Source organism: Euleptes europaea, chromosome 18 (assembly GCF_029931775.1).
Source record: "Euleptes europaea isolate rEulEur1 chromosome 18, rEulEur1.hap1, whole genome shotgun sequence".
Taxonomy (NCBI): Eukaryota; Metazoa; Chordata; class Lepidosauria; order Squamata; family Sphaerodactylidae; genus Euleptes; species Euleptes europaea.
The window spans coordinates 8235466-8296413 of record NC_079329.1 but is presented as its reverse complement, the minus strand read 5'-3'; the positions used below and the strand labels follow the sequence as shown (position 1 = coordinate 8296413).

At 49.3% G+C, this 60948-nt stretch overlaps 2 protein-coding genes across 2 annotated transcripts; one reads left to right on the top strand and one right to left on the bottom strand.

Moving 5' to 3' along the window:
- Positions 1 to 230: 230 nt before the first annotated feature.
- OSGEP (O-sialoglycoprotein endopeptidase) lies at positions 231 to 11502 on the top strand. Its single transcript, XM_056863024.1, has 11 exons — positions 231 to 345; positions 1258 to 1377; positions 2662 to 2837; positions 3251 to 3346; positions 3915 to 3964; positions 5796 to 5874; positions 5998 to 6063; positions 7343 to 7433; positions 8631 to 8706; positions 10641 to 10739; positions 11451 to 11502. The coding sequence occupies exons 1-11, from the start codon at positions 231 to 233 to the stop codon at positions 11488 to 11490; spliced, it is 1008 nt and encodes a 335-aa protein (XP_056719002.1). The 3' UTR covers positions 11491 to 11502.
- Positions 11503 to 12581: 1079 nt separating this feature from the next.
- Positions 12582 to 44490, bottom strand: LOC130489326 (solute carrier family 12 member 3-like). The gene is made up of 27 exons (XM_056863022.1): positions 44215 to 44490; positions 43446 to 43472; positions 41391 to 41471; positions 40077 to 40152; positions 38984 to 39079; positions 38066 to 38205; positions 36671 to 36781; positions 35019 to 35130; positions 34724 to 34854; positions 33989 to 34073; positions 32668 to 32831; positions 32284 to 32391; positions 30614 to 30737; positions 30026 to 30127; positions 29046 to 29201; positions 27375 to 27474; positions 24676 to 24787; positions 24428 to 24556; positions 23340 to 23446; positions 21357 to 21439; positions 19401 to 19451; positions 18297 to 18401; positions 17106 to 17217; positions 15515 to 15601; positions 14436 to 14571; positions 14068 to 14135; positions 12582 to 12723 (listed from the first exon to the last, which is right to left on the bottom strand). The coding sequence occupies exons 1-27, from the start codon at positions 44488 to 44490 to the stop codon at positions 12582 to 12584; spliced, it is 3021 nt and encodes a 1006-aa protein (XP_056719000.1).
- Between the last annotated feature and the right edge of the window lie 16458 nt (positions 44491 to 60948).

Genomic DNA, 60948 nt, shown 5'->3' with positions numbered 1-60948 from the left:
TCTTGTTTGGGGGTTTCCTAGAGGCACCCGGATGGCCGCTGTGTGAACAGACTGCTGGACTTGATTGGCCTTGGTCTGATCCAGCAGGGCTTTTCTTATGCTCTCCTTAAAAGATAGAGACAATGGTATATTTTATTCTTGTTTTCCTATTTGACGGGGAGTCCTGTGTTTCTGAAATGGGATCAAGACGATGTCTCTCTCCTTTTTGTTTTCCAGGAGGAAAGTGGGCTATGCCGGTGGTTATCGGCTTTGAAGGGAGCGCCAACAAGATCGGTGTGGGGATTGTGCGGGATGGGGAAGTCCTCAGCAACCCCCGGCGGACATATGTCACTCCTCCGGGGCAAGGTCAGAGTCATATGACACACACTCTCTGTACTTATGCAAAAATGATTGCCCTCTGTAATTTGAAATGCTGTTTGCTACTCTCCAACACGAATTAGCTGAATTTGGCAACCTTTTATATGAACTAGGCATGTTAGCATAAGTGTCCATAATTTATTCTGTTTTTAATTTACTCAGTTACATAAATAATTCTGTGTTTACTTGTTGTGGGGAAGAGCATGGGGCTATGCGGGGCACTGAAGCTCTAACTCCCCCATCAGCTAGTCCTCCCCGGCTTCTGAAACGTCCAGGGACAAGGCCACAGTTTCAAGCATGCCTTCACAATCCTAAAGCCTAGAAACTTGCTTTTTGAAAAAGAAAAGAAGAAGAAAAAAGTCTATGTTATTCCCGTGGAATCTCAGCATACGTAAAATCCAATAGAAATCCTCTCTTGCTGTTGCAAATATTATTTTATGCCCTGTGGGTTTTGTGTGCATCCGGAGCATGTGCACAAACACAGACTTTGCTGTCAGGGATCTGAAGTACTGTTTCCACCTGTATACGTCCACCTGGATTCTAAAATTGGCTGGTGAGGCTTGGCTACAGGCTGTCTGAGATACACAACATGGTGTAGTGGTTAAGAGTGGCGGTTTGTAGTGGTGGACTCTGATCTGGAGAACCGGGTTTGATTCCCCACGCCTCCACATGAACGGCGGAGGCTAATCTGGTGAACTGGATTGGTTTCCCCATTCCTACACACAAAGCCAGCTGGGTGACCTTGGGCTAGTCACAGCTCTCTCCGAATTCTCTCAGCCCCATCTACCTCACAGGGTGTCTGTTGTGGGGAAGGGGATTGTAAGCCGGTTTTATTCTCCCTTAAGTGGTAGCGAAAGTCGCCATATAAAAACCAACTCTTCTTCTTCTTTCCTGATCCAGGTTTCCTGCCAGGTGACACCGCGCGTCACCACCGGTCCTGCGTCCTGACCGTCCTGCAGGAGGCGCTGCGTGAGGCTGGGCTGAAGCCATCAGACATTGACGCTGTGGCTTTTACGAAGGGTGAGTCCCTTGAGGGCCTTCTAATGGGGATGGAACTTAGTCTGGCTGTAATGGATTGTTCAAATAGATGGCCACATTGAGGACTCTGCAGACCGAAGTGTGCTGCGATTTCTTTACAAAAAGGTTCATGAGGAGGCTGGGGATATTCAGTTTTAAGCGAGAGATGGCTAGGAGGGGGCGGGACAGACAAGCACAAAATTACGAATGCTGTCGAGAGGATACAGAAAAATGAAGACTTGGGCCTTCCGATGAACCGGTTGGCAGCAGATTCTATTTTGTATTCATTTATTTTATTTACAAAACTTATATCTGCCCTCGCAAGGGCCACCAAGGCAGTGAACAATTTGCAACATACATGAGAGGGAGGGCATCGTGGCCATCTTCTGGGCATGGAGTAGGGGTTACTGGGTGTGTGGGGGGGAGGTAGTTGTGAATTTCCTGCTTTTTGCAGGGGGTTGGACTAGGTGACCCTGGTGGTCCCTTCCCACTCTATGATTCTATGATAAAATCACATTTTAAAACCCTTAAAATCAATCCTCCCACGCACAATCCTCAAATAGGATTTGTCCCCCCAAGAACTACTGTCAGCCCCTAGTTTAAGTGACTGAAACGAATTTGCAAGGAATGGGCTTGCCAACAGCTGCAGCAACTAAGAATGGAACCTCCATGTTCAGAGGCAGGCTATCCTTTATTTATTATTATTTTATTCGATTTCTACCCCGCCCTCCCCAGCCAGCAGATGCATGCAAGCCTCGTAGAGCCCTTGACTGTTGACTGCTGGCTGATTTCCTCAGCTAGTCTTGGTGTTGTGGGTTCATCTGTCTCAAGAGGAACAGGCGGAGGCTTTCCTGCCTAATTTGGACCCAGATCATGCCTTTGAAAAACATTTTGCTTTTTGCCTTGAAGTTTTAATGTTGCTCAATCTTATTTAATGAGGCTTTTTGCTAATTGCTAATTGCTTTTTGCTAATTTTATGACTTGTTATATTCCTGTGTGTGTGTGCATGTGAGAGAGAGAAGAGAGAGAAAGAAAGAAAAGAGAGAGAAAAAAGCACACCATCCTGGGGTTGTTGAGGGTTTTTTGGAAGTTGAAATGTGGGATATAAACAGTCCTGTGAGTTTTTTGGGAATTTTTTCATAGAAATGTATACTGTTGGAAAATTTTGTGCACCACATCACTGGCTATAAATCAACTAAATGTTTGGACTGCGGTTGTGGCTACAGAAACAAAGAGCAGGTTCTTTGCTTTTCTAGCGGGACTTCTGATGTTCAGCCTCTCCCTCAGGTCCAGGCATGGGCGCCCCTTTGGTGACGGTGGCGGTGGTAGCCCGGACGGTAGCTCAGCTGTGGGGGAAGCCTCTGCTGGGGGTCAACCACTGTGTGGGGCACATCGAGATGGGGCGGCTGGTGACTGGTGCCCAAAATCCAACAGTGCTGTATGTTAGCGGCGGGAACACTCAGGTAGGTGTGAGCATGGGCCTTCTGTATTGCCTGGGTCCTGTAATGAGGGTGTCTTGAACACATGAAGCTGCCTTCTACTGAACCAGACCTTTGGTCCATCAAAGTCAGTATTGTCTACTCAGACCAGCAGCAGCTCTCCAGGGTCTCAGGCAGAGGTCTTTCACATCACCTACTTGCCCAGTCCCTTTAGCTGGAGGTGCAGGGGATTGAACCTGGGACCTTCTGCATGCCAAGCAGAGGCTGTACAAACTGAGCCACAGCTCCTCCCTCTTGAAGGCCTGGGTGCCGTAATGAGGGAGCAAGGATTGGGGGGCAGGGGAGACCTCTGGGGTTCTTTCCTGGAGCCTTTAGAAACCCCCTGGGTCTCTGCCACAGAAGGAACTGCGTTCTCGTCTCTGTTTCTTTCCCTGTAGGTCATTGCCTATTCAGAGCATCGCTACCGTATATTTGGAGAGACCATCGACATCGCTGTCGGCAACTGTCTGGACCGCTTTGCCAGGGTGCTGAAGGTGAGCCTGTGGGAAGAGACACGCAACTAATTTTCCATATGAGTCGGGAAGGAAAAGAACAGGGAAAATTATAGAATCATAGAGTTGGAAGGGACCACCAGGGTCATCTAGTCCAACCCCCTGCACAAGGCAGGAAATTCACAACTACCTCCCCCACACACCCCCAGTGACTCCTACTCCATGCCCAGAAGATGGCCAAGATGCCCTCCCTCTCATGATCCACCTAAGGTCACAGAATCAGCATTGCTGACAAATGGCCATCCAGCTTCTGCTTAAAAACCTCCAGGGAAGGAGAGCCCTCCACCTCCCAAGGAAGCCTGTTCCATTGAGGAATCCCTCTAACTGTTAGAAAGTTCTTCCTAATGTCTAGATGGAAACTCTTCTGATTTAATTTCAACCCGTTGGTTCTGGTCCACTAAGGAAGGTGGAGAGAGTAGGGGAAGAAGAAAGATGTTTGGGAATCCAGTCCAGAGGGGCGATTTCTCGCTGAGGATTGGACGAGGGAAGCCGACAGCGGCTTGAGAGGCTTTCAGGAATTCTGCTAACGCCATTGCATCTCTTGCCTTAGATCTCAAATGACCCCAGCCCAGGCTACAACATCGAGCAGATGTCCAAGAAGTGAGTAAAGAGGAAAACTTAAGAAGTGTGCTTGACTTTTGGGGGTTTCTTCCCTCTGTTCCCCAAATCCTAGAACTTTGGGGGGACCCAATGGAATTGACAGGCAGCAGATTCAACAGGGACACTCTGCACGTGATTAACTTGCAGAACTCACTGCCTGAGGGTAGAATGACAGCCACTAGTTTAGATGGCTTTAAAAGAGGAGTAAGGAGCCCCGTGGCGCAGTGTTAAGCTTCAGTACTGCAGTCCAAGCTCTGCTCAGGACCTGAGTTCGATCCCGACGGGAGTCGGTTCCAGGTAGCCGGCTCAAGGTTGACTCAGCCTTCCATCCTTCCGAGGTCGGTGAAATGAGTACCCAGCTTGCTGGGGGTAAAGGGAAGGCACTGGCAACCTGGGGATGACTGGGGAAGGCACTGGCAAACCACCCCCATAAACAAAGTCTGCCTTGGAAACGTCGGGATGTGATGTCACCCCATGGGTCAGGAATGACCCAGTGCTTGCACAGGGAACCTTTACCTTTTTGAAAGAGTAGATAAATCCACAGAGGATAGGATAATTAATGGGCATTAGCCGCAACGGCTAAGGGAGTCCGGGTGTTCAGAGATGGTGTATTATACCAGTTGCTGAGAGGTAACAGCAGTGGGTGGTTTTGGTCTTCATGGCCTACTTCTGGGCCTTTCCAGGGCAAGGATGGCTATTGGCTGTGGAACTCCCTGCCCCAGGATGTGGTGATGGCTGCCAACTTGGAAGGCTTGAAGAGGGGAGCGGACATGTTCATGGAGGAGAGGGATATCCATGGCTATTAGTCAAAATGAATCCTAGTCATGATGCATACCTATTCTCTCCAGGATCAGAGGAGCATGCCTATTATATAAGGTGCCGTGGAACGCAGGCAGGAGAATGCTGCAGTCATTTTGTTGGTGGGCTTCCTGGTGGCCCCTGGTTGCCCACTGTGTCAACAGACTGCTGGACTTGATGGGCCTTGGTCGGATCACAGGGCTTTTCTTATGTTTATATGTTGTGGGAAACAAGATGCTGATTGAGGTCTGATCCAGCAAGGCTCTTCTTAGGTTGAGGTGTGTAGTTAGCATCTCTAGTTGCCCTGTTTGGGGGCTGAATGTTGTGTGTTGTGGCAAGGCAGTAAAGACCTCTGAAGTTGGGAGGGTAGCCAAGGATGTGAGAGGAGATGAAGTCTGCAGTGAAGTTCTCTTGGAGACGAGGCAAGTCTGCTTTATGCTTAACGACATCCTGGGCAGCGGACTACATTTCTGATACGTCCCTTTTCCCCTTCAAAAATGATCCTATAAACTTGACTTGAGATAAAGGACATAGGAAAAGCCCTGCCGGATCAGACCAAGGCCCATCAAGCCCAGCCGTCCATTCACACTGTGGCCGACCAGGTGCCTCCAGGAAGCCCACAAAACAAGACGACTGCAGCAGCATTGTCCTGGCTGTGTTCCACAGCACCTAGTATAATGGGGATGCTGCTCTAATACTGGAGGGAATAGGCATGCATCATGACTAGTATCCATTTTTACTTGTAGCCACGAATAGCCCTATTATCCATGAACATGTCCACTCCCCTCTTCAAGCCTTCCAAGTTGGCAGCCATCACCACATCCTGGGGCAGGGAGTTCCACAATTTAACTATGCATTGTGTGAAGAAATATTTCCTTTTATCTGTTTGGAATCTCTCACCCTCCAGCTTCAGCAGATGACCCCACGTTCTAGTATTATGGGAGAGGGAGAAAAACTTCTCCTGGTCCACTAAATAAATGTAGTTGATGCATTTCCCCACACAGGAGGATTTCATGTTCTCCTCCCTTCGCAGGGGTCAAAAGCTGGTTGAACTTCCATATACGGTGAAAGGCATGGACGTCTCTTTCTCTGGGATCCTGTCCCACATAGAGGTAAAGCGAAATCCTCTCCACAAGTGAGACAGTCTTTCCAGACTCTGCCTCTCCAAGGCAGGGGAAGGCCTTTGCCAGCAAAAGGGCAGCTGCCTTATCCTTCCCTCTTTTCCTCTGGTATAGGATGTGGCCCACAGAATGTTAGCTGCCCAGGAGTGCACGCCAGAGGACCTCTGCTTCTCCCTACAGGTGAGGAACCGAGGTCTGTGATGGGACTGACAGGCTCGCGACAGGGGCCCAATGCTGTGTAGCTAGGGTTGCCAACCTCCAGGTGGTAGCCGGAGATCTCCCGCTATTACAACTGATCTCCAGGCAGCAGAGATCAGTTCCCCTGGAGAAAAGGGCCACTTTGGCAATTGGACTCTATGGCATTGGAGCCCCTCCCCTCTCTGAACCCCGCCCCAGAATCTCCAGTTATTTCCCAACCCAGAGCTGGCAACCCTACGTGTCGCTCAGTGCTGAAAGAAGCACCCCTTGTTCATCTGCTGTGTGGTTGTTTTGGCCAGTCCAGTATGGAGGGTGTTCAAACAATGCAGCTGATATTCTTACCCAAGGTGGCCTATCATATTACTTTTAGATCAACCAAGAAAAGAGAGAGTGTTGTGTAGTGGTCAGAGCAGGGAGGTTCCCCAACCTTTTTTGATCCTGTGGGTACCTTTGGAATCCGGACACTGGGTGGTGGGAGGAACCAAAAAAATGGCTGCCTCAGGAGGCGGAGCCAACTACAAAAAAGTCAGGGAGGGAGGTTATGCATAACTCTTTTCAGCATTTCAGACAGAAACTCTGTGTAACAAGATGCTTTTTAAAATGAGCATATGCATGCAGGAAGCAATTTTCCTCCAGGCCAGATTGACCTGGGATCCTGGAGTGTTTTTTCACCTCCAGTGTCCCCTACTCCATGCCCAGAAGATGGTAACAAAAACCCCTCCAGGATCCCTAGCCAATTGGCCTGTAGGAAAATTGCTTCCTGACCCCAAAGTGGTGATCAGCATTACCCAGGGCATGTAAGAAAGGGCTGTGAGAGCCAAACACTGACACAATTCTTCGTGGCCCCCCCCTCTCATGAACACAAGAACACATGAAGCTGCCTTATACTAGAGCCGCTGCCTTATACTGAGTCAGACCCTTTGCCTATCAAAGTCAGTATTGTCTACTCAGACTGGCAGTGGCTTTCCGGGGTCTCAGGCTGAGGTCTTTCCCATCACCTACCTGCCTGGTCCCTTTAACTGGAGAAGCCAGGGATTGAACCTGGGGCCTTCTGCATGCCAAGCAGATGCTCTACTACTGAGCCACGGCCCTTCATGATCTGCCTAAGTTAACAGAATCAGCATTGCCAACCGATGGCCATCTAGCCTCTGCTTCAAAACCGCCAAGGAAGGAGAGCCTCATACTCGGCAGTTATGAGTCAAAAGCGAACCGGTGCCCTCGAGTCATTTGTCTGTTTTCTCTCCCTCCTTCCCCTCTGCAGGAGACACTGTTTGCTATGCTGGTGGAGATCACAGAGCGGGCCATGGCGCACACCGGCTCCCACGAGGCGCTGATCGTGGGCGGAGTCGGCTGTAGGTATAACCAGGAAACTGTTGAGGGAAAGGCCGGAACCTTTGCCTTTCATGGTGCAAGTCTTTTTCTCACTCCAGACACTTCCCTCTCCTACCTCAGATTCTGGCTTCCCTTTTAAACTGATCATAGGTCTTTGATTGTTTGGAGGGGGCCATGGCTCAATTGCAGAGCGTCTGGTTGGCAGGCAGAAGGTCCCAGGTTCAATCCCTGGCATCTCCCAACTAAAAGGATCAGGGTGAGGTGAAAGACCTCTGTCTGAGGCTCTGGAGAGCCACTGCTGGTTAGAACAGACCATAATTTCCTTGGTCGATCAAGAGTCTGACTCCATGGAAGGCAGCTTCATGCGGTCACAGTGGCTGCAGATCAGAGAATGGGTCATTAGCTTAGAATCATAGAGTTGGAAGGGACTACCAGGGTCATCTAGTCCAACCCCCTGCACAAGGCAGGAAATTCACAACTACCTCTCCCCCCCCACCCCCAGTGACCATTCCTAGATCAGAGAGGTTATGTCTGTGTGGAACAGGGGACATTGAAACCATCAAACATGCACTGATACGTTGCCCATTCTACCACGAAGCTAGATCAAAGCTTATTTCCCCCCTACTTGGTAAATTCCCCAGTGAGCCAGTTGAGCTTTTGGCAAAGAAGCTCCTATTGGGAGAAGACCCTCAGCTTATGCTCCAAACTGCCAAGTTCTGCGCGGTTGCTATTAAAATACGCAAAGCTTTATTAGAGAATGATTGTTAGAATATTTTACAATTTTAATATGATAATTTCAACCAGGGCTGCTTTTATTGACCTTACACCTTTATATGTCTGTGATTCTGCAGTGCAAAACTATTGTGTCTGGAAACTTTGATATGTTGGCATGTGATTGGTCAGTTGACCGTATTAATCGACTTGACTTGACACCCCCAGTGACCCCTACTCCATGCCCAGAATATGGGGGGGGGGGAAATGCTCCAAGATCCCTGGCCAATCTGGCCTGGAGGAAACTTGCTTCCTGACCCCAAAGTGGTGATCGGCATTACCCTGGGCATGTAAGAAAGGGCCACGAGAGACAAACACTGATGCAAACCTTCCTTCCCTGCCTCTCATGATCTGCCAGCTCAGCTGAGGTGTTGGCTGTTGCTTTTGAATATGGCCTTTTGAACATTTGTGACCACTGGTAGGCATTCACTGTGACCGTCCTTTAGGTAATGAGCGGCTGCAGGAGATGATGGCCATCATGTGCCGGGAAAGAGGAGCAAAACTCTTTGCGACAGATGAGAGGTAAGACCCTGACCCCCCCCTCCCCTCAGTATGGGCTTTCGGGAGCCAATGGGTATCACACAGTTGTTTGAATAATGCAGGATGCGGCGTGGGGAAACGGCTTCTCACGGTGGTGAAGGGGTCTCTCAATCCCAGATTGCCAGCTTAGAGTAAAATGTAGCAATGTAGACACACAGAGGAACTATCTGTTGCCCAAAGAGGCTGCCTGTCTCAACTCTGCATCAGTCACTGATCTGGTTGTTTTTCCTGCCTGGAGGAGGCAATGCCACAGCAGTCGTTCCTGTATAAATTCAGGGGTTGGTTCCCCTTGACAGGTAATTCTTACTGAGAGCCAGTGTGGTGTGGTGGTTAAGAGCGGTGGTTTGGAGCGGTGGACTCTGATCTGGAAAACCGGGTTTGATTCCCCACTCCTCCACATGAGCGGCGGAGGCTAATGTGAACTGGATTTGTTTCCCTGCTCATACACACGAAACCAGCTGGGTGACCTTGGGCTAGTCACAGCTCTGTTAGAGCTCTCTCTGCCCCACCTACCTCACAGGGTATCTATTGTGGGGAGGGGAAGGGATTGTAAGCCGGTTTGATTCTCCCTTACATGGTAGAGAAAGTCGGCGTATAAAAAATCAACTCTCCTTCTTCTTCTTACTCCTGAAACACCTAAGAGTAGCAGTCCTGCTTCTCACCATGGTCAACCTTGATGCCCCACAAGCAGGGCATGGAGACCCCAGCCTCCTTCCCCATTGTTGCCACTTAAGTATGAGCATTCGGAGGTATACTGCCCCTGAACACAGAGGGGTCTAACGCGCTCAGTATATACTACGTTTAAAACGTGTTATCCCGGTTAGATCGCACCTCAGACCTCCCGTTTCGGCTTGGAAATGCTTTGGAAGCGCCAGACATCAGTTTTTCCCCAAAACGCCTATACCACGATGTATTTCCTTATGTCGTTTCAAAACAGGAAAAAGGATCCCTGGAGACACACACACCCCAAAGCCGAAGCCTGGCATTTGCAACTGGGGGGGGGGGTCTCTTGCAGCCTCTGCGGGTGGGAGGGGTCCCCCCAGCAGCAAGGCGGCAGAGCGGAGGGGGGTGCAAGGCGGTGTGCCCCTGCGGGGCTGCGGGGCAGGGCAGGGGTCTCCCCACTGCTTACACTGGAGACAGTGAGGGGCTGCTCGAAGTCCTTGCTGCCCACCAGGCGGAAGCCCCAGGGGCCCAGGCTGGGCTGGGCTGGGCCGGCCGGTGTGCTGCGCCTCGGGGCGGGGGCTCCACGGCTGCCCTGCTGCCAGCCGGGCAGAGCCCTGCTGACGCAGCAGCAGCTGCGGGAGCGGCGCTCACCCGGCCACATGCGCGCCTGGAACCGGACGGGAGAGCGCGCACGGGCGCGGCGGGCAGCCTCGCCCAGGAACGGAGCAGACCCTGGGGACTCGCTAAGTCCCCCCCCCCAAAAAAAAGTCTCTCGCCCCGGGGCTTCAGCTGCACAAGACTCGTGTCCCAGGAAGGAGGAGGAGGAGCTGGTTTTTATACCCCATGCTTCTCTCAACGGTGCGATAACGATATGACGATAAACCGTCTTGGGAGCAGTCTTCACAGGCACTGTGCGATCGGAAATGAAGAATACACATCCAAAACACACACACCGAGCACGATGATACTTTGCTGTAAATTGTTGGTGTGTTAAGGCCCAGAGGTTCCATTTAACCATCATGGCTAATAGTGATTGGTGGGCCCATCCTGCATGAAACGCTTGAAAATAAATTTGGGGGTGGCATAAAAACAGAAGTGTTTTCATAATGCAGGGAAATAAAGTTATAATTATAAAATCAGTGTTTCAGCATATTCAAGGAAAAAATGTGCCATAACCATCCAAGTCCCTTTTCAAAAATAGAAGGGAGAACGCAAGGGTTCTGGCTTCATTCAGACTGCCTTTTTCTAACCAGGTTCTGCATTGATAATGGAGCCATGATTGCACAAGCCGGCTGGGAGATGCTCCAGTCAGGGCACGTTACACCTCTCGAGGATTCATGGATTACACAGAGGTGATTTATGCCCCATTTTTTTGGAGTAAAGGGCTTGGGGGGGTTAAATCTCAGCAGTTCAGAAAGAGGAGTTTTTGTATTTGATGCAGTTCGCAGAGAAAGAGAGATAAAGATTGCGCGCCTTTCTATAAAATGCAAATTGCAGATTAGTGGAGCCTCAATTAGTCTTGAGGATGTGCAGGAAAGGGAGGGGAGGTTTAACCCTTCAAACGTCTCTCGATTTTGCTATTTGAAACCAGACCCCCTCCCACTCCCCACTGTTAATATTGTACAGAAGAAAATATGTGTTTTTAAAGAATGCATGTGATTTCATTTAAAAGCAGAGAAGAAGCTGGTTTTGAATAGCAAACCCAGATAGAGGTTGAAGGGTTAAATCCCCTTTTCCCTTTCCTTAACAACCCCAAGGTAAACTGAAGCTGTATGACCATGCAGTTTGCATTTTATAGACATGATTTTGTCTGGTTTCTAAGATCACATGGGAGTTTGGGTGTAGGGGTCATATCACTGACTTGCAATACCATATCCTGCTCTTGTAAATTTTCCATTTTGTAGTCCTTGGTCAGGAAAATGTTTATGGGACAGGTTTTCTCTTGATGGAAGTGTTAAGTGTAACACAGGGAGAAGTTAGTAGCATGGGACTGTGAAGGAATTGTGACGATGACCAGAGACAAGCCCCTCCCGCACTAGACAATCTCTGCTCCTTCTTTGCAGGTATCGTACCGACGAAGTGGAGGTGACGTGGCGCGATTAACCCCTTCCCTTCTGCCCGGAAGCCACCCCGTCTCAGTTGTAAGGGGACGACAGCGCAAACATTTTGAGCAAATTCTCGGAATCCCAGTGGTAACTCGCAGGGCAACAAATTCTGCCTGGAATAAACGTTTCGGTTTTGTAGTCGTGTTGGGTCGTTTCTAGCCTGAGATAAAAAGAGATGTGGCGTCTGCACATAAAGAAAAAAAATTAGGGTGGGATCTATCCTCTCTTGTTTTCAGAAGGCGAATTGGGTGGCGAAGAGGAAGGCAGCGCGTAGAGACTGCACCGTTCCTCTGTGCCCCTTTCTGTGTTCTCTGCTTTGCAAAGTGGGAATAGTACGTGAACCAGGAGTGTCAAAAATAAGGCCCGAGGGCCGGATCTGGCCCCTTGAGCACTCCTATCTGGTCCACGAGGCAACCACCCCCCACCAGTCCTGATCTGGGCTGGCGAGGCGTGGCCCGACCAAGTGACATTTATGTCATATCCGACCCTTGTAACAATTGAGCTTGACTCCCCTGACATATAAAACCCTCTTCACCTGATCTGAGGATTTATTCGTCGTGCTCCCCTCCCTAGGATTGCAGGATGTCTCCCCTTCCTTCCTGTAGTCTCTAAGGACAGGACTACTCAAGGGCTGTCCCTTGTGGTCCCGATAATTTATTCAGCCTCTGTAAAAAGTTTCACCCAAGTTCAGGACGTAAGAGGACAGCAGGGCCATTACAGCGTGGGACAGGCAGAAGGTTTAAATTAAGAGTCGCACCCCTATTGTTAAAACAACAGTATTCAAAATTTATTTCAGTATTTACACATAGCCCCTTACTTAGGCACAGATCCCAAGGAAGTTGATATAGTAGATAAACAGTCCGCTGGGTAAAATCCAAGGGAAAAGAACAAGGTCTCAGCAGCACCACATTGTGGCACGCATCCCTTCCTTGCTTCTCGTAGATGAAGACGATTCGTTCCTTTATGTGCATGCACCGCAGAGCCCAATCTTGGGCACGTCTGCAACACGTTTTCAGAATCATGCGCTTTCCCAAAACGGGGGGACGGTCCTTATCTCCTGTGTGGTGCGCGCTTCAATGGCGCTGCCTTCTACTGGCAGTAGACCGTCAGTACATCCTGCTGGTTACCCCGGATGAAGGCGAAGGGCGGGTGTAGGTTCTTGGAGACGGTCTCCAGCCAGGCCATGTAGAGCGCGCTTGGACAGGCCTCTTTTCGGACTACAGGGAGGCTCCTGGAAGACAGGGGAGGAAAAGATGGGCCAAAAGCAGAAAGACCCCACCCTAGACTTGAACACACATTGCCTGCTGGGGCCCCCTCTGCAGCCTTACATCCTGACTTAAACCATTCACTAGCAGCCTTTTGTCCTCATGGGCCTCAAGGTGGCTTATGATACAGATTTTTTAAAAAACACTTACAAAAGAATACATAAAATGCATAAACCAAAAATTTTAAAATCGCAATAAATTAAGAAATAATAATATTAATAATAAATTAATCAAACGCAGTCCTAAAGGCATAGAAAAGAGCAAGAGTCCAGTGGCACCTTAAAGACTTAACAAAATTTCTGGCAGGGTATGAGAACATAAGAAAGGCCCTGCTGGATCAGACCAAGGCCCATCAAGTCCAGCAGTCTGTTCACACAGTGGCCAACCAGGGGCCTCCAGGAAGACCACAAACAAGGCAGCTGCAGCAGCACCATCCTGCCTGTGTTCCACCGCACTCAAAATAATAGGCATGCTCCTCTGATACTAGAGAGAATAGGTATGCAGCATGACTAGTATCCATTTTAACTAATAACCATGAATACCCCTTTCCTCCATGAATATGTCCACTCACCTCTTAAAGCCTTCCAAGTTGGCAGCCATCGCCACATCCCGGGGCAGGGAGTTCCATAATTTAACTATGCGTTGTGTGAAAAAATACTTCCTTTTATCTGTTTTGAATCTCTCACCCTCCAGCTTCAGCAGATGACCCTGCGTTCTAGTATTATGGGAGAGGGAGAAAAACCTCTCCCTGTCCACTCTCTCCAAACCATGCATAATTTTATAGACCTCTATCACGTCTCCCCTTAGCCGCCTTCTTTCCAAGCTAAACAGCCCTAAGCGTCTTAACCGCTCCCCATAGGACAGTTGCTCCAGTCCCCTAATCCTTTTGGTTGAGCTTTCTGAAGAAGTGAGCCGTGGTTCACGAAAGCTCACACCCTCCAGAAATTTTTGTTAGTCTTTATGGCGCTACTGGACTCTTGCTCTTTTCCACTGCTTCAGACAGACTAACACGGCTGCCCATCGTGGTTCTAAAGAAAACTGTCTGTAACCATCTCCTAAAAGTTGAGAGTGAGGAGGGCAAGTGCATCTCCCTGGGGAGGTGGTTCTATAATCGTGGGGCAGCCACTGAAAAGGCCCTCTCTCATGTACCCATCAGAGGACAATCAGGAGGTGGTGTAGCCCCATGGAACAATCAGGAGGGCCTCCATGTAGGGGTGAAACTGAATTCAGAGAAGGAGCTCAGGAAGGGGATTTTGAGAGAGATTACTGGGTAACCCAAACACGTTGACCTCTCGAAGGGGACAGCTTACATGACGATCAGGGCCGCATTGCGTGAATGGTCCTGCAGGATCTCGTGGAGATAAATGTGCTGCTCGGTCTGGAAAATGATCAGGAAAGGCATTAATTGGGTTTTCAGGTCGGTCAAGGTCGTTCTTGCCTACTCGGACTGGCAGCGGCTCTCCAGGCTCTGAGGCCGACCTCCGACCTGATCTTTTTAACTGGAGATGCTGGGGATTGAACCCAGGACCTTCTGCATGCCAAGCAGCTGCTCTACCACTGAGCCACGCCACCCCCTCCTCTTGCTAAACTGCAATCAAGATGCCAGCTACAACTCTACAGTCCTCTCGCTCCCGTTCTCGGCTCATGGCACTCAAAGCAGAACCTGGAAGCGTTTCACCTTTCTCTTGTAGACTCTGAGGTCTTCGTCGGTGACTTTCCAGGGCTCGTCCTTTTTCATGTCTTCCATGGCTTCTTGGCCCCTCTGGCCTTCGTTGAGGCGGAATGGGGCGATGAGATCCTCAAACTCTTTGAGGCTGCAACGGAATAAGAAGGAGGTAACGCCAGAAGGGGGAAAGAAGGTGTGGGGCCCAGAAGGGAGTTAGGGGGAAGCGGTCTAACCTCGTGATGTGGGAACGTGCAAGGGCTAGCATTCCAGCTTGCCACTGTTATTTTAAAAAAACCTCTGGAAAAAATGAGGCTACACCTGGGCAGGAAAAGGAAAAAGAGAGCCAGGTGGAAGGATGGAAGTTTATTTAGAAGAAGAAAAAGAAGAAGAGTTGGTTTTTATACCCTGCATCTCTACTTTTAAGGGCTCTCAAACCGGATTACAATCGCCTTCCTTTCCCCTCCCCACAACAGACACCTCGTGAGGTAGGTGGGGCTGAGAGAGCTCTAAGAGAGCTGTGACTAACCCAGGGTCACCCAGCAGGCTTCATGTGGAGGTCTGGGGAATCGAACCCCGTTCTCCAGATTAGAGTCCGCCGCTCATGTGGAGGAGTGGGGAATCAACCCCAGTTCTCCAGATTAGAGTCCGCTGCTCTTAACCACTACGCCACGCTGGTTGTCCTAGCTCTTCTCCACGTTTCGCAAACTGCTTCGTCAGGGGAACGTCTACAGAAATTTCTCTGCTCCCACCTTGAGCAATAACACTGCAGATGTCTTGAGGCAAACAAGCCTATCCCCTCCGTCGCCTACGCAGTAGCAGCAGAAAAATCAGCAAGAGGTCATGGTCCAAATTTGGGAGTCCCCTGCCTTTTCACCAGGGACAAAACTCTTCTCAAATGCTCCATCCATTTAGGAACGGGCTCTCTCTCGGTCTCATTACTAATAAAATAGACCGCCCGGCTCATGGACTTTCCTGTGCTGGAGTTCTAATGGGGGTGGGGAAAGCAGCGATTTACAAAGAAGTATGGTCTCTTTTCAATGAATAATCGGAGATGGTGGATAATTGGGGAGTTGGGTTACCCAGGTGCCCACCTCGTCTCCTCCGGCTTCCACTTCATTTCAGGCAGCACCACGACCTCGTGGAAGCCCAAGCGGAACTTGTTCAGCAGCAGCTGGATCCTGGGAGGTTGGAGGTTGGGTGGGGGGAGAAAAAGAGAGAAAGTTTTTCCTCTGGCTACCAACTATCTAGGAGCCCCGTGGCGCAGAGTGTTAAGCTGCAGTACTGCAGTCAAAACTCTGCTCACGACCTGAGTTCGATCCCAACGGAAGTTGGTTTCAGGTAGCCGGCTGGAGGTTGACTCAGCCTTCCATCCTTCCGAGGTCGGTAAAATGAGTACCCAGCTTGCTGGGGGTAAAGGGAAGATGACTGGGGAAGGCACTGGCAAACCACCCCGCAAACAAAGTCTGCCTTGGAAACGTCGGGATGTGACGTCACCCCATGGGTCAGGAATGACCCGGTGCTTGCACAGGGGACCTTTACCTTTACCTTTACCAACTATCTGGAACTGAGACCAGGCCTAGAATTCAGCCGACATCCTCCTACAGGGGGTTGACATGACGGTGCATGGGAAGCGGTCTTTCAGCGAAATCTGTCCTGCCGTTCCTGATTGAGGAGCCCCTGCCAGACCTCCAAGGCTGTGGCTCAGTTTTGAGCACCGCAATTTAAAAAGGATGTAGACAAGCTGGAACGTGTCCAGAGGAGGGCAACAAAGACGGGGAGGGGACTGGTCACTGGGGGTGTGTGGGAGGGGAGGTAGTTGTGAATTTCCTGCATTGTGCAGGGGGTTGGACTTGATGACCCTGGTGGTCCCTTCCAATTCTACGATTCTATGATTGGAGACCAAATCCTGTGAGGAACGGTTGAAGGAGCTGGGTATGTTTAGCCTAGAGAGGAGAAGACTGAGAGGGGATATGATAACCATCTTCAAGCACTTGAAGGGCTGTCATAGAGAGGAGGGTGCCGAGTGGTTTTCTGTTGCCCCAGAAGGTCGGACCAGAACCAACGGGTTGAAATTACATCAAAAGAGTTTCCATCTAGACCCGGTGCTTTGATTGTGGGATCCTGCATGGTGGGGGGAGGGTTGGGGTCACTGGGGATGTGGGGGGAAGGTAGTTATTAGTTTCCTGCATTGGGCAGGGGGTTGGACTAGATGACCCTGGTGGTCCCTTGCAACTCTATGATTCTATCAGGAAGAATTTTCTAACAGTTACAGCGGTTCCTCAGTGGAACAGGCTTCCTCAGGAGGTTACAGCGGTTCCTCAGTGGAACAGGCTTCCTCGGGAGGTGGTGGGCTCTCCTTCCCTAGAGGTTTTTAAGCAGAGGCTAGATGGCCATCTGTCACCAATGATGATTGTATGACCTTAGGCAGTTCATGAGAGGGAGGGCATCTTGGCCATCTTCTGGGCATGGAGTAGGGGTCACTGGGGTGTGGTGGGGGAGGTAGTTGTGAATTTCCTGCCTTGTGCAGGGGGTTGGACTAGATGACCCTGGTGGTCCCTTCCAACTCTATGATTCTATGGAACCCCCAGGTTCTCCAGGACATCATTTGGTAACCCCTGGTCAACTCTGTGGAGCCCCAGCGGGGCTTTTACACCAGCCTACCCACCCACTCCAACCTCTTACTCTTTTCTTTGCTGTTCAGCATCGGAGATCTGCCCGCTGATGAAGACGCGGACTTTGCAGTGGCTCCAGCGTTTTCGGCGGGTGAGGAGGTAGGGGATGAGAAGGGTCAGCCCTGTGGGGATAGAAAAAGACAAATCACACAACAGGTCAAGGCTGGCCTGAACAGCATTTTGACTTGCAGATATGCTGACCAAGCAGTCTCGACGCCGTCTGATCGCTGCCATTTTGAGCGGCGACCAATGCCAAGGATAAGGTTCCCAACTTACATGTGGGGTCTGGAGATCTGGAATTACAACTGATCTCCAGATGACAGATATCAGTTCCCCTGGAGAAAATGACTGCTTTGGAAGGCATTATACCCTACCAAGGTCCCTCCCTTCCCACAAAACCCTCCACGGGCTCCACCCCCAGATCTCCAGGAATTTCCCAACCTGGAGCTAGTGTAGGGTTACCAGGTCACTCTTTGCCACCGGCAGGAAGTTTTTGGGGTGGAGCCTGAGGAAGGCGGGGTTTGGGGAGGTGAGGGACTTCAATGCCATAGAGTCCAGTTGCTAAAGCGGACATTTTCTCCAGGTGAACTGATCTCTACCAGCTGGAGATCAGCTGTAATAGCATGAGATCTCCAGCTACTACCTGGAGGTTGGCAACCCTAAGCTGGTGGTAAACACCAGGTATACACCATAGAGATGCAAGATGCAGAATTCCCCCAATCTGGATAACGACTCTGCAATATATATATGGCTTTCTAGTCCAGGGGCCCCGTGGTGCAGAGTGGTAAGCTGCAGTACTGCAGTCAAAAGCTCTGCTCACAACTCGAGTTCGGGTTCAGGTAGCCGGCTCAAGGTTGACTCAGCCTTCCATCCTTCCGAGGTCGGTAAAATGAGTACCCAGCTTGCTGGGGGTAAAGTGTAGATGACTGGGGAAGGCAACAGCAAACCTCCCCATAAACAAAGTCTGCCTAGTAAACGTCGGGATGTGATGTCACCCCATGGGTCAGGAATGACCCGGTGCTTGCACAGGGGACTACCTTTACCTTTAGTTCAGGACCACCACCATTGCATGTGTATCATGGTAGTCTTGACTCTACGCAGCTGACTATGATTTCACCTCGCAGAGGAAAGGAAAATGGGATTCAAAGCCTCCTCCACGCTATTAGAGGGCACCACTCAATGAGGAAAGAAAGGCACATACCACCATCATCGAACAGCCAATAGATGTCGATGTTTTTCTTCTTCTGCTTGCTCTGGAACACTGTCTCCAGGAGCTTGTCGGCACCAATTACTTTGAATGCCTCACCTGGGCAGGAGGAGAGCAAAGAAGGAGCTTTAGCAATGACTTCCTGTCGTGCCCCCATCCACGTCAAGCTGCTAGTCCTCATTTTCCCAGCTTTTCCCAGCTCAACCTGGGAAACCATGGATCAAAGACGCACACTGCTGTCAAAGAAAGACTCTAAAAATAATATCCAAAGCTGCTGAATTCTTTATTGTACAATCACAAGAGACAGCCAGTGCAGGGGGGTGTTACATTTTCTAAGTCAATTTCTACCGGGGTGGCAAACGCACGGCCCGCGGGCTGGATCCGGCCCCCTGAGAGCTCTTATCTGGCCCGTGAGCCAGCCGAGGGTGCCACCACCCCCAACTCTCAATCTGGGCTGGCGAGGCATGGCCTTGCCGAACCAAGTGACATTTATGACATACCTGGCCCTCGTAACAATTGAGTTTGACACCCCTGATTTATACTCCTAGTTATAAGCATGTGCAACTATACCTAAAAGTGGGATTTCCCAGTGATACAGACTTCTTGGTATCTTTTCTCTGTAACTGGTCATGGTTTAATATAGACCAGACTGATCCAGTCGCTTACTCGTCTCTTACACAGGCAGCCTATGTTACTTTCCTATAGTACTTCTTGTGTAGTTTCCACTACGTCTTCAAGGCTGGCTCATTTTACTTTCACGCAGCCTGAGTCAGGGTGTAGCCAGACAGCCGTCCAGGAGAGTCCCAGGGGTGATGCTTAGGGTTGTCAAGAACCTCTTTGCCACCAGCGGGAGGTTTTTGGGGTGGAGCCTGAAGAGGGTGAGGTTTGGGGAGGGACTTCAATGCCATAAAGTCCAATGGCCAAAGCGGCCATTTTCCCCAGGGGAAAGGATCTCTATCGGCTGGAGATCGGTTGTAATAGCAGGAGATCTCCAGCTGGTACCTGGAGATTGGCAACCCTAGTGATGCTGCCCACAGTGCTTCCTGCCATCCACCCCGCTATCCCTGTTCCAGAACACCTCAGATGCCTCTGACTCACATTTACTCTCCGGGCCCACAGTTGCTTCAGGATCCTCAAAGCCCAAGTTCACTGTCGGGGGGAAGAGATCCGGAGAGAGTTAGTTAAAATAAACGAGGACACCAAAATTGTGCACCCAGGTAATCCACATTCCCGAGTTGTAAAGAGCTGCATTCCACAACTTGGATGCGGCATGCAAATTTCCCAGTGTTTATGCAAATTTCCCTTTCAATTTCCATTTTCCATTTTTTTATTTACTGCTCAAGGACCAACCGGTCACGAGCAAAAGAAAAATACTCTACAAATTAACAACTAAATAAGTAAAACCATATGTGACATTTCAGTGCAAGTCCCCCAGCATTTCATAGCATTCCCCCTAATTTGCCTCTTCTTCGTGCATAATTTATTCTGCCTTTTTATTTACCGAGCTTGTGTTTTGTTCCCCTGCTCAGCCCCACGGCGTTTATGCCATGCAGTCCCGCAGAGTCAAAAACATCAGAAGAGCCCTGCTGGATCATACCAGCGGCCCCTCTAGTCCAGCGTCCCGTCTCACACAGGGGCCAACCAGTTCCTCTGGAGGTCCAACAACAGGGCGTAGAGACCGAGGCCTTCCCCTGATGTGGCCTCCTGGCACTGGTATTCAGACATTGACTGCCTCTGAACATGGAGGTTCTCTTTAATCGCCATGACTAATAACCCTTCATATACCTGTCCTCCATGAATCTGTCTAATCACATGAACACATGAAGCTGCCTTCTACTGACTCAGACCCTTGGTCCATCAAAGTCTACTCAGACCAGACCAGCAGCCGCTCTCCAGGGTCTCAGGCAGAGGTCTTTCACAACACCTACTGGCCTAGTCCCTTTAACTGGAGATGCCGGGGATTGAACCTGGGACCTTCTGCATGCCAAGCAAGTGCTCTACCACTGAGCCATGGCCCCTCCCCTTTTAGAGCTGTCTCTGTCTGGGGCCATCAGCACATCTTGGGTGGTTCCCTTGTAGGAATGGCAAAGTTTTGTGCAGCGGCCTGTAGAATTCATCAGACGCTGCTGAGAACATCAGTGTGCCAATAATTTTAATGGGTAGTTTATACAGTTTGCAAGGAGCCCCGTGGCCCAGAGTGGTAAGCTGCAGTACTGCAGTCCAAGCTCTGCTCACGAGCTGAGTTCGATCCCTACAGAAGTCAATTCCAGGTAGCGGCTCAAGGTTGACTCAGCCTTCCATCCTTCCCAGGTCGGTAAAATGAGTACCCAGCTGGCTGGGGGTAAAGGGAAGATGACTGGGGGAGGCACTGGCAAACCACCCCGTAAAATAAAAGTCTGCCTAGCAAACGTCGAGATGTGACGTTTTCACAGGGGACCTTTACCTTTATTTACTAGGATTGCCAGATCCCTCTTCACTACTGGTAGGAGGTTTTGGGGGTAGAGCCTGAGGAGGGCGGGGTTTGGAGAGGAGGGACTTCAATGTCATAGAGTCCAGTTGCCAAAGCGGCCGTTTTCTCCAGGCGAACTGATCTCTATCAGCTGGAGATCAGTTGTAATAGCAGATCTCCAGCTACTACCTGAAGGTTGGCAACCTTATTTATATACAGTTTGCAAATTGTGCAAATAACTTTTTACTATTTGTATAAACCTGTGGGTAGAGTGTAAAACTAAGGTTTTCTGTAGTAAATTGTGAAGAGCTGTGCTGGTCTATGACTGTTTTTAGTAAAGATTGATTGATTGATTGGTGGGTGGGTGGTTCCCTCTTGCCTCTCATGCTGTTTAACATCTACATGAAACTTCTGGGAAAGAGCATCATAGGACAGGAAGGTAAAGTGCCACCAATATGCCGCTGACACCAATATGCAGCCGACATCCTTAACAGCCGAGTCCATGGGGGTCTGTGGAAGCTCTTTAGTTTGTAAGCCACCGCACGCAGGTTCCTTCATAGGCAGCGTAAAAAAACCACCCTGGCCCTTTCCCGGACCCAACCCACCTTGGGCCTTCACCGTCCGTGACTCATCCAGCCCGTCGCGCATCCGGAGGACGCACACTCCTGCACTGATGTCAAAAGCATCGCTGCATCGGGGGGGGGGGGGGAGGAAAGAGACCCAGAAAAATTAACATCCATCCTAAGAAATCAGGGGCCGAAGTTCCCCGCATCCCGAAAGTGCCCTTGCCCTCCTTAGGAACCAACTTGAGAGGGCATGTCCACAGAATCCTTCTTTTGCCAAATTAGGGTTGCCAACCTCCAGGTGGTAGCTGGAGATCTCCTGCTATTACAACTGATCTCCAGCTGCTAGAGACCAGTTCACCTGGAGAAAATGGCCACTTTGGCTATTGGACTCTGTGGCATGGAAGCCCCTCCCCTCCCCAAAACCTGCCCTCCTCAGGCTCCGCCCCAAAAACCGGTGGCAAAGAGGGACCCAGCAGGGTATAATGCATGGTGGTATGCAGCCAGTTTATCCAGGGGGACTGTTCTATGTCTTCTGGAGGTCAGTTGTCATTCTGGGAGCTCTCCAGGTCCCTAATGGAGGTTGACAGTCCCACCCATGGAACTACATGGCAGAGAGTGGATCTGAACCCAGATCTCCCAGCTCTTAGTCCAACAGCTAAACGTTGCTTCCACAGTACACAGCTCACACTTACGGTATTCCCTCTTTCAACCCCATCACAATGCAGTAAATGTTTCACAAAGCTACTTGGGTAAATTGTTAGGGGCTGTGGTCTATACTACTGTGTATAGCTTGCTGAAACTGTGTGTTAAGTGCTGTCAAGTAGCCTCCAACTGATAGCGACCCTATGAATCAATGTCCTCCAAAATGTCCTATCCTAGACAGCCTGGCTCAGATCTTGCAAAGGGCTGTGGCTTCCTTTATTGAGTCAATCCATCTCTTGTTGGGTCTTCCTCTTTTCCTGCTGCCCTCAACTTTTCCTAGTATGACGGTCTTTTCCGGTGACTCTTGTCGTCTCATGACGTTACCAAAATACGATAGCCTCAGTTTAGTCAGTTTAGCTTCTAGGGTCAGTTGAGGCTTGATTAGACGTATTACCCACTGGTTTGTTTTTTTGGCAGTCCAGGGTATCCGTAACCCTCTCCTCCAACACCACATTTCAAAGGAATCTACTTTCTTCCTATCAGCTTTCTTCACTGTCCAGCTTTCACACCCATACATCGTAATGCTGAAACTAGGATCCTGCTATGTAATGTTTGTACCGCTTAACGTGTCTTCTTAATAGTTACGCTCCCTTCACTTCTGTTTTTAGACTTCTGGTTGGTGCTACAACCCTCATTCCTATTGCGTTGTTCATGGAATGCGCCGTCCTGTCAACTGTGTGGAGTGTTCTAATCTGCCTTGAGTCATAGGCCTTTTATTCAAGGTCACCCCTGCCAACTGCTTCGGGGCTTCCCTTTGTTTATGCATGCCTTTCCCGCCCGTCAGAGGTTGCCTGGCTCTCCCAGTGCATTTTGCCTGCATTTTCCAGATTCTGGCTAAAACAGGATCTGGAAAACACGGGCAAAATGTGCGGGGAGAGCGAGGCAACCTCTGACGGGTGGGAAAGGCATGCGTAATCAAAAGGACGCATGAATGGTTCTCTTTTCCCTCATGTTGTCTACCCGGCAACCCCGTAAGGCATCTGCTTGGGGTGAGGGGCTGTGACTCAGTGGCAGAGCATCTGCTTGGCATACAGAGGGTCCCAGGTTCAGTCCCCGGCATCTCCAGTTAAAGGGATTAGGCAAGTGGGTGATGTGGAAGACCTCTGCCTGAGACCCTGGAGAGCTGCTGCCGGTCTGAGTAGACAATACTGACTTTGATGGATCAAGGCCCTGATTCGGTAGAAGGCAGCTTCATGCATTCAAGCCCAGAAGCACTCAGTGGGGGTGACTGAGGGGAAATGTCCCTGCATAAAAGGCCTAAGTGAGAAAGGTGGGCTATAAATAACATAAATTAATCTTTGCCCAACGGGTAGCTCTTACTGTATTATGCCCACGTAACTGTCCAGGCTGTGGGGACTGTCTGATTGCCAGTTCTGCTTGTAACCCAGGACGATGGTGTTGGGTTTGAGACGGCCCAAGCCCGAGACCTGCGGGAAGAAGCTGCTATTATCTTGGAGCCAGGGAAGGAAAGCTTAAGTCAATGGGGTAATATAGTTCTGGAGAGATCAGCTGTAATAGGCAGCAGTGAGGAGGGGGATATCCACATACCCATAATGCTCCTGTTGTTATGCATAGAAGATCAATTCATTTACAAAGTAGAAAGAATGAGAGACTGCCTCTGAGGATGTGCAGAGGGTCGTGTCTTCACCACAGAGACCCTGCAAAGCTGCTCCCAGTCAGAAAAGACAATACTGACTGAGCTAGACTGATTAATGGCCTTATTATAACTCAGCTTGTAAGTTCCCATGACCCCTATATATATATAAATATATAGTTTTATTGCGGGGTCTGGAACCATATATAATATACACATACATACCTCAGACATATTGCGGGTTTGGTTCCAGACCCCCGCAATAAAGTAAATACAGCAATAAAGCATGTCACACTAAGTTTTTGGGTCCCCAGTGCATATAAAAGTTATGTTTACACTATACTGTAGTCCGTTAAGTGTGCAATAGCATTCTGCCTAAAAGTTAAAACAATGTACTGGAATAATAATGAGAAAGTTTGAAATATTGCAAGAATTACCAAAATGTGAAATAGAGACACGAAATGAGCACATGCTGTTGGGAAAATGGTGCTGATATACTTGCTCGAAAATACAATATCTGCAAAGTGCAACAAAGTGAAGCACAATAAAACTCGGTATGCCTGTGTGTGTATATCTATATCTATATATCTATATCTATATCTACCTGCACTTAAACTCTGAAGGTCTGTTTTAGAATCTACCTGCTTGTTCTGAATAGTTTCTGTCTCCCTTTGATCATTGTTTTGTTGCTCATTTCACACAGCGGCTCACTTTATACTGTTATAGGCTTTTGCCATAAGTAAACCCCTTGTCGGGGGCCACGAGAGATGGAAAGGTGAGGATACCAAAGTTTCGTACAAAAAGGATAAACAACCTGCATGAGGTTTCTCGCCCCCGTTCTCAGATCGGATGTTGAGATGCAGGCGTAGAACGAGCGGACCTTCCGAGAACTCATCCACAGGAGCTGTTCGTCGTAATCGTCGGCGGACGGGGTGTCTGGCCCCTGTTGGTATGAAAGGGTGTGTGTGTGTTTGTGAAAATGGCAGCACCCCTATCCCTAAGATCCCTCCTTTTCTGCTTTCCCACCCGCCCCGGGGGAGCGCTCTGCCCTGGCATGCTCACCTCCAGCACGTTTCCACAGATCATGAGGCTCACCCCCTTGGTGAAGGCGCCAACAAAATCCACCAGGGCTGGGCGAAAGTTGGGTGGGCCAGAGAGGACCATACATTGTGGCCTGGGGAGGGGAAAGTCTGTTAAAGGGCTGAATCAAAGGTGCATGCGTCTGGGGGGGTGGGGTCCTCTCATGCTCACATCTCTGAACACTGTCCTGTGCTCTCAGCCTTTTTCTAGACTAGTGTTTCCCAACCTTTGTTCACTAGCGTTCCCCTTGGCAGCCCATTTCTATAAATTGTACCCCTTACATTACAAAAATGTTTGTAATTAATATAGTTGTTGTTATTTCAGATGCCTTTTCTGACCATTATTCAATTTTTTTCGTGTACCCCTAAATGTTCTGGTTTGTACCCCTGGATGTACGCGTACCCCAGGTTGGGAATCACTATTCTAGACCAACAACCCTTTAAAGAAAGTTCATCAGGGACCTTTGGTAGCCTCCAGAACGCCTGTTTTTGGCTGCAACTTTACAGACAAGAGGGTTCATTTCACTTTTTCCTTCCTCTTCCTCCTCACTGAAGAACCCAGAGCAATAGGGGAATCCTTCTCAGCCACATGATCACACACAAAAGCTTCGTTATACTGAAGACCACCGGTCTGTCAAGATCAGTATTGTCTACTCTAACTGGCAGCACCTCTCCAGCGTCTCAGACCCACATCACCTACTTGCCTGGTCTTTTTTAACCGGAGATGCTGGGGATTGAACCTGGGACCTTCTGCGTGCCAAGCAGAGGTTCTTTCACTGAGCCACGGCTCTTAAAAGTACTGTGAACCCATGAAGCCGCCTTATGCTGAATCAGACCCTTGGTCTATCAAGGCTAGTATTGTCTACTCAGACAGGCAGTGGCTCTCCAGGGTCTCAGGCAGATGGTTTCACATCACTTACTGCCTGGTCCTTTTAACTGGAGATGCCAGGGACTGAACCAGGGACCTTCTGCAGAGCAAGCATATACTCCAATACTGAGCCAAGACTCAGCTTAAATGCCACTCTGTTGACTCAAATCCTCTTCCCACCCTTTTCTTTGGAAGTTCCCAGGGTGTGGCTGTGTCCCTCCACGATGAAGCTGCCACCACCCTGCCCCCATTTACTCCCTGCAGTGATTGGGTTACCAAGGCTGCCGCAATCACTCCTCCGCTTGTCCTGACCTGCTGCGGACTCATCCCAGAGCCACCCACTCCGGTGGCTTGCCTCAGGCGAACTTGGTGCCAGGGAAGGCACCTTGGCTGGGTTGGCAATAGGGAGGCTCTTGGATTGGGCCATCTCCTGCCCCTCCCAGGAGACCTTCTGCACACCCTCTTTCCTGTCACCCATCCCCAGCTAATGCAACATTGGTTGATTTTTGCTACACTTGTTCTTTTGGTGAGGGAAAAGCTCCCTTCAGCTCAACTCAGAAGCACTCGACTTGGAAGCACTCAGACCAGAACCAACGGGTTGAAATTAAATCAAAGAAGTTTCCATCTAGACATTAGGAAGAATTTTCTAACAGCTAGAGCGGTTCCTCAGTGGAACAGGCTTCCTCGGGAGGTGGTAAGCTCTCGTTCCCTGGAAGTTTTTAAGCAGAGGCTAGATGGCCATCTGTCACCAATGATGATTCTATGACCTTAGGCAGCTTATGAGAGGGAGGGCACCTTGGCCATCTTCTGGGCGTGGAGGAGGGGTCACTGGGGGTGTGGGGAGGGAGGTAGTTGTGAATTTCCTGCATTGTGCAGGGGGTTGGACTAGATGATCCTGGTGGTCCCTTCCAACTCTATGATTCTCTGATATTAACAAGCGTTCTCGGCAAGCATTCAGAGAGTTCTATACCAGCTCGTATTGTTGATGGATGGGTGCTGACTACATGTGTGTCTCTGTGTGTGCCTTATCGGATTGCCACTCGGGAACTGAAGTGTGGCTTGGTACCCCATGCCTGGCTAAAGATGCAGAGGACATCTCTCCAGGATAAGAGGAGCATGCCTGTTATATACGGTGCTGAGGAACACAGGCAGGATGGTGGTGCTGCAGCCGTCTTGTTTGTGGGCTTCCTGGAGGCACCTGGTTGGCCACTGTGTGAACAGACTGCTGGACTTGATGGGCCTGGGTCTGATCCAGCAGGGCTTTTTCTTATGTTCTTATGACACAGATGCAGCAACACCATGGCTTAAGCATTCCATCCTACTCACATCTTTCTTCCAGTCAAGAAACTGGCCTGGTGCGGCAAGAGGAGGCTAGAATCCATTTCCCCCACATGCTGCAATCCTAATCTAAATCAGCCCCCCACGAACCTGGGAACTGAGTTCCCAGCAGGGAACTCGCAGCTGACCCTTTACAGAAAGTCATTGGGATGAATCCAGGAGGACGTGTAGAAACTGTAACATATACTTGGTGGTGTCAAGTGCCGTCAATTCGCAGCTGATGTATGGGGACCCCGTGGGGTTTTCAAGACAAGAGATGAACAGAGGTGGTTTGCAGTTGCCTGCCTCTGCGCAGCAACCCAGGAATTTCTTAGTGGTCTCCCATCATAGTACCAACCAGGGCCGACCCTGCTTAGCTTCCAAGATCTGACAAGATCAGGCTAGCCTCGGCCATCCAGGCCAGGGAAACATATACTTAGGCCCTTAAGGAAATCTGTCTTCTGACCCTCCACTTGATAGCACAGTATCAGTCTCACCGGAAATTCTTGACATGATCTTCTACGTTGACAAGGTTCACAGCGTTTGACAGGGCCATGTTGTAGGTGCCAGCTTGCACCGAGGAACCCCAGTTTGCCTCTGTTGGGGAGGAGACAGGAGAAAAAACATAAGAAGATAAGAAAGGCCCTGCTGGATCAGACCCAGGCCCATCAAGTCCAGCAGCCTGTTCACACAGTGGCCAACCAGGTGCCTCTAGGAAGCCCACAAACAAGGCGACTGCAGCAGCACCATCCTGCCTGTGTTCCACAGCACCTAATGTAACAGGCCTGCTTCTCTGATCCTGGAGAGAATAGGTATGCACCATGACTGGTATTCTTTGACTAGTAGCCATGGATAGCCCTCTCCTCCATGAACATGTCCACTCCCCTCTTCAAGCCTTCCAAGATGGCAGCCATCACCACATCCTGGGGCAGGGAGTTCCACAATCAGGAGTGGTTCAGCCCTCACTCGTCTACCTTCTTTTCAGTGGGAGAGTCAAACATTTCTCAGTGAATCTAGGAAGACAGCCAGTGGAAGGACCAGCTTTAGCAGAATCAGAGAGTTGAAAGGGGCCTTATAGGCCACCTCATCTCACCCCCTGCTCAAAGCAGGAAGCCCAAAGCCACAGCACCCTGGACCAATGGTGGTTCAGCCTCCGCTAGAAGACTTTCAGTGAGGAAAAGTTACAGGAAGGCTCTTTGCACTGGGAGAAAAGCACTCTGCAGGATCCCACCCTGACTGTTGTGCCTCTGTGAATCACTGCTCCAGCCGTGCTGGTCAGGAGGCGCACCCAGAGCAGTGACTCATGCAGAGATGCAAGGGACCATTGCAGTGCCCACAGTAGGTACCTTTCAGTGCAAGAAATCACGTACACTAAAAAGAAACTCAGGAGGGAAGAGGTTATAAGAGTGAAACGTGCCTTCAGGTTGGCCTAGGGGTAGGATTCTCACTTTGGGTGCAAGAGGTCCCAGGTTCAAATCCCGAACGAGTCCAACTTTTAGCTGGCTCATTGGTCTAGGGGTATGATTCTCGCTTTGAGTGTGTGAGATTCCGGGTACAAATCCCACATGAGCCCAACTTTAGGGAAGGGGCTGTGGCTCAGTGGTAGAGCATCTGCTTGGCATGCAGAAGGACCCAGGTTCAATCCCCGGCATCTCCAGTTAAAGGGACTAGGCGAGTAGGTGATGTGACAGACCTCTGCCTGAGACCCTGGAGAGCTGCTGCCAGTCTGAGTAGACAGTATTGACTTTGATGGACCAACGGTCTGATTCAGTATAAGGCAGCTTCATGTGTGTGCTCAATTCACATGGAGCGCAGTAGTTATCAGCAGTCTAGCAATCTTTAGTATATTTGTTTGCCTCCTCTTGATAAGAGGATTTGTGGGCCGAGGGAGTGGGCATTGACCAAAGTCAACAATGGACTAGCTTTGGATAGCAGGTTGTCCTACCAGGAGGGATCTTGCCGTGAGATCTCACTGAATCTGCAGATAAGCCCTGATCAAACCCCTCTGAAATTCAAATCTGCGTCTTCTAGCTCATATCCTTAATTTAGCTGAGCTTCTGGAGCAGGGGGTGGTGATCCCAAGCGGGCTCAACTCCCCACAACCCGCACACCTCCCTTCGCCATCACTGATACCCTTTGTTTCACAAATTAAACACAAGGTCCCTCACCCGGTTTCTTGTAGGCGACGTACGCCAAGCTCATGACAATGACCCCAACCACGATGAGGGCTGCCCACCACGTCAGCAGGAACATGATGACTACGGAGATGACAGACCCGAAGAGGGCAGTCCATTTGTTGAAGTAGCGGAAGGAAGGTCTCCAGCCTAGGAGGACCCAAGGGAACATCAAATGAGGTGGCAGTCCACCACCCAGGGTAAAGCCCTGACTTATCCCTGACATCATCACTGACCTACCACAGTGGCTCATCTGGTCCATCAAGTTCCCTGAGTGAGACCACCTTCCCTCATCCCTGGCATCCTCTCTTTGCCCATTTTCCTTCCCTTAGAGCCCCACGATCACCTGGTCCATCAAGTTCCCTGAGTGAGACCACTTTCCCTCATCCCTGGCATCCTCTCTTTGCCCGTCTTTCTTCCCTTAGAGTCCCATGCTCACCTGGCCCATCAAGTTCCCTTTACTGAGACCACCTTCCCTCAACCCTGGCATCCTCCCTTTGTCCATCTTCTTTCCCTTAGAGTCTCACGCTCACCTGGTCCCTCAAGTTCCCTGACTGAGACCACCTTCCCTCATCCCTAGCATCCTCTCTTTGCCCATCTTCCTTCCCTTAGAGTCCCATGCTCACCTGGTCCATCAAATTCCCTATTTGAGGCCACCTTCCCTCATCCCTAGCATCCTCTCTTTGCCCATCTTCCTTCCCTTAGAGTCCCATGCTCACCTAGTCCACAGCCCCAGTCTCAAACCCAGGCAAAACAACATGTCTGGGGATCCGATCACAGATTTCCAATGTAATACGCAGTGTGGTCCTGACAGGTTTCTGACTCTCCAAACACAGCCCAAACGGCAAGCTCTTTCCGACAGGCCCGCCACCCCACATCGTTCACTGGCTCCTCCAATCTGAACACACCAGGTGAGTAGATATGCTCGCTTTCCCCCTGCCTCCCCCACACATCATTTGCCCCATCTACTTTACCTGGGGAGTTGGTGATGGTGGCGTGGAAGCAGCTGAAGTTGATGAGGGCGTACGAGCAGAGGAAGAAGTTGGAAATGATGGGGGCGATGGTGTTGAGATTGGCTGCAGAGGCAGAGAAGAAAAACTCAGCAAACATTTACACAGAGAGGAGGAGGAGGAAGAAGAAGAGTTGGTTTTTATATGCTGACTTTCTCTACCACTTAAGGGAGACTCAAACCGGCTTACAATCACCTTCCCTTCCCCTCTCCCCAATAAACACCCTGTGAGGTGGGTGGGGCTGAGAGAGTGTGACTGGCCCAAGGTCACCCAGCTGGCTTCATGTGGAGGAGTGGGGAAACCAATCCAGTTCACCAGATTAGCCTCTGCTGCTCATGTGGAAGAGTGGGGAAATCAAACCCGGTTCTCCAGATCAGAATCCACCGCTCCAATCCACTGCTCTTAACCACTACACGACGCTGGCTGTCTTTGAGGCATAATGAGTCACAGGGTGGATTGCTATTTATTTATTATTTCACATCGATAGCCCACCGTCATTCCCGGCAAGCCGGGCTCAGAGCGGGATTAGAAGGGGGGAAAGGCCACACTTACCAATGAGGATGAAGGCCACAGCCAAGACGTAGGTCAAGACGTAGGCCCGGAGAGGCTCATTGTTCTTCCCGTATCCCTTGGAAAAGTAGCCAATGAAGGGGTAAAGGTGGTCCTGGCAAAGGCACTGTAGGGAAGATTGACCAAGATCCATGATTGCCATTGAGTCTGTTTTTTGCCTTAAGCTCACAGTTATGTTTTGTTCAAAAAAGAAGAAGTCTGGAAAAAAATAGTCTCAGAACCACACATAAAACAGAGTTCTGCCCTGAGAACTAGGCTTGAACCAGCAAGGGGCGGAGGTCCTCGTCTGCATGTACGTCAAATGCGGAGAGGTCTGAAACTTTCTGAGCACGCAACAAAGATGACCGTTTCACATTTGCGCACTTCGCATGATATGCCGGTCACCTTCGTCACCCTGCTCTGCAGTCAGGATTTTTTGTTAACTATTCTGCATTCCCAGATTCCTGACGAGATAAGACGGTGTGGGTAAAAAATCCTCCTCTCTGGGCGGACAGCCAGATTATCATGTGGCTAGAGGGAGAGACACGCGGCGGTTACCTGGCGCTTACATTTTAATCCATCCCTGCCCTAACTGCAAAGAGCCCGGGGAAACCGACGCAGCTCTCCTCTCCTTCATAAGGCCATGAGAAAGTGAGTGAGTAGCCAAAGGTCACCTGGCATGCTTTACAGCTGAGTAAGCATTCAAAACCGGGTTGCCCCAACTAGTAGTTCAACACCCTAACCGACAACACTACACTGATAACTACTACCATTATTAGTTAAACGTCTATTATTGTTAATGCTCTGGCTGAGGTGTAACTACGGTTGCCTGGTCCCTCTTTGCCACTGGAGGAAGGTTTTTGGGGTGGAGCCTGAGGAAGGCGGGGTTTGGAAAGGGACTTCAATGCCATAGAGTCCAATGGCCAAAGCGGCCATTTCCTCCAGGGGGACCCATCTCTATCGGCTGGAGATCAGTTGTCATAGCAGGAGATCACCAGCTAGTACCTGGATAGGGTTGCCAGGTCCCTCTTCGCCACCGGAATAAATGATTCTAAGATTCTGAGTGTGAATGATCATTAGAAGTGTCAGTGGTCTGCTTATTGTTCCTAAAGGCTGACGAAGCCATATTGCTAGCGAAAACGCGGGAATTTATTCCGGAAAAAGCGTTCCCTGCCTTGGTTTCCCGGGTCCTCCCGGGCACCTCCCTGCTCCCGTCAGGGCTGGCGGTTTGCCATGTCGCCGCCTCGACTCCTTGGTGAAGCTCATGTTGCGCAGCTCCTTCCTTCTCTCTGCTGCGGCTGCTCGACTTTGATTCACCTACAGCTCTGTTGGACTTACTCGGCCTTACCTGCAATTACTTACTCGTGGATTGAGACCTGCAACGTTCTTTCGTTGGTCCAACGCCAGTCCCTTTTGATTACTATTGTTTGAATGTTACTTAGGATAACCTATTGGTATATTTGTGGTTACACTATTTGTATAAGCATTTTGTATGAATGTTGATGTAAGTATTTGTTTATATAGTGTATTGAGTTGATGTTGTTTATGAATATATACAATCTCTTCCATTTGAGCCTTCGTGCTACCCTTTGGTCCATTGATTACCTGGAGGTTGGCAACCCTATTAGAATAGCATCCATATCCCTTCCCCTCACATCTCCTTTTGTACTGACCTGGAAGACTTTAGGAGCAGAGACGAGACAAGCCAAAGCAGAAGACAGGGTGGCGGCGAAAATCCCGGCAGTGATGAGGGGGGCAAAGGCTGACACCATGCGCAACGTCTAAGAGACGGAGGGAAGGAGACCATTTTTCCCCCCATAGAATGAGCCACTACATTAAAGCTACGCCCACAAGACCTCACTTCATAGAATCATAGAGTTGGAAGGGACCACCAGAGTCATCTAGTCCAACCCCCTGCACAATACAGGAAATTCACAACTACCTCCCCCACACGCACCCCAATGCCCAGAAGACGGCCAAGATGCCCTCCCTCTCATGAACTGCCACAGGAAGAGTCTTGGGAATTGGGAGGTCAAGTCGCAGCGAACTTTTCCTACCTGGTAGTCATTGGCCAGCCCGTATTTGCAGGTCCCATCCAAGGTGCACTCTGTGAAGTTCCACCCGTAGCCACAACCCAAACCGACACAGTCCTCCCCCGTGATGTTGGTGGCGGCTATGGTGTCATTCAGGCTGCCGCTGGCATCACGGATCATGCAAGCGCCTGTGGGGAGGGGAGGAAGAGAGCGAAGCCAATCTACTTACTACAACTGGCATCTTCGTTCAGCTTGGCATACAACTAGCAGCCACCCAGTCCCTCCTCTGGACCATCTAGCAGTGGTAGGGTTGCCAACCTCCAGGAACTAGCTGGAGGTCTCCTGCTATTACAACTGATCTCCAGCTGATAGAGATCAGTTCCCCTGGAGAAAAATGGCCGCTTTGGCCATTGGACTCCAGGACATTGACGTCCCTAGATGTCACACACGGGGCGGCTGTCCACGGACTTTGGGTTGCGCTGTAATTGTGCGTGTGGGTAAAGTGCCGTCAAGTCGCAGCCGACTTATGGCGACCACTTTGGGGGTTTTCATGGCAAGAGACTAACAGAGGTGGTTTGCCAGTGCCTTCCTCTGCACAGCGACCCTGGTCTTCCTTGGTGGTCTCCCATCCAAATACCAACCAGGGCTGACCCTGCTTAGCTTCTGAGATCTGACAAGATCAGGCCAGCCTGGGCCATCCAGGTCAGTCTGCTCTTGTCAGACTGTTTCAGGCTGTAATAAGTCTTATCTGTTTAGGAGCAGTATCTAGGTTTTGGGTTTTGTATCATGTTGTATTGTTTATTGTTTATAAGTTCAGAGCTGCATAAAAATGGGGCATGAATGTTAATGCCCACTTAAAATTTGAAATACTAAAAGAGTTGTAAGTTTATTTCAAGTTTGTATTGCTACATTATTGTTGAGCCTATGTGCTGTTCATTATCTTTAGGTTTCCTATTATACGACACAGGTTGTTAACTGGATTGCTTAACCTCCAGATACTAGATGGAGGTCTCCTGCTATTACAACTGATCTCCAGCCGATAGAGATCAGTTCCCCTGGAGAAAATGGCCCCTTTGGCCATTGGACTCTATGGCATTGAAGTCCCTCCCCTCCCCAAACCCTGCCCTCCTCAGGCTCCACCCCTAAAAACCTCCCGCTGGTGGCGAAGAGAGACCTGGCAACCCTAAGCAGCGGCCAGGGCCATGACAGGTCAGGGAGCAACAGAGACGCGTGGCCATCTCCTTGCGCCTTGAGGTATGGCTCCTTCCACTAACTGCCCGCCCACCTCCTCCTTACGGCCTGAAGATCTGACAAGGCCATGGAGAAACAATAGCAGACTCTTTACCTATGGTGGCAGTGATAGCCAGGTACGTCACAGTGGTCAAGAAGATGGCCATGAGTGTTCCTTGAGGGATGGCCACTGCAGGGTCCTGCCAAGGAAAAAGGAGAAGGGGGGATCATCATTAGATTCTCTGAGCCCCATAATAACTGAGGATCAGAAGCGAAGCCAGAGGGAGAAGTGAGACAGAGGCCTGCTCCATCAGCATGGCTGAGCTCAGCTGCTATCTGGGCCCCTCCTAGGGTTGCCAACCTCCAGGTACAAGCTGGAGATCTCCTGCTATTACAACTGATCTCCAGCTGATAGAGATCAGTTCACCTGAAGAAAATGGCCGCTTTGGCAATTGGACTCTATGGCATTGAAGTCCCTCCCCTCTCCAAACCCCACTCTCCTTAGGCTCCACCCCAAAAACCTCTCGCTGGTGGCAAAGAGGGACCTGGCAACCCTAACTCTACGGCATTGAAGTCCCTCCCCTCCTCAAACTCCACCCTCTTCAGGCTTCATCCAAAAAATCTCCCGCCAGTGGTGAAGGACTTGGCAACCCTAGCCCCTCCTTTCCCTTCTTCTGGCCCTTCCAACTAGTCAGTGAGTTCCCACAAAGTGAGACCATGCAGACAATATATCTGCCTAGTACAGGGGTGTCAAACATAAGGCCCGCGGGCTGGATCCGGTTCCTTGGAAGCTCTTATACTGCCCATGAGCCAGTGAGGCTATTAGATGTATGAGGCCCAAACCACATACCTTGAGGTCTCCGGAGATGTTGGCACCAGCCAGGATGCCAGTAGCTGAAGGGAAGAAGATGGAGAACATGCCAAAGAAACTCCCATCCTCTCCTCGCCAGTCGGGCATCATGTTCTGCAAGAAGATTTCGCCTTTGGGGAGGAGAGAAAGATCAAGCAGTCTATCCAAAAACACGACGGAGCAAAAGGAGAGCTGTGAATACTTTGGGTACACAGCTCAAATCTAATTCTTGACAAGCCACATGGCTCCAACCCAGGCAGGCCAGGTAGATTTTTTTTTATTTTACAAAACGTACTTTTATAGCTGAAATGCCCCTTGGACTGCTGTTCTTTTGAGGTTGGCATAAAGGTCCCGACGAAGAAGTTGATGAAAGATACCATGATGACAATGAAGAAGACAATCTGAGCCTGGTAAGAGAGGAAGGGAATGATAATGATATGGGGAGGGGCTGTGGCTCAGTTTGTAGAGCCTCTGCTTGGCATGCAGAAGGTCCCAGGTTCATCCCCGGCATCTGCTAGTCCCTTAGACTAGGCAAGTAGGTGATGTGAAAGACCCCTGCCTGAGACCCTGGAGAGCCGCTGCCGGTCTGAGTAGACAATACTGACTTTGATGGATCAAGGGTCTGGTTCAGTATAAGGCAGCTTCATGTGTTCATGTGTTCATAATTGAGAAGTGTGGGGGGGACACACCACAGAGCCATGGTTCCCATCAAACCTTTCCTTGGCCCAAGTGGAAGCCAATTTTCCTTTCGGATAACCCACTGGTTTTGTTTCTCCTCTTTGAGATGAGCGTTTATAAATGTATCTATCACATTGGTTTTATATCTCTTTAACTATCACCGTTTCCTTCACGCTGAGGAGAAAGAAGATCACAGTTCAGGGTGTGTCACAGCTGACTTCTGGAGCTGACTTCTGGAGACTCCATAGGGTTTTCAAGGCAAGAGACATTCGGAGGTGGTTTGCCATGGCCTGCCTCCGCATGGGCTGAGAGAGTTCGGAGAGAACTGCGACTGGCCCAGGGTCACCCAGCAGGCTTCATGTGGAGGAGTGGGGAATCGAACCCGGTTCTCCAGATTAGAGTCTGCCACTCTTAACCACTTTGCCTGCTGGCCCTCAGTGAAAAGGATGCTGGGTAGCAAAAACAAAGCACAGCTTAGAGAATTTCTGCCTGTCAAAACTGGTAATACGAAGAATAGGGTTGCCAGCTCTGGGTTAGGAAATACCTGGAGATTTTGGGGGTGGGGCCTGAGGAAGTCAGTGTTTGGGGAGGGGAAGGACCTCAATGCCATAGAGTCCACCTTCCAAAGTGGCCATTTCCTCCAGGGGAACTGATCTCTGTCACCTGGAGATCAGTTGTAAAAGCAGGTGATCTCCAGCCACTACCTGGAGGTTGGCAACCCTAACTAAGAGGTATGGACTAATGGGCTGACTCAGAATTATTAAGCAGCTTCTTATGTTCAAAGAATCTTGGGAAGTGTAGTTTGGTGAGGGTGTTGAGCATCCTCGGCTAAAGGTCTCCACCCTTACAATACAATACCCAGGATTGTCTGGGCAGAGGAAATAACAATTAAATCAAATTAATCTATAGTAGTATGGACTAAGCTGGGGGCCCATGGGGAATCACAAGGGGGGGCGATGACAATTTGGAAAGCCCACCTCCCCAAATCTACCCCTCCAGGAGTCTCCAAGCTCTTAAGGGCTTCAGCAAGCTGGTCCTGCCCTTTCCCTTTAACAGATTCTTAGCTGCTTTCAACATTTCCATCTTAAAAGGAAAATGGATATACTTATTTATAGAATTTTACTTATTTGAAATATTTGTAACCCTGTGTTTCCATATAAAAGGCTCAGGGCCCAACAGCTCCCCATAACTTGGCCCTCACTGCTCCACTCCATTCTTAGAGCAGACTTGCACAGCCTACTAATCTCAGCATTGTTCTCCTTTAGTTACCTTCGCTTCCCATTCCATGCCAGCGACAGTAATGGCAAGCAGGAAAGTGACAGTGATCACACCTATGATGCGTATGTCGTTCACTGGGTCACACATCACCGCGTCGTACTCCTGTTGGTGGATGGCAAAGTCAAGGGTTAGCCAGGAAAGGCCTAAAAGGTAGGCTGATCCTTGACATCGCTTTCCCCTACAGGGCATTTCATTTGCTTGCACCCGTTGCCTGGCGGCTACAAAAAACAGCTGGATACGCATGCCCGAGGGGAAGTCCCTTAAGAATAGGGTTGCCAGGCAGCTCTGGATTGGGAAATACCTGGAGATTTTGGGGTGGAGCCTGAGGCGGCCAGGGTTTGCGGGAGGGGAAAGACTTCAGTGGGGCATAATGCCACAGAGTCCGCCTTCCAAAGTGGCCGTTTTCTCCAGGTGAATTGATCTCTACTGCCCTGGAGAATAGTTGTAATTAGGGTTGCCAGGTCCCTCTGCTCCACTGGAAGGATTTCCATAGAGTTTTGGCTGAGATTGCTAGAATAAACCCAGAAGGGACATCGGCGCATTGCGCACCTCCCCCTCCCCCTCTTTTGCCCACCAACCAGTTGAGGGGCAGCGGGCAGCCTGGTGGCTTGGCAGGCACCCACTGGGCAACTGGCAAGCCTAGTTGTAATACCAGGAGATCTCAATCCAGCACCTAGAGGTTGGCACCCCTACTTAAGAAGGAACGATATCTGTCCCCGAGTACTCCTTTGGGTTAGTGGCAAATGTGGCTCTGAGAAGGCAGAGGGGGTGGAGCAGGGTTGCCACTCCAAGCTGGGAAATTTCTGGAAATGCGGAGATGGCACCTGGTGTTGGGTTGCCCATTCAGGGTTGGGAAATTCCTGGAGATTTTGCGGGTGGAGCCTGAGAAGGGAGGTTTTTTTAACGGGGGAACTGTAGCACAGTAAAATGCCATGAGTCCACCCTCCCAAACAGGGATTTTCTCCAGGGGAATTGATCTCTGTTGTTTGGAGATCCGCTGCCATTCCAGGAGAACGCCAGACTCCACCTGAAGGTTGGCAACCCTAAATCTGGGGAGGGCAGTGTTGTGATGACATGCAGTCCACCCTCCAAAGCTGCCACGTCCTCCAGGGGAACTGATCTCTGTGGCCTGGAGATCAGTTGTAATTCCAGGAGAACTCCAGACCCATCCTGGAGGTTGGCAACCCTAAACCCGGAGGTGGCAGACTTTGGGGAGGGAGCTCAGTAGGGTATAATGCCATCGAGCCCACCCTCCAAAGCTGCCACGCTCTCCAGGGGAGCTGATCTCTGTAGTCTGGAGATCAGCTGTAATTCCAGGAGATCTCCAGGCCCCACCTGGAGGTTGGCAACCCTATTGCAGAGGGGGTTGGGTCGTATTCTACATACCACCAAGAGATCCCTGACCGTTTCGGCAAAGCCCACCACATGCATGGCCACAGCGACGGCGTTGGCGAAGGAGAAGAGAAGCCCGATGGAGCCACCAAGCTCCGGGCCCAAGCTACGCGAGATGATGAAATAAGTACCTCCTGCACCAAAGACAAGAGAGCTGGTTCAGACATATTCCCCCCTCAGGGGTGTGTGTGTGTGTTAAGTGCCGTCAAGTCGCTTCCAACTCATGGCAACCCTATGAATCAATGTCCTCCAAAATGTCCTATCTTTGACAGCCTTGCTCAGGTGCCTTCCTTTATAGAGTCCATCCATCTCTTGCTGGGTCTTCCTCTTTTCCTGCTGCCCTCAACTTTTCCTAGCATGACTGTCTTTTCTAGTGACTCTTGCCTTCTCATAATGTGACCAAAATACGATAGCCGCAGTTTAGTCATTCTAGTTCCTAGGGTGAGCTCAGGCTTGATTTGTTCTATAACCCACTGATTTGGTTTTTTGGCAGTCCAGGGTACCTGTAACACTCTCCTCCAACCCCACATTGCAAAGGAATCTACTTCCTTCCTATCAGCTTTCTTCATTGTCCAGCTTTCACCCCCATACATCGTAATAGGGAATATGATGGCATGAATTAACTTGATCTTGGTGGCCAGTGACACATCCTTACACTTCAGAATCTTTTCTAGCTCCTTCATGGCTGCCCTTCCCAGCCTCAGCCTCCTCCTGATTTCTTGGCTGCAGTCTCCCTTTTGGTTGATGATGGAGCCAAGGTAAAAATTACATTTTTACCAAGGTAGAATTAGGGGGAGTGGCATTTGGCTTTGTCTGCTTCCCCACCAACACCACCTCCTTCCAGGTAGCTTGAGTATTTAACCACAGTACATGTTCCTCCACGTCCAGTCGACATCACGGCTCCCCGCTTACCTGCTTTGACTTTGCCATTGGTGGAGATGGCCGAAATGGATAGGCCAGTGATGGTCGTCACCACCGTTGACATTAAAATGATCAGCCAGGTCAGCCCTAGAGAAACAGGAGATGGGGAAGTAGGTTAGGAAGCCTGTGGGAATCAAAGGCATTCCTCTCAACCAACCATGATGTCAACTGTGCTGTTAGCTCTCCAGGGTCTCAGGCACGGGTCTTTCACATCACCTCCTTGCCTAGTCCCTTTAACTGGAGATGCTGGGGATTGAACCTGGGACCTTCTGCATGCCAAGCAGCTGCTCTACCACTGAGCCACAGCCCGTCCTAGCCCCTCCCCTTTTGGGTATCAAAAGCTCAGCACCCAGCCTACTTGCATGGTCCCTTTAAATTTAGCATTAAAATTAAAAGCATTACCCTTTTAAGGGAATATCAAGAAACAGATGAAGCCGGGCGCTTTATTTTGAGTCTACGGACACTATTAGTTTCAGTAAGCTGAATAGCTTGATGGATGTATCTGGTGGTGACTATTTGTTGTAAATATTGTATATAGTACACTTTTGTTGTTCAGCACCATTGTTTATGTGTATAGTCCTTGTCTGGTGGATTGTTGTTTTGAATACACTTTATACTGTTTGATTAATATTGAGCCTATTGTTGTAATTTGTATTGAACTATTTCCGCACGACTAGGAGTAATTTTGTTTTGGGTGGTCCCTTTAATTGGCAATGCCAGGGATTGAACCTGGGACTTTCTGCATGCCAAGCAGATGCTCTGCCACTGAGCCACGCCCCCCTCCCTTTTTTGCCCTTTGCAAGTCAGAGTCAACTTAACAGAAGGGGGTTACTAAATTCTTTAAAGCAATAACTTCAACTAGCAATTTTATAAGATTAGTACTTTTACAATTTGTCTTTTTGTTGCAAGTACATGACTTAAATGTGATTACAAACGAATAGACGTACATATTTCAGGGAGTCCGGATTGGCCCTGGCTATTTAGGGCACGTACTCAACCGTCTTGTATAGGGCGAAGTCACTCAACCACCCCATGAACAGTGAAGGTCTTCCCCAATTCAACCCCATATGTGAAAACCTCTTACCTATACCAGCCTGAGCAGTTATCCATGGCAAACGCAGGTAAAGGATCACACCCCAAATGTTCAGCATGCACCGGATCTTTTGGAAACAGAAGACAACAAAAATGAGGAGCATTCGCACAACCACAAGATTCTCTTCAGAGTCAATGGCCTTTTATGTAGGGACATTTTCCTGTGGTCAATCTGCTGACTGCTTCGGGGCTTCCTTTTGATCATGTATGACTTTTCTGCCCATCAGTGGTCGCCTCGCGCTCCCCGTGTGTTTTGCCGACATTTTCCAGATTCTGGCTAAAACATAGGGTTGCCAACCTCCAGGTACTAGCTAGAGATCTCCTGCTGTTACAACGGATCTCCAGCCAATAGAGATCAGTTCACCTGGAGAAAATGCCCGCTTTGGCAAATGGACTCTATAGCATTGACGTTCCTCCCCTTCCCATAGGGTTGCCAACCTCCAGGTAGTTACATAAAAAAGACACCTCTGTGTGTATACAGAACGTTAGAAAACAAACACAGGAGCGAATATATATAACAAAGTGCAAAATGATGTATTAAATAAGCTACACAATGTAAAGAGCGAGGTAAGTATCTGTACAACTATACATCTCTAAAGCTATCCTAACAAGATTCCATGTGTTACAAAAGTCCAGATCTTGTACAAACTGCTGTGAAAAGTTATGCTTATCTTTTGGGAACCGGGCTGACTATCCCAATGACGGAATGAGGAAGAATGCAATAATACTATAGGTGGTTCCGTTAATAAACTGAGAGGAGACATTAAACAACTATATATTGATTGGAAGAAGGACTGATGAAGAATCGGAAATGGCTGTCTCCCCTTCTTTTCCTGATAGTGGAACCTTTCCCCGTTTTTTCCTGTAACTTGCTGAAGGACAACTGAAAATAAGAAGATAAGTAGCTGGAGATCTCCTGCTATTACAACTGATCTCCAGCCAATAGAGATTGGTTCCCCTAGAGAAAATGGCCACTTTGGCCATTGGACTCTATGGGATTGAAGTCCCTCCCCTCCCCAAACCCTGCCCTCCTCAGGCTCTGCCCCAAAAACCTCCCATTAGTTGCAAAGAAGGTCCTGCCAGCCCTACTAAAACAGCACGTGGAAAAGCGAGGCAACTTCTGACGGGCGGCAAAGGCATGCATAATCAAACAGATGCCCCAAAGCAGTCGACGGGGGTGACCACGGGGAAACGCCCCTGCATAAAAGGCCAATTACTCGGACACTGATGCTCTCCCCATCTTCCTGTTTTACCTTTAATTCCCCCCGACACACACACACCGATATAGTTCATTCATTGGCTTTACCATGACACCAGTCACCCAGCCGAACCGGACAGGTTCGGATTTTGGTTTGTCAGCTTCCACGTCAATACCGCCCCCCTCCTTCTCAACGTCTTCCATGTCGGGGTCACCGGAGTCTGGACTTCCATGAAAGGTTTGCCCTTTGCCCTGCAAAAAAAGTTCGACTACGTTTAGAACCGGAACGGTGCAGCGCTTCGAGCGCTGGGCTTCGGAGCAGGGAGGTCGAACACTTCTTCTCCCCCAAAGCTCACTGGGTGACCTTATACTATTCACTCACATCCCTGGCGGCAGTTAGAAGTGCCTTCAAGTCACAGCCGACTTATGGTGACCCTGTAGAGCAGGGGTTCCTGAACTTTTCGGGCCACGGCCCACTTGGTTCCACAAACTCAACCCCAGCGCCCTCCTACCCTATCCTATAAAAAGCATTATTCAAAATAGGGGGTTTGCACGACTCACTAAAGAAGATAATAACAATAAAATTTCAGGACAGTAACAATTGATCGCACATCTATTCAAAAGAAAATTAAAACCTTTTAGTTGAAATTTATTCAACAAAACTGATGAACTTGATCCAGGGGTACCAGCTCTTCAAAGTCTGTGGGGGGGGGGAATCTGATAGTTTCTACCAAATTTGCCAACATGGTGCCATAGCTTGATTTATTGGAAATTAGTGAGCAACACAGTTGAAGGGGCCCACCTCTAGCGCCCCCTGCTGCCCCCATGCCTCTTAGTGCCCCCCTAGGTAATCCCACTGCCCCCCAGGGGGTGGTACTGCCCACTTTGGGAACCACTGCGGTAGAGTTTTCAAGGCAAGAGGCATTTGGAGGTGGTTTGCCATTGCTTGCCTCTGCGCCGATCCTTTTTAGCTTCCTTGATCTGATGAGATCAGGCTAGCCTGGGCCATCCAGGTCAGGGCTTGACCCATTTCTAGGGTTGCTAACCTCCAGGTACTAGCTGGAGATCTCCCGCTATTACAACTGATCTCCAGCCGATAGAGATCAGTTCACCTGGAAAAAATGGCTGCTTTGGCAATTTGACTCTATGGCACTGAAGTCCCTCCCCTCCCCAAACCCCGTCCTTCTCAGGCTCCGCCCCAAAAACCTCCCGCCGGTGGCGAAGAGGGACCTGGCAACCCTTCCCATTTCGGGCACCATTTATGAACAGAAATTCCAAAGCTCTCGCAGATTTTTAACAGGCGTAACTCCAACAAGTGGAACGTTGCTGAGGTGGTGGGAAATGCTGTCAGGCCACAGCTGACGTGGTGACCCTGTAGGGTTTTCAAGGCAAGAGGGATTCAGAAGTGGTTTGCTATCACTCACCTCCACACAGCAACCCTGGACTTCCTTGGTGGGCTCCTATCCAAGTACTAAAAAAAGCCAACCCCACTTAGCTTACAAGATCTGACAAGATCAGGCTGGCCTTGGCTATTCAGGTCAGGGCACCTGTTTAGCCTGAAGAGGAGAAGACTGAGAGGGGATATGATAACCATCTTCAAGTACGTGAAGGGCTGACATATAGAGGAGGGTGCCGAGTTGTTTTCTGCTGCTCGACAAGCTCGGACCAGAACCAACGGGTTGAAATTAAATCAAAAAAGTTTCCGTCTAGACATTAGGAATAATTTTCTAGCAGTTAGAGCCGTTCCTCAGTGGAACAGGCTTCCTCAGGAGGTGGTAAGCTCTCCTTCCCTGGAGGTTTTTAAGAAGAGGTTAGATGGCTATCTGTCAGCAATGCTGATTCTGTGACCTTAGGCAAATGATGAGAGGGAGGGCATCTTGGCCATCTTCTGGTCACTAGGGGTGTGGAGGGGGGAGGTAGTTGTGAAATTCCTGCATTGTGCAGGGGGTTGGACTTGATGGCCCTGGTGGTCCCTTCCAACTCTATGATTCTATGATCTCCAGCCTACTTCATGTGGCCCCTACCTGATCAACTTTTAGGCCCCAGATGGAAACTCTTTTGAACACATGGCCAAATGACATTTATGTCATATCCGGCCCTCGTAACAAATGAGTTCAACACCCCTGCTCTAGAGTTATAGTTATACATGAAGTCTGATGAAGCTGTAGAATCCTGATGAGGCGGAGAGGACTATACCACTCCAGATAACCCTTTCAAAAGGTTCCCAGAAATCAGTAAATTAGAAATCACGGCCCAGCCCTCTCTCTGTCATCCTTGCAAGGTACTGTTTTCGTCGGGGACCATTCAAAACAGAGATCTGACACTTGCCCTCTGAAGTGCTACTGACCATCCAATTAATCATAGAATCATGGAGTTGGAAGGGACCACCAGGGTCATCTAGTCCAACCCCCTGCACAATGCAGGAAATTCACTATGACCTCCCTCCCACACCCCCAGTGATCCCTACTCCATGCCCAGAAGATGGCCAAGGTGCCCTCTCATCATCTGCTCAAGGTCATAGAATCAGCATTGCTGACAGATAGTCATCTAACCTCTTCTTAAAAACCTCCAGGGAAGGAGAGGTTACCACCTCCCAAGGAAGCCTGTTCCACCGAGGAACCGCTCTAACTGTTAGAAGATTCTTCCTAACGTCTGGACGGAAACTCTTTTGATTTAATTTCAACCCATTGGTTCTGGTCTGACCTTCTGGGGTAACAGAAAACAACTCGGCACCCTCCTCTATATGACAGCCCTTCAAGTACTTGAAGATGGTTATCATACCACCTCTCAGTCTTCTCCTCTTCCGGCTAATTCTACCTCAGAACAAGAACAGATCATGTAAGACCAACTTGAGGTCTTCTTTAGTTCATGCTGATCATCGAGAGGAAAGCCCACCGCCTCATGTATCCCAGAATCCTCCTACACATCTCACCGGTGTTGCATTTCTGAGCATGTCAAGCGTAGGCCGAATCTTTCGACGTCCCGGCGGTCCTGAAAGGGCGTAGAATTCATATCGGGGGGAGGCGTCCATCATGGTCTCGTAATCCGGTGGGGCACAAAGAGATCCATTGTCCTCCACTTTGGGTGGAGGTGTTAGGGGTTTGGGGAGCCCTTTGGCTTGTTCTTTGGGAGCCCCATTTTTTAGTTTTCGGATTTTGAACCGCCCCAGTGAAAATATAGTCTTATATGATTGGGAGTTGTCTTCCATTGCTGGCTTGAATTGTTCTCACCTGTGAGGACAGAGACAAATCACAGAGGGGCATCACAGTGAAAGAATTGAAAACAGAGCTTAAAATTTGAGTCAGAGCTCAACAGTTCTTGAACCCAGAATGTATTTCCAGTCGCAAGGATCAACAAGACTGCGTGCCGCTAAGCATGTGCCGATTGCCCCTCCATTGCTAAGGAAATATCCATGACCAGCACACTTCTTGGAGTGAGATCTGGACTCATGAGAAAGAGGGTTTATTTACAGATAAACAGAGAGAAGACCAAGAGAATAATGTTTTTTGCCTGTCAATACACTAGGTTTTTCTTAAAAAAATAATAATAATCCAGTCGCAACCACAGTTGAAAAGATGGGCTGTAGAAACTCATTAATTTGAAAGCCAGTTTATCCTCAAGAATGTAGAAAGCCCACTTGGAAACTCCTGGTTTTCACTTGGGAATAAACTGGCTTCTTCTGAATCAGTATCATGAGAAGCACCACCAAAGGACAAAGGGCGGCTGCCACAGCATTCAAGTTCAGTAGATCCCTTTCAGCAACCCAGCTCCATTCCCCAGCATTTCAGCAACTGCTGATATCTCACTGGGAGAAGAAAAAAAGCCAAATCCAGCCAAACTAGTTCAACAGCTATTAACCACAACTGTTAAGAAGGGAACATCCAAGTCTAGAGGCAGGATACCTCTGTGCGTCAGTTGTTGGAGAAAACAAACAGTGAATGACCATTGCTAGAAAGAGATTTCTGGAACACATGGACTGGTCCATCAAGACAACTCTCCATTTCTTGGGATGGAGCTGCCTGCATACAATGGATTTGTCGTCTACAAGTACCCATGAAGCTGCCTTCTACTGAATCAGACAACTGGTCCATCAAGGTCAGTATTGTCTACTAAGACCGGCAGCAGCTCTCCAGGGTCTCAGGCAGGGGTCTTTCACATCACCTATTGCCAGATCCTTTAACTGGAGACGCCAGGGATTGAACGTGGGACCTTTTGTATGCCAAGCAGATGCTCTAGCACAGGGCCATGGTGGCCCTTAATATACAACATGTCCCACAAACTCATTTTGGAATCAAATTTTGTTTTTAAAAGTCAACATTTCGGTGCCACAGCTAAGGGGAAAGAGAGCTCCCACAACACACATTCCCACCTATCTAACACACAACACAGCCTATCAACCACAGAAGGTCACAAGAAACATTCAAATAAACCTGCTAGATCCTCTCACTAAGGAAGAAGAAGAAGAAGAGGAGGAGGAGGAGGAGGAGGAGGAGGAGTTGGTTTTTATATGCCGACTTTCTCTTCCACTTAAGGGAGACTCATACCTGCTTACAATCACCTTCCCTTCCCCTCTCCACAACAGTCTCCCTGTGAGGTAGGTGGGACTGAGAGAGCTCTAACACAGCTGTGACTAGCCCAAGGTCACCCAGCTGGCTTCGTGTGCAGGAATGGGGAAACGAATCCAGTTCACCAGATTAGCCTCTGCCACTCATGTGGAGGAGTGGGGAATCAAACCCGGTTCTCCAGATCAGAGACCACCGCTCCAAACCACTGCTCTACTATGCCAAGCTGGTTTGGGTACCAATCAGAAAAGTAAACTTAGAAGGGACGGTCAAACGTGTGTTGTGGAAGATAACCTAGCTGGAAGGAATTAAAAACAGGCAGGAACTCAGTAGATTAAACAGATAAGACGCAGTAGCCTGAAGATGTAAGAATGGGGGAGAAATCAGAGGGGGAAAGGGTAGACAGAGGCAGAGATTGGGGGACAGGTGGATGGGCAGCTCATCCTTGCTTCCTGGGTACCTGTGCCTTCAGTGAGTCTCTTCCACCAGCCCTTTTGGATCAGTTCCCTGCTGGCAGAGGGCTCCTATACTCCTCTTTGCTTTATAAAGGCTATAGGTGATTCTGGGCCTAATTTTCCAGAACCAGACCCCACAGCCCCCCTCCCGCTGTCCTGGCCCCTCCCACCCAGCCCCCTCCTTCTCCAAACAGCCAAACTTTCCACTCGCCCAGCAGGATTTGGAAGAACATCCTCTCTCCCCCTTACAAAGGCATACATCATTTAACACCCTGTTTGCTCGGCTTATCTTCCGCCTCCCAAGTTCTTTCCACTGGGCCAGTTTGCACAGAGCAATGGAAACTTGGGAAAGACAATGGAGGTTCGGGAGCCCGGAGTTGCTCGGGTCTTCTTTGGCTGTGCACATGCTGGACCCGTGCATGGAAGCCTGGCCAGAGAGCCAAGGCAACAAGCATCCCACGTGTGGGGCAAACAGTTTGGAAGCTTACTTTGAGCACGACTCAGCTTTCATCCCTGGAACAGTATGTGATGTCACTTCTGGAAAAAAACCCAGAAGTTACGTTATGCTGTTAGGGGTGATGTTCTAGAATTAGGGTTGCCAACCTCCAGGTAATAGCTGGAGATCACCTGCTATTACAACTGATCTCCAGCCAATAGAGATCAGTTCGCCTGGAGAAAATGGCCGCTTTGGCCATTGGACTCTATGGCAATGAAGTCCCTCCCCTCCCCAAACCCCACCCTCCTCAGGCTCCGCCCCAAAAACCTCCCGCCAGTGGTGAAGAGGGACCTGGCAACCCTGTCTAGAATTCAGGTGTCACGACATTGGGACAATGCTCTGAGATCCATCCAAAATTTTACTGTAGAGTTAGGGTTGCCAGGTCCCTCTTCGCCACTGGTGGGAGGTTTTTGGGGTGGAACCTGAGGAGGGTGGGGTCTGGAGAGGAGAGGGACTTCATTGTCATAGAGTCCAAGTGCCAAAGCGGCCATTTGCTCCAGGTGAACTGATCTCTATCGGCTGGAGATCAGTTGTAAAAGCAGGAGATCTCCAGCCCACACCTGGAGGTTATACTCTATAAAGACAGCAGTATTACAGTGAACACTCTAACATAAAAAATTCTTATATGCAGCACTGCTTATTTAAACCAAACAAAAAAACTGTATCCCGTTCATGCTGAGTTCCTCCTTTCTTAGACATGTTCTGATGAAGACAAAGGGTCGAAACAGGGCAAAAATTATCCGGACCCCTGTAAAACATTCCCCCCGGACTGGATTGTTCGACAGACCCCAACCTTGCATCACAAGATAGTGCAACAAACGGGATACAGTTCCACGTATGCACTCTTCAACACGAAATTGAACTTTTTACAACTGTGAATGGAACATATATGGAAAATGCTTCCAAAAGTTTGAAGTTTTTTTGTTTGGTTTAAATAAGCAATGCTGAATATAAGAATTGTTTATGTTAAAGTGTTCGCTGTAAATATAATATAGCACCTCTTTGCAACGTTACTTTGGTCTAATACTGGTCTAGAGCACAGCTTCTTAAACTGTGGGGTCGCATAACTGAATGTGGGGGGCCTCGAAAAATTTGCTTTCAACTTTAGTAAATGGCAAAATTATATGTATACCAAAGAATTGTTTTAAAATAAATTTCTTTATGATTTATTATCAGTAAACATTCAATTTTTATACCTATTTTATATACCTGGGGTCGCATAAAAATTCTTCGGGTGAAAAGGGGTCGCAAGTGGAAAAAGTGTAAGAAGCCATGCTCTAGAGCAGGGGTTCCCAAACTGTGCTCCTTGGAGAACTTGGTGTTCCGCGAAACATCTCCTAGTGCTCCGTGAAGAGATTGGAAGGAAAAATACTACCGTCATTCGGTTTAGTACATAGGTGCAAGGTGAAAATCCGTGCCCAGTGAACGTGCCTGTTGCCTTTTAAAGCCACATAAACCAGTGGCCAAAACAGCATCTTTTGGCAGGGTTTGGGAATTCATAATCATAAATTAATTCTACAATGTGTGAAAAAGTACTTTCTTTTACCCTCTATCCATTTTCTCCATATCATGCATAATTTTATAAACCTTTGTCCCCTCTTGGCCATCTTTTCCCCTCCAAAGTAAAGTGTTCCAATGTACATATTTCCAAGGGCTGAAGTTACATACCTCTGCGCCTTTGTTTTGTACACAGTGTGCATATGCCATGAAAGTTTATTTGAACCCACATGATTACACAGGTGTAGGTGCCAGACAGCGGCAGCTGACTATGGCCGTTGCGTATGCAGAGGTTGAGCAACACAAAGCAGAGGCAATTTTCATTTTCGAGAGACAAGCTTATAAAAAAAGGATGTAAACAAAAATTCTTTTGGGGTAAGAAGAAGAAGAAGAGTTGGTTTTTATATGCTGACTTTCTCTCCCTTTTAAGGAGAATCAAACTGGCTTTACAATCTTTTTTCCTCCCTCTGCCCACCACAGGCACCTTGTGAGGTAGGCAACGCTGAGAGAGTTCTGTGAGAACCGTGACTGGCTCAAGGTCACCCAGCACCCTTCATATGGAGGAGTGGGGAAACCAACCCCGTTCTCCAGATTAGACTCCTCTGTTTCTAACCACTACACCGCACTGGCGTTACGTAGAAGAACGTAAGGAGTCACCATCCCTGAAGAGAGAAGATTCCTATCAGCTGTCTTCATGGTTTCCTCTCTTAAGAACCCATCTTCCACTGTGGTCGCAAATTGAGCTCATCTTCTCTCTTTGTGTTTTTCACCTTCTGGCTATTCAGGATCGCCCCATTTTATGTTGTTTTATTGCAACGGTACATAGGGTCCCATCTGAGGAACACCCCAGGGTGTGCCCAGAACACCGTCCCCTACTAGGGTTGCCAGATCTCTCTTCGCCACTGGCGGGAGGTTTTTGGGACAGAGCCTGAGGAGGGCGGGGTTTGGGGAGGGGAGGGACTTCAATGCCATAGAGTCCAATTGCCAAAGCGGCCATTTTCTCCTGTGGAACTGATCTCTGTCGGCTGGAGATCAGTTGTAATAACAGAAGATCTCCAGCTAGTACCTGGAGGTTGGCAACCCCATCCCCTACTCTCCCATTCTCAACAGCCTGGCTCACTTTCCGATGTCTGCACGCCAAGCCTCAGTTACGCCAGTAACAAAACCTGATAACCTAAACATGTGTGTTTTCTCTTACTTAATATGTAAAGTGGCAATTAGATGACATTCATTCCAGTAGAAGATAGCAACATAATTAGAATCGGCACGAAGGCTAATTATTATCTTGCTGAGCGAAGCCTTTATTTCATTCATGTTCTTGGCACCATTATCAGGGGTGCCACCCCTTGATGCTGGCTTCCGCACTTGTACCTTGGAAAATCATTTGATGTGCAGGCATGACACAAAGAAATGCTAATTCCAGATGGGTCACATTTTGTGGCCTGTAGCCACAAAATAAAACCAGAATCCAGTGCCGCTTTAAAGACTAATAATATTCATTCCAGCATACGCTTTTGTGAGTAAGAGCTCACTTCATCAGAAGCATTAAGTTGAAGCTTTTACATTCACAATAAAGTAGGGTTGCCAACCTCCAGGTGGTTACAAACGTATAAACACAGCAGCATAAGACAACAAAACACATAAATCATACGATGCAAAGAGTGCTATATTCTATGTGCAGTAGTCAAATACAGTGAATAAATATATACAGTGATGTTAGCTAAACAAACAGAACTATTCTGAAGAAGTGAGCTGTGGCTCATGAAAGCTCATACCCTACCAGAAAATATTTTTGTTAGTCTTTAAGGTGCTACTGGACTCTTGCCCTTTTCTACTACCTGGATGTTGGCAACCCTACTGAGTCAGCAGGTCTCTTCTTATATTTTTAATAGTGGGTGTGGACTACCCCAACGGTTTGGGCATTCTGTTGCTGATCTAAAGGATACTGTTTTCTGCCAAGGAAATTTCAAAGGGAGAATCCAATGCCAAATCACTGGATTAAAGTTAAATAAAACGTTCCAGACTATATTTTCTCCAGATTTTAACAGGGACATGGGATTCCTCACTTACTATAGCTACTAATATCTTGCACATCCCACTCGTTACAGGTGTTAACTAGTTCAACTATACCCCTTCAACTTCCTATCATATCATCTCCATACCTTATTTCATCCAGTACTAGATTTTATGTTAATTGTGCTTTGCCTATCTAACAACAGGGAACGGGTTGCTCCGAAAGAACGGGTTGCTCTTTTGATCGAATCTTGTTTTAAACGGGCATCTCTTTGTAATTTCTCCCCCACCCCCCACCCTGCCTCTCAGTCGTGAACATAAATGCATCCAATATACATTCCATGCATCTGCTGAAGTCAGCTCTCTGACTCATGAAAGCGTATGATGGAATAAATGTCGTTCGTCTTTAAGGTGCCCCTGCAGTCCTATTCCATTTGGCACAAGCAACGTTTATCTCTCATCTGGTGAGTCTTCCATACCAAGCTGATCTGGTGAGTCTTCCATACCAAGCTGTTGTCAAAGGAGCAGGAGAAGTAGGCCAGGGTGCCAGCCCCATTTTATTTTTCTGTACAATTGGCAACCCTTATCTTTCTAGGGCAAGAATCACCACTGGTTTTCCCTTTCCTGCCTTCCTTTCTCCCCTGACAATCACCTGTTTTTAGCCCTTCTGGCCTAGCAATTACTTAGGACAGGGGTGGGGAACGTCAGGCTAGGGGGTGGTGTTTAAGGCACGTGAAATCATTTGGTCTGGCCCTCTCCATTCAGGGCGGATGTGAGTTTGTTTTGCCGAGAAAAGGAACATTTTTCCCCCCTTGCAGAAGAGTCGTTAGCTATGGAGCTGCTAGGACCGCCCAAGAAGCTGTGTTAACCCTTTCTCACCCGGGCCGTGGAGAAAAGTATTTCCTCTGTACTACAAGAGGGCTGGGAGCGGAAGTGGCGAAAGTGGAGGGGTCAAAGGGGGCAGGGCCAAAATGCGCACCGGGGGGGGGGAGTTCTTAGCCAGTGTGTCCTCATTTCACCCCTGCAGGCGGAGGTAGCAGGAGCCGGCTGTAGAATCCGGCCCCGACCATGCGGAGCAGGAGCAACTCCGGCGTGCGGCTGGACGGCTACGCCCGGCTGGTGCAACAGACCCACCCTGTGCCACCAGGTGGGCGAGTGCGCCACCGGTTGGATGCCTGCCTGCTTGCCCGTGCCTGGGGGGGTCATCTGGGGCAGCTGCCGGCTTGGGGCTTGGTCGGCTAATTTTTAAGTTGATAATTTTGTATGGCCCGCGAATGATATTATAAATATCCAAATGGCCCTTGGCAGAAAAAAGGTTCCCCGCCCGTGCTTTAGGAAGAAGCTTTAACAAGGGGTTGTCTAGCAACTTCAAGCTGCGCTTCCTGGCCTGCTGGAGAAGGTTTTTACTGGGCAACTACAAAGTTCTTCCTTCGTCCCCTTCTAGAGAAACGGGCCACTTAGGCACCCCAATTAAAAATACAGAATAAAGATAGCCACGGGGCAGGGGCTCCATTCGGGATGCTAACAGGCCTGAAGAAAAATATCTTCTCCTTTTATTAGATACTTTAGGTGTAGAAATGGGCAGGTGAAGAATGGATGTAAATGAAATACCATTAAACCTCTCTTAAATGGACAGGGCATTTTGCTCCAGAGCTACTGGTCATCTAGGTTCCATGTTGAGCCCAAAGGTCAAGAAACAGAAAATGTGGGCCTGAGACAGAAGCACAGATAACGTTTGGAGAGACAGAAGCACAGATAACATTTGGCGCTGTGAAAGGCAGAAAAGATGTGCGGCAATCTTAAGAGAAGTGTGCCTTGAAGGGTTCTTTTCTGCCTTTCTGTTCTGCCTTTCACAGCTGCATGCAAGGCAAGAAGAAAGCAGACTTTGCAGCTTTCCTCAGCACAAGAATACATTTATAGGGCAAACTTCACCTGTCAAATTTCTGCCCACCATACAGCTGTTAAAGGCACAAGAGCCCTGCAAGAAATAAAGGTGCCAACCTTCCTTTCCCCCCCCCCTGCAGGATTCCTTTCCCCAATTTTCAGAGCCGAAAGGAGAATTTTGGCAGGTGAAAATTTTCACCTGGAGAATCCCTCCCTGCCTTGCACGGGGCATGGTTATCCATTAAGCAGAAGATCCCAATCCAATCCAGTCTCCTACTCACTCACTCGGAAGCTGCCGCGTAGACCACAACGCCAAGCCTTCTCCTACTCCCTGAACCACCGGACGGACTGCAATCTCCGACCGCGGATGGAAATTGGCTTCCAGCTCATGCGCTCACGCAGATAAACCCACAGCTGGATTCCTTATCCCGGACTTAATGTCTCCTCCCCACCCGTGCTATTGCACATGCAACCACGCGCCCGCCACCCTGCGTACCATCGAAACTCTGGCCCCGCCCGAACAGGCGAAGCCAAAATTAGTTCAGCGGAGGTCCGAGGAGAGTTGTGGAACATTTAGAACATGGCAGGCTGCAGCGCTGGCTGGTACACGGAGGCGGTGGCGACAAGGAATTAACATTGCTGGCACTTGCTTAGTGGTAGTGACACATATATTATTCTTCCTTTTCTTTTTTTTTTAACCAGGCCCAAACACTTCCTGACACCTTGGCTGAAACCTGAGTATGAAAAAAAATCTCTGCCTTAGAGGTACATCGTGGGTTGTAGAGAGAACGTCGAGAAACGGCTTTCTAGGAGTCCGACATTTGACGGGAGAGTGGGGGGGAACATGAAGAAACACCAAGTACCTATTTAAGAGGTACAAACGGGACAGCGTGGGAGTCCATCGGTTCCCTTGTAGGGCTGTTATCCTTCAGTTGGGCCCAGGTGTTCTCCTGGAAATACAATTCGTCTTAGGGAGGCCAACCTGGGGATCGCCCGGAACTACAGCTCCTCTCCAGACTGCAGAGATCAGTTCCCCTGGAGAAAATGGCTGCTTTGGAGAATGGGCTCTATGGCATTATACTAGGGTTGCCAGTTCCGGGTTGAGAAATACCTGGAGGTTTTGGGGGCGGAGCCTGAGGGGGGCTTGGTTTGGGGGAAGGGAGGGACTTCAATGCCATAGAGTCCAATTGCCCAAGCGGCCATTTTCTCCAGGTGAACTGATCTCTATCAGCTGGAGAGCAGTTGTAATAGCGGGAGATCTCCAGCTACTACCTGCAGGTTGGCAATAAGGCTGGCAGATCCCTCTTTGCCACCAGTGGGAGGTTTTTGGGGTGGAGCCTGAAGAGGGCGGGGTTTGGGGAGGGGAGGGACCTCAAAGCAATAGAGTCCAAATGCCAAAGGGGCCACTTTCTCCAGGTGAACTGATCTCTGTCGGCTGGAGATCAGTTGTAATAGCAGATCTCCAGCTACTACCTGGAGGTTGGCAACCCTAGTTGGCAACCCTACATTATGCCCAGCTGAGGTCCCTTCCCTCCCCAGGATCCATCCCCAAATCTCCAGGGGTTTCTCAGCCTGGATCTAACAACCCTATCCTCTCCATTTCCCGCTGATGGAACTGGTCTCCAGACAACAGAGATCAGTTGCCCTGGTCAACATGGCATCGCTTCCTTGGTGAGCATCCTCCCCTTCCCAGGCTTCACTCCAAAATCTCCTGGAATTTCCCCAACTGGGAGGTTAGGGTTGCCAGGTCCCTCTTTTCCACCGGCAGGTGGTTTTTTGGGGCGGAGCCTGAGAGGGTGGGGTTTGAGGAGGGGAGGGGCTTCAATGCTGTAGAGTCCAATTGCCAAGGGGGCCATTTTCTCCAGGTGAACTGATCTCTGTCGCCTGGAGATCAGCTGAAATAGTGGGAGATCTCCAGCCACCACTTGGAGGCTAGGAGGAGAAAATAGACACCACTGTACTAGTATCAAAGGATAAGAAATTCAGTACAGGAGCGAAGAATACTTGTAAGTGCAAACAAATATTTATATGCTACCGTGTCTAATACAATACGCACTTCATAAATATACAAAAAGAACCATTCATACAGTTGTAACACACATACACAAAATCATCTCTAGGAGGCTGGCAACCCTACTGGAGGTGGCAACCCTAATTTCTTGATACATGTCAGAGATTGTCAAACCCTAGACCTGCACTGGCGCATGGTGTAGTTTCAGGGGATACCAAAACCACAGAAGGAAATGCTGAATGTTCCAGAGAAATTATGACCAACACCTGAACTCCTCCTGCACCCTGACACAGATAATATATGGGATTCAGGGAAAGGGGACATGAAGAGGGTTATCTTGATCGAACATTTCAAGGTGTGACAAGCAGAAGCCACAAACCTAGCAACGCCCATCTGCGGCTCAGCCGTGCCTCCAGACCTCGTTCCCAGTTCAGCGACCTTGGAATGCGGAATAGGGTCGCCAACCTCCAGGTAGTAGCTGGAGATCTCCTGCTATTACAACTGATCTCCAGCCGATAGAGATCAGTTCCCCTGGAGAAAATGCCCGCTTTGGCCATTGGACGCTATGGCATTGAAGTAGGGTTGCCAGGTCCCTCTTCGCCACCGGTGGTAGGTTTTCTGGGCGGAGCCTGAGGAGGGCGGGGTTTGGGAAGGGGAGGGGACTTCAATGCCATAGAGTCCAATGACCAAAGCGGCCATTTTCTCCAGGGGAACTAATCTCTATCGGCTGGAGAGCAGTTGTGATAGCAGATTTCCAGCTAGTACATGGAGGATGTCAACCCTTACACTGAAGTCCCTCCCCTCCCCAAACTCCACCCTCCTCAGGCCCCACCCCAAAAATCTCCCGTTGGTGGCAAAGAGGGACTTGGCAACCCTAATGCAGAATGAGCTGAATTTTCATTGCAAATCCTTTGAGCCTCGGGTTGCCAACCTCCAGGTGGTTTCTTAAGGGAACAAACACCTATGCTGAAATAGTGTAGACTGAAGGAAATAACAGCTCGAGACTCATATAATTTTAAGGTAAACACATACATTGTGTAATAAATACAAATTTTTAAGTATTTTATGTTCAAAATGAAAACAATCCCTAGGGTATGTACAATAATTATAAGTGATAGTAAATGAAATACATGTTGCTTTGTAAACAACGAAAAAACATGTCTTTCATTTACTATCACTTATAATTATTGTACATACCCTAGGGATTGTTTTCATTTTGAACATAAAATACTTAAAAATTGTATTTATTACACAATATATGTGTTTACCTTATAATTATATGAGCCTCACACTGTTGTTTCCTTTAACCTCCAGGTGGTGGCTGGAGATCTCCTGCTATTACAACTGATCTCCAGCCAATAGAGATCAGTCCACCTGGAGAAAATGGCCCCTTTGGAAACTGGACTCTATGGCATTGAAGTTCCTCCCCTCCCCAAACTCCGCCCTCCTCTGGCACCGCCCCCAAAACCTCCCACCAGTGTCTAAGAGGGACATGGAAACCCTAATGCAGAATGAGCTGGATTTTCATTCCAAATCCTTTCACCCAGCCTCTGTGTAGGAACCCCTGATATAGCACGAAATTTCATGGTTTGCAAAGTGCAAGGGGACCGGGCTGTGGGTGGCATTTAGGGTTGCCACCTCTAGGTTGGGAAATACCTGGAGATTTGAAGGGGGGGGTGCCTGAGAAAGGCGGGCTTTGGAGAGGGGAGGGACTTCAATGCCATAGAGTCCAATTGCCTAAGAGGCCATTTGCTCCAGGGGTAGGGTTGCCAACCTCCAGGTAGTAATAGCAGGAGATCTCCTGCTATTACAGCTGATCTCCAGCCGATAGAGATCAGTTCACCTGGAGAAAAGGGCCGCTTTGGCCATTGGAGTCCCTCCCCAAACCCCGCCCTCCTCAGGCTCCGCTCCCAAAACCTCCCACTGGTGGCGAGGAGGGACCTGGCAACCCTATATAGGGGAACTGATCTCTGTCACCTGGAGATCAGTTGTAACAGTGGGAGATCTCCAGCTACCACCTGGAGGTTGGCAACCCTCCTAGCATTCTGCGGCAGAACATACTCTTTGCATGCAAAAAAGTCCCAGTGTCAATCCTTGACATCTTCAGGCAATGGATTTCAGGCTTTATTTAAATGTAAAACAATGGAGGCCAAACAATGAATTCGTGCTAATTTTGTGCTCTGATTTAAATGAGGCTGCTACCTGTACAAAGCCCTGTCCTGTATGGCCCAGGCTGCCCCGATCTCATCAGATCTCAGAAGCTAAGAACAATGCGTTCTTCACACAAGGCATAGTTAAATGCTGGAACTCCCTGCCCCAGGATGTGGTGATGGCTGCCAACTTGGAAGGCTTTAAGGGGGGAGTGGGCATGTTCATGGAGGAGAGGGCTACCCAGGGCTACTAGTCGAAATGAATACTAGTCATGATGCGTTCCTATTCTCTCCAGTCTCAGAGGAGCATGCCTATTCTATGAGGTGCTGTGGAATACAAGCAGGATAATGCTGCTGCAGCTGTCTTGTTTGGGGGCTTCCTGGAGGCACCTGGTTGGGCCACTGTGTGGTAGGGTTGCCAACTGCCAGGTAGTAGCAGGAGATTCAACAGATCTCCAGCCGATAGAGATCAGATCACCTGGAGAAAAATGGCCGCTTTGGCAATTGAACCCTATGGCATTGAAGTCCCTCCCCTCCCCACCCCAAATCCTGCCCTCCTCAGGCTCTGCCCCAAAAATATCCCGCCGGTGGGGAAGAGGGACCTGGCAACCCTACTATGTGAACAGACTGCTGGACTTGGTCTGATCCAGCTGGGCTGTTCTTCTCATGCAATTAAGCAGGGTTGGCCTTGGTTAGTATTTGGATGGGAGGCCACCAAGGAACTCCAGGGTTGCTACACAGAGGCAGGCGTTGAAAAACCACCTCGATTAGTCTCTTGCCTTGAAAACCCTCTGACCTGATAGGACTTTCCATCTCCTCCTGTACAAAGTGGTTCTGCATACTTAATTAGCATACCAACACAATATCTGTAGATCTCCTGCATGGTAGTTGGAAAGCCAGTTTGGTGTAGTGTTTAGAGTCCAGGACTATGACCTGGGAGAGCTGGGTTCAAAGCCCCACTCTGCCGAGAAAGCATGCTGGGGGATCTTGGGTAGGGTTGCCAGGTTCCTCTTTGCCACTGGCGGGAGGTTTTTGGGGCGGACCCTGAGTAGGGGGGGTCTGGGGAGGAGAGGGACTTCAATGCCGTAGAGTCCAATTGCCAAAGCAGCCATTTTCTCCAGGGGAACTGATCTCTATCAGCTGGAGATCAGTTGTAATAGCAGGAGATCTCCAGCTAGCAACCCTAATCTTGGGCCAGTCACACATTCTCAGCCAGGCCTACTTCACAGGATGGTTGTCACGAGGACAAAACGGAGGAGAGGAGAATGATGTAATTTGCTGTGGGCCCCACTGGAGAGAAAAGAAAGGTATAAATGAAGTAAATCAATAAACAGCTAAGCACATGTCAGTGCTTTGCGTGGGTTGCAGTCCCATTTAGATGAGATGCTAGTTGAGTTGGGTCGCCAGGTCCCTCTTCGCCACCGGCGGGAGGTTTTTGGGGATGGAGCCTGAGGAGGGCAGGGTTTGGGGTCAGGAGGGACTCCAATGCCATAGAGTCCAAAGGCCAAAGTGACCATTTTCTCCAGGGGAGCTGCTCTCGATCGGCTGGAGATGAGTTGTCATAGCAGGAGATCTCCAGCTAGTACCTGGAGGTTGGCAACCGTACAGCTGAGTAAATGTTTTTGACCTTCATAATCTCTTGTTTAAAACTGGAAGCCTGAGACCTCGGGGAGCTGCCGCCGGATGAGCAGGCAATGCCGAACGAACCAACTACCTGACGGTATAAGGCAGTTCAAGAACGTAGTGTAATATTCAAAAGCCAGAATAGTGAGTTGTGGCACAACAAAGTGTGGATTCTTTTTTCGTCTTGTTCCTCACCCTCCTCCTTTCCCTGTTTCCTTCTTCCGTTTGCCATTTCGAAACCTGTCTGTCTTCACAACCCTTCTGTCCCGTTCCCATGAAGTTTATGGTCCTTGAGGGGGTGGAATCTGTCTAAACAAGAGTTTTCTGAGGTCAACTAGGGAACTGTCTAAACAGCTTTCCATAAATGCACCACAAATAGGGGTTTTTTTGTGTGTTTTTTTTACCAGGGGTGTAGCCCTGGTATTCCCTGCTGGACACACCCAATACTTAACTCCCATTCCACTCCTGGAACGCAGAAAAGAGCTCTGAGCGCATTCTGGATCCAATCCAACCCACCTCTGTAAACCACCAGAATTGTTCCCATCACAAGTGAAAGCGGACGATTCAGGAGCCCTGCCCCGCCTTTCATCCCGTGTCAAGTTCCTGTAGCTGAAAGGAAAAACTGTGCTTCCATTGTTGTTCAATGTTGGTTTTTCTGTTGAGTTTTGGCAGTAGGAGGCTGCAGATAGGGTTGCCAGCTCTGGGTTGGGAACAGGGTTGCCATCCTCCGGGTAGTTTGTATATGGTAATTCTTTTCATTCATCAGCCCCCCATTCAGGCTCTTGTTTTCTTTCTTCTTTGGGGGGCTGATAAAGGACTTCTCGGAAATAGGAATTCTTTACCGGAGAACCTGTACTCCCCTTCTATTGACTTTATTTTGTTGACGCCGTTCTTATTGATTTGAAAAGCATGTTGCTCTTTTGATAATCATACGTTGCCGTATTTGTAAAAGAAGAAAAACAAGTAATGAAATATGTTTATTTGGAAATGAACAAAAATGAAAAGAATTACCATATAAAAATTTACAAAGTTAACATTGTGTTCTGATATTTGCATAAAAATACGTTCTGTAAGGATTGAGGATATTTATATAGCCATATAGCTGTTTCAATTTTGCATATCTGTATGATAAAGACAGCTTAGGTCATATATATTGTTGTTTGAACCTCCAGGTAGTAGCTGGATGTCTCCTGCTATTACAACTGATCTCCAGCTAGGGTTGCCAAGTGCCCGGTGGTGGCGGGTAAAATCCCGCCGGTCCACTGGGCTGCCCGCCGGCCAGCTGATGACCCGCGGGCACTCCGTGCTCTCGTACACTCTGGCAATCTTGGATAAAACTCTATGGAAACCATAGCGTCCGCATCGAGCGTCCGCATCACATCGAGCGTCCACATTGCTAGAGCGTCCGCATCGCTTCTGGGTAAACCCGTAAGTGACGTAGGTGCATTGTGTGGGGTGTGCGCACGCATGGGGAGGGCGGGATTTGGGGAGGAGAGGGATCTTGGCAGGGCATAATGCCATAGAGACAGCCCTCCAAAGCAGCCATTTTCTCCAGGGGAACTGGTCTTGGTCGTCTGGAAATCGATTGTAATAACAGGAGATCTCCAGGTACCACCAGGAACAACCAACCGGTAACCTGTAAAGAGAAGAAAACAGCATCACACATGGGAATATACAGATAAAACATCAGTGTTTATGGACACTTACCTTAAAAAGAAATAGCGCTATGTCTCATGGACTTCACTTGTTACACTTGGAGACTGTACCCTCCAACTTTGAGAAGTCTTTATGAAATGTATTTATTGAGTTGTTTGTAGAATTCTGTTATATAGCACATAGGCGGGAAATTTTGTATATAGAGATAGAATAATTATAGAGCTAGCATATTGTGTATAGTGTAGGTGCATGACATATGAAATAGAAGCTTTTGCAAAGAATATAGTAGGTTGTTTTTGTTTGAGTATAATTATACTGACAACCTAGGCTAGTGGTGGCGAACCTATGGCACATGTGCCAGAGGGGGCACTCAGAGCCCTCTCTGTGGGCATGTGCGCCGTCGCCCCAGCACAGAGTTTGCCTGAGTTCGTTACGGCATGCGAGTGGAGCGCGCTGGCTCGGCTGCCGCAGCCCGGCCTTAGGCTGGCCTCTGGCCAGCGGGAGGGAGGGAGGCTCTGGCCCCAACAAAGGCCTTTGTGCGCTCCCCGACAGGTTGGGCCGGGCGGCTTAGCAGCCCCCGGAGGCACCCCAAATGGCAGGCCCTGAATGGCGCCTTTGTGCTCCCTTGCGTGCAGCCCCCCCGGCCATCATGTGAGGGATTAGGGCCTCCCCGGGTGGCGGGGGCCAAGTGGCGGGCAATGGGCCCGCCACAGCTGGAGCAGAGCCGCGCCGGGAGCCGTCGGCGTTCTCAGGCTGCCTAATGGGATTAGCCCTGCCGCGGCCTCCCAGCTCCAGCATGTAATGGTGCTTTAATGAGGATTAGAGGGAGGGGCGAGGGGGAGCCCCCCCCAACACCCCCCTCTCACCTTGGGCAAGGGAACAGGGATGGCGGGCAGCCGCGCGGGGTGGCGCTGAGAGTTGCCAGCCTCCTGAGAGCCGCGCTGACCTGCAGTTGGATAGGCAGATCCAAGCCCTGGGTCCCCTTCCAGACCTGCAATGCTTTTGGGGTCTGAGCACCTGAGAGTAGGGATGCTAGCCTCCAGGTGGTATCTGGTGACCCCCCTTCCGGAATTACAGCTCATCTCCAGACTGTAGATGTATTCAGGTTAAATTGCAGCGTTGGCACTTTGTGATAAATAAGTGGGTTTTGGGTTGCAGTTTGGGCACTCGGTCTCTAAAAGGTTCGCCATCACTGACCTAGATTCTTCTTTTCTGGGTGGTTACCACCTAGAGGTTGGCAACCCTAGCTGCAAACAGAATGTGTGCACAAACTGTAACGCTGGCTACACAGGGTTTCCGACCTCCAGGTGGTAGCTGGA

Bases quoted from the DNA above. Each gene is read 5' to 3' on its own strand.
- OSGEP (XM_056863024.1), top strand. From the start codon at position 231: ATGCCGGTGGTTATCGGCTTTGAAGGGAGCGCCAACAAGATCGGTGTG. The intron at 6,064-7,342 runs GTGAGGAACCGA...TCCCCTCTGCAG, and splicing joins ACCTCTGCTTCTCCCTACAG to GAGACACTGTTTGCTATGCT. The intron at 10,740-11,450 runs GTGATTTATGCC...CCTTCTTTGCAG, and splicing joins GATTCATGGATTACACAGAG to GTATCGTACCGACGAAGTGG.
- LOC130489326 (XM_056863022.1), bottom strand. From the start codon at position 44,490: ATGGAAGACAACTCCCAATCATATAAGACTATATTTTCACTGGGGCGG. The intron at 15,602-17,105 runs GTAAGAGGTTGG...CCAACCTCCCAG, and splicing joins GCTGAACAGCAAAGAAAAGA to GATCCAGCTGCTGCTGAACA. The intron at 14,136-14,435 runs GTGAAACGCTTC...ATCATTTTCCAG, and splicing joins TCAGAGTCTACAAGAGAAAG to ACCGAGCAGCACATTTATCT.